General features: G+C 43.6%; 4 protein-coding genes across 5 annotated transcripts; 2 read left to right on the forward strand and 2 right to left on the reverse strand.

Annotated features, from left to right (window-relative positions):
- The first annotated feature begins 13,396 nt into the window (after positions 1–13,396).
- On the forward strand, positions 13,397–18,128 carry LOC129170983 (somatostatin receptor type 2-like). Its single transcript, XM_054759207.1, has 2 exons — positions 13,397–13,544; positions 16,041–18,128. Exon 2 carries the CDS (start codon positions 16,078–16,080, stop codon positions 17,191–17,193), a length of 1,116 nt encoding a protein of 371 aa, XP_054615182.1. The 5' UTR covers positions 13,397–13,544; positions 16,041–16,077; the 3' UTR covers positions 17,194–18,128.
- Positions 18,129–21,243: 3,115 nt separating this feature from the next.
- On the reverse strand, positions 21,244–49,577 carry LOC129170982 (ubiquitin carboxyl-terminal hydrolase 22). 2 transcript variants are annotated; one of them, XM_054759205.1, is made up of 14 exons: positions 49,119–49,577; positions 48,517–48,549; positions 33,405–33,537; positions 31,891–32,004; positions 31,075–31,176; positions 29,239–29,405; positions 27,398–27,557; positions 26,018–26,126; positions 24,903–25,061; positions 24,021–24,147; positions 23,559–23,650; positions 23,010–23,072; positions 22,780–22,929; positions 21,244–22,102 (listed from the first exon to the last, which is right to left on the reverse strand). In XM_054759205.1, exons 1-14 carry the CDS (start codon positions 49,236–49,238, stop codon positions 22,060–22,062), a joined length of 1,572 nt encoding a protein of 523 aa, XP_054615180.1. In that variant the 5' UTR covers positions 49,239–49,577; the 3' UTR covers positions 21,244–22,059. The 2 variants fall into 2 exon arrangements, with proteins under 2 accessions (XP_054615180.1, XP_054615181.1); XM_054759206.1 differs by lacking the exon at positions 48,517–48,549.
- Positions 49,578–55,411: 5,834 nt separating this feature from the next.
- med9 (mediator complex subunit 9) lies at positions 55,412–57,478 on the forward strand. Its single transcript, XM_054759527.1, has 2 exons — positions 55,412–55,541; positions 55,721–57,478. The coding sequence occupies exons 1-2, from the start codon at positions 55,459–55,461 to the stop codon at positions 55,938–55,940; spliced, it is 303 nt and encodes a 100-aa protein (XP_054615502.1). The 5' UTR covers positions 55,412–55,458; the 3' UTR covers positions 55,941–57,478.
- Positions 57,461–58,573, reverse strand: LOC129171141 (dexamethasone-induced Ras-related protein 1-like). The gene is made up of 2 exons (XM_054759526.1): positions 58,217–58,573; positions 57,461–58,157 (listed from the first exon to the last, which is right to left on the reverse strand). Exons 1-2 carry the CDS (start codon positions 58,485–58,487, stop codon positions 57,628–57,630), a joined length of 801 nt encoding a protein of 266 aa, XP_054615501.1. The 5' UTR covers positions 58,488–58,573; the 3' UTR covers positions 57,461–57,627.
- Between the last annotated feature and the right edge of the window lie 13,262 nt (positions 58,574–71,835).

A 71,835-nucleotide genomic window follows, 5' to 3' on the forward strand; every position in this document is an offset into this window, starting at 1 on the left:
GGTGGTGTGACAGTTCCTGCACAGAAATGCGTCACGCCAGCAGTCATTACTGCCGCTACTACATGACATTACGAATGCTACTACTCATGCAGAGGTGTTGGTTTTGCTTACATGCATTTGCAAATTCACAACGCAAAAATGACTCTCACAGCGAAGCAAGGATCAACAACAGCCTGCCAGCATATATGAGGGTGATCCGTTGCTTTAAAAGTACTAGACTGGACTTGACTGGGTTGCGCATACAGAAGATAAGCAGAAGCCAGTTTCATGCGCAGCCTCGTTCGTGCTCGGGTACACGCAGTACGTCTCTCCTGAGGGGCAGCTGGCCTGGCGAGGAGAGAGGGCGGTGAGAAGATTCTGCTACTCACCAACTGCTCTTATGTGCTCGTATGAAAGCCTCCAAGCCACTTCCATAATGCGCTGGAATATAGTTGGCTGGGGGCGTTGAAGAGGGGTTTTATGTTTTATTTTTTGCACAAGGTAAAAAAATTCAGACTGAAGCAGGATGAGGAATGCTATGGTGCATCCTGGTGGTTCAACTTCCATTCACTCGTGAAACAATGACTCGTGTCCTAACTTAACATGTAGTGGACCCCCAAGTGTACCTTTCAGAAGTCATCCCAGTGTCTGCTGCTGACAATCAAATTGTTCACATAAGAGCTGAAGATGACCAATGGGGGGGGAAATAAAGGTATTTTTTCATATATACACACACATGCATACATACATATTTTTTTGTTTGAAAACATACCAAAAATGCCTTTTTTGGTCTTTGATTCTGTCTTAAAGATGTTCCTTCATGAAAAAGGACTTGTCTTATATTCTTAGTTAGGGTCATTAAAGGCAGACTGGCACATGAGTCAAAGACTATCAAAAGGATCTTTTTTTGTCTTTTTTTTCCTTCTTGAAAAGAGGGGTTGTCTTATATTTTGGCTTGTGTTGCATTTGGGTCCAAATGGTATGGTCATCAATGGCAGAGCAGTAAAGAATGGACCAAATACATATACAGTACATACTGTATTTGCCATCTCATGTTTGGGTCATCGAAGGCGGACTGCCAGGTGGAAGAGGTGGAGTCACGCAAGTGAAACGTACTGTTGATGTGTCACAATGAATGTGATCGCTCATCCTGCGAACATGAATGAAAGCCAGCGCCTTGCATAATGGAAATAAACAACCAACACCAACGCTGCTGCTATTAATATTAAACAGGATGAACACAACTTGGGGGGGCTCGGTCTTTTTGCTGTCCATCTCTCAGAATTCCCATCTCTCCGCTTTCACTCCAAAAAACAGAACCTCTATCTGACCACTGACCCAAAACCAGAACACAAAGCCTTGTGATTGATTAGACTGCGCTGGTTTTATCTGGATGCACCTGTTAAGTTGGCGCAGTGCATTCAAGCATGAATGGGAGAAAGGGTTCATGAACCTGAAGCAGATATCTGAAAATATCAGGAAATTAGAGACTGATAAAGGCCTGTTTTTCCAGCCTTTCATTTTTACTCTTTGCTCAGTGAGGCAGTCAAAAATGAAAGAGGGAACCGTCACCTCAAGAACAAGTCTGCCGTTCACATGAGGTATGCACACACAAGTTCCATCCAAATGGTCCAGCGTGAAGCAAAGAGAATATTAATAGCTCCCTGGTCAGTCATACAAAATGAATAGAAGCGCAAAATGATTAAGAAGCACAAAAGAAAACTGCTTTTGCACAGGTGAAGGTATTATGCGTACATCTCAGAGTGCTGAGAAATACTTCCATGAGTAAACTTTAACCATGTAAACACCTCCACCGGTTGTCCCGATCTAATCTTCAGGATCGGCTGCCAATCCGCTGTATTTTGGAGATGGGATAATATCAGCTTCCGTGATCTGAAAGTCTCAACTGTGATGAAATCATTTTCTTCAACAGCAGCAGTCTGACTGGCGGTGGCGGACACACACCAAGGTTGGCTAAGACGGGACGTTCAAACGCCCTCTGAAAAAAAAAAAGGCTGTAAATCTGCAACTCGAGCCTCATCTCGTTACTTTTAACAGTCCATTTCAAGTGGAATATGTCGCACACGCTCACTCCAGCAGCTCCCCTGGCGTTAAAGCAAGTTCAGGTTCACACTCCAATGATAATGCTAAATGATAGAAACAGACCACATAGAACTTCAAATGTTTGAAATGACACTGTTAGTTCCAGATGTCCACCATCTCCTGGTGTGAAGTTTATTACATTTTGCAACAAAAAAACCTATACTGACAGTCCCATTTTGCCAATATCAGGCCGATCCCATCCCAAGCTCTCACCAGCCATCCTGGGAGCTGGCCTGTTCCTGGTCACGCGTGCTGCATCACCGTGCACACTCCTTGAAGAGCTGACATGTGCAGGCTGATGATGGTGGTGTGATGGAGCGCTGTGGCTGCATGACTCTTGACAGCCGCCATGATTAGCTGGCGTAGGTCACGGAACCCCACTGCCTGTGTCAGCTCTATTATATCTGCACTCCTCCGGCTAACTGCCGCTCACGCTTGTTAAAAGTACACAAACCCCGATGTGGAGTCGGTGCTACCTTCAAGCATCGCCATGGCAACGCTTTCAAACCTCTCTGCAGCAAAGATGGTTGCAGGTGGGAGGGTGGTGGCAGGACTGAAATGAGATCAGGACCGATTATTAATCCTTGTTCCGTTTACCATGGGAAATATTTGAGGCTGGTTTCAAGCAATCCTGGTAAGAGATTAACCTCAGCGGGGGGTCCAAGATAAAGTGACCCAATGCAAAGCGGGTCAACTCATAAGTGAATTTGTCAAAGACATCACACAGACCCCCAGATCCAGTAAAACTTGGGAGCCTTTACCATTTTTAAAACCACTCTTGTCATGTAGAGGATCTTTCTAGTGTCTTCACACTCTTTTTAGCCATGTTTGTGTCTTCAGAACGCACAGAAAAGACGACAAAGTGCGTTGTTGTCTCAATAGGATTGTGGATGATTGTGGCAAAATTCCACAAAAAACAAAAAAATTTAATGCAGTTTTTCTACAAAACAGCAAGCACTCCTGTCAAATAGAGGATCTTTGGCAACCATTATTGCAGTGGGACCTTAAAACCAGCAGAGTGGCAACTGTCGTATACTATTAGAGGATCTTTGCTAGCATTTTTACTGGGGGCTGTCACAAGATCTCACAAGATTAAAAAGTGACAAGATTTCTCATGTGCGCCAAGCCTGGGACGATCAATGCACTAATCACAATACATGGAAATCAACTGGATCATTTTGCACGACTCAATATATTGCCATGTGCATGTGTGTCCGTTTTCCTCGTCTCCTACCTCCAAACAGGAAGAGGATTCATTCTGTGCATTGCTTTCAGCAGCTTGGCACGTTTGTTCCATAGAACAACGGCATGAACGGAGTGAGGAGCCCTTTGTCAGTCAGTCTCTTTTCCTCAGTGGGCAGAGGCAGGTCTGCTAGCATACGCAGTGCAGTGTATGTGTGTTGTGACACTAATGATGGAAATTTTGGCTCAGCTCACTAAAAAGTCTCTTTAGGCTCCCAAGTGGCTCCTGACGTATTTTTGTTGTATTAAAAATGACCAAATGATGTGTATTGCGTAAAATGAATGACTACTGTAAAAAGTACATGATATCAAAGGTTCATTTAAAAACCTCAATGGGCAGCTACAAGAATATATTATATACAGTATTTATATTACATATAATATTTTTATATTATAAAATACAAAAACCAAGAAAGGGTCATCTCAATAGACTAATTAGGTCAAATCTCTCACCAATGAATCGGCTCTAAGAGCACCACAGTGTGTGTTTAACCCCGCCCCCGCTCAGCGTGGATCTTGACCAATTCATCCGCCATTAACAGAAAAACAAAAAAAAAAACCTCAGCACCTCCTGTCGTTCGCTTCGTTCGTTTGCGACCGACACATGACTACGTGACACCCCACATTTTTACAGTATTTCCTGAAGTTGGTCTCGGGCTGCAAGCAAGTTTTCTGGGTCGATGGACGGTTCTTTGTAGTCCCAGGTGAGGTTTACGTTAAATCAATGCACGCTGACGTGCATCAATAAATGATAATGAGCGGCGCACAATTCAGTTCTGCCTAATTTTCCCCGCCTCACCACATTTACAAACATCCCCTTCCGCAGTCGATTACTACTGCGAACGGGCCGCGTGTTAACGTGCTCCTGGTCTGTTAAACATTCAGCGTTGATGAAGAAACATCATCCACGGGCATCCGTGTTGGGAACAGGAATAAGAACCTTCATGCGCTCTAATATTTGTGTTCTTATGTCCTTACGCAGCCACCTGGGCCGCCTTTCCTCTCTCGTAACGCTTGCTGCTGGGAAACGCCCTGCACGCCTAGGTACTAGGTACTAGGTACTAGGTACTAGGCTCATTTCTTCTTCAAAATTGCACAAATGATTATTCTGCATGAAAGTAAGACGCCAACTTGTTCTTAAGCGCATCTCATCAAGATGTGAGGTACTTCAGATAACTGCTGTTTGATTGCTTAATGGTGCTGACGTGATACAATCTACCACGCTTTTCTAGTTTAGAATGCTGACCTTTCACCTCCGCAAAGAGGCGTTGTTAAACGGGGAGTCAATGGTGTGGAAACACATCAGTGGCGTACAGCTGCACACATGCAATATCATCGTCTACTCGGCAAAGCAGAGTGGTGACATTTGGGATCCAGTGAGCGGCTGTGGACACCATCCACACAGATCCGCGGGGTGTCCGTCGTCAGCGTGAGTCAATGCGGAGCTGCAGGCCCACCGACGGAGGGGAGAATGGAGACCCCCGGATAACAGCAGGCAATGTTTCATCAATGTTATTAAATTGGATTCTCACATAAGGCTTTAGATGTCTTTTCTTTTTTCTTTCCTCTCCCTGCCACCTGCTCCTGCGCTGAGAGGCTTTTAGAATAAGCGCCAAAGCTCGCCTTGTTGCTCATCAGCAGGCCTGCACAATGACAGTCACAGGCATCTTGGTGTCTCCATTCATACTATCCCATTTATTTTATTGTATACATTCTCAATTATGTCTTTATTCTAATGAGGAATGAAATGGGATATGATATATCATATTTATTCATGAAACACCAACAACACAGACATAAGTTTTAGTATCATTAGACAAATGGTAAAAAATACTTGTGGGCACGTCCCACCCATGCAAAAGACATTTTGCTTGATGTTTTCCAACCAATCTTCCTCAAATTTTACACACCCACACACACACACACACACACACACACACACACACACACACACACACTCGTGCTTGGTAGTCCCCTAAAAAGGGTGTACCAAATTTTGTAGTGCTCTGGCAAAACGCCCTAAAGTTACAGTGGGTGTTTTGTAGAGAGTGTGTGAGAAATTTCAAGTCTTGGGTTAACGAATGTGTCTTTGTACAATTATTCCATGTGTGTCTCCTACACAGCTGGTTACTTATGCCGTGCTAGGAATGGAATGTTTTCCCCACGCTGTTGTAGATGCACTATATGAAGATCCAGAAGAGGAAAATATTCCACGCCTCACAGCGGTTCCAGCTCGACTTCTGCCAAGGTGCACCAAGTGTGTATTCTTCTATTTTGCTACTTTACATTCACGCTATTCCTGGTCCTCCTTTAGCGACAATGATACTTGTAAGAAATGTTTATTTGCTGCCATGGAGGCGAGGATTAGCCATTTGACTTTAGCTGTGCTAGCTACATTACATGGATGTGCATTATCGGGCCAAAGTCATATCGTTTATATCGCAAAAAGAAAGCCGTGTTTGATGTTAGTGTGTTTATATTTGAATGTCAGCTTCTTCCATCACGTGCTGACTTCCTTGCTGGTGTTTCAGTTTCATTCCACTGACTCAAATGTCAAGCCTTCTTTTTCCAGCATCCAACACAGGACCGAAAAATGATTCAGTGCTTCTCCAAGAAATAGGCAGCCTTGGACGCAATTTCATTTTAGACACTTCAGACACCCTTGACCCACTTCACTTCCCCCTAGACTGGGCGACACCTTGACCCGTTGGTGAAAGGCTGCCCCCTCTTGGTGTGAAGACACATCAAGTGTACAATGATGAGCACGGTGGCTTTGACGTGGAAAGCATTGATGAGGCTTGTAATCTTCAGTAATAAGAACGTCACACACTGATTGGCAGGATGTAGTACCATCATCATCATCATCATCATCATCATGCAAGACTCGTGTCTCCAGATAAGAACGATTCAGTATTGGGAGGCAAATCAACATCTAGCCAACACAACACGGTCTCCTTGGAGCTTTAGTTTGCTTGCGCCGGCTTTATCACAGCAGCCAGACACACTTTATGTACACAACGTGTGAAGAGTACACACGCACACTTTGTGATGATCCAGGAGAGGCTGCAAAAGTTACCAAACTGCGGCTTGTTGTTTTCACACTGTTGCCACAGAAAGTGACTTTTTGTTGACTCCAATTTCTGCCGTTCCATTTGGGGTTGAATTCAATGCGAGCACCAAAGCCGACGCGGGAAGTGAGATAACGCTCTTCTGCAAACCCTCGCACGCAGGAATACCAAGAGGATGCTTTACAGCACTCACACGGACCCCTAGTGGGGCTGGCTCCACTTCCCTGGTCCACGGCCGAGGTGTGTGGTCATGAAAGCAACGCAGTGGATCACCTTGCACCACACGCGTCAACATAACCACTTGAAATAATCCAAAGTCAAAGCCCGTCGGTACCAATCGTGCACATGAACATACTGTACTGTAGATGTGTCATACGAGTCACGTGATGGCTCCGCCCACCAGTTATTCCTCACAGCTAGAAATTGAGAAAGACTCAAAATAGGCCACAAAGTCAAAGCCCACCGTGTGCTTGCTCATGCATGGCAAGGTGTGCACGCAATGTAGCATAGTCATAACCATGCAAGTCATCGCTCATCCCACCAGCTAACCATCATATCATCATCGTACGTCACCTTGGAGACAAAACATTCAACCAAGTGAAAGTCCACAGTATGTTTGCTCATACGCACAAACACACGTTGTTTTCTCCGCAGTATAAGCCACTTTGCCACTTGAGTTTGTGATGGAATCGCAAGGACATCTTGTATAGCACTGGCGGCCACGGGAGCTCTAGTCCCGGCTTCAAGGACGTCAGTGTCTACAAGTCCGAGCAGGACAAGTGTTTTTTGTTACGGAATACATCCCAATACGCTGTGCCTGTAAGTAATGTGCCATGATACTTGAAATGTGGTAGAGTTGTACCTCGCTAAATCACACTTCAAATATCCCTCCCTCACTATAGCGCAGTTTTTAAAAAATAATAAATGATGGCAGTTTCATAGACACTTTACTTAGCCCCAAGATAATTACTTTTTTAGTGGAATAGAATTAGTTCTATTAGTGAAAAATATAGAAATACAAGTTATACCGTATGCAGCGTTGTGGTCACTAGGTGTCAGTAACATTGCGGGACGTGACATCTCCTGCACGGAGACTGGCTGCTGAGCCAGAAGGGCCCAACCCAAATGCCACGGCTGAGATGATGCACCACGGCTGAGGTCGAAGGGGGGGGGGGTGTTATCCTCTCATTTAGTGTGGAAGTGGTAAGTTTTGGTTTCTTTGTCCTCCTTCCCTACTGCATTTCAAACACTAAGTTTAGAATAAGTACATTTGAGAGGCTAACACGTTAGTTTGCTAGTTTGCGATGCTAGTGGCGGCCATCTGTTTTGTCCCTGCAGAGATCTTGGAGCCTGCGCAATGTGATGTAAACAAAAGAATAGTGGTGTTATTTCACATCTACAGGGCTCTAATTACTCTAAAAGAGTTTTTACAGACCAGCGTTAGCTAGTTTTCCATACGTGACAGTTTCAACTGCTCACTTGCAGTCTTCAAAAAAAAGCTTGCCGTTTCTTCAAGACACATTTTTTGACTGATGAGACATACTCTGTAGCAACTTATAGCCCGGAAAATACAGTAATGAACGTGATCACTACCCCTGCCAGCCGCGCTAGATTCATTTCTCTACTGATTGCAAAACCGCCACGTGTTGCAGTATGCCTTGCACATTTTTGCAGCAGCTTCAGGCAACAAAATGTTTTTCTATTTAGGCCGACAAGATGAATAATAATCAGAGCCCAGCACCTAAAAAGGTTCCTCCCTAATTAGAAGGCAAATAAAAAGGCTGCTTCGTTCATTAGGAGCCACTCCAAAGTAATGAAGCTAAGGAGGTGTCAAGATGTCAGCTTCTTCTCACGACTCATACGCAACGCTGGAAGGGCAATTTAGGTTAAGGCGTGCTTTGTATTACAACTATTAGCCGTTTTTAACCTTACATGTTGGAGTAATTCAGCTGTTCTTGTGCGTATGGTTGAAATAACCCACGAAAGAAACGCCCTCGATCCATAACCTCACATCCACCTGACTAAATTAATGCCGCACCTCCATGAAATGTCTGGGAGTTTATTCCATGAGGTGACTAGTCGCCTCTTTCACACAGATCCCCAAAACAGCAACATCAGAGCCTTATTTCCTCTACACGCCTTTCCCTTCTACAGAACCCTGCCAAATGGGACACCAGATCAGTAGAAGCGTGAGGACGTAGAAATGGCAGGTCCTACAGGGGGCGGGGGCATGGCAGGTGTTAAAGGTTACGCCATTACAACATTTCAGCATTCCCCGCCTCCGATACCATCGCTGAAGGAGGAATATTGCTGGGACAATTCGATCCTTTTTTGGAATTTTGCCCATCATCCACAGTCCTTGTGTGAGACATGAACGCACGTCTCTTTTCTGTGCGTCCTAAAAGATCTAAAAACAGGTAAAAAGAGGCAGCTAAGAATGCCCGTAATGGGACACACCTATTCCACCTTCTGAAAAAGCGCCAACAAGGCTCCTTTCCCGTAATGTGGGCTGCATTAACCAAGCGACAGCGACATTGTTACACCCAAGAACTGGAACACCGGCTAGTGGCTTAGCTGGGCATATCGGAGCTGCCACCACTGCTGCTGCCGCGTTCCTTTCCATGTTGCTATGCGAGATCAGTGCCCCCAGGAAGGAAGTTCTGCTAATGCTTCAAATGAACAAATGACTGAGTATTCCAAGTTCTGATGAATGTACCCGTTACTACACGCTCACAGCAAGGATAGAAAACCACTAAACCTTGTCGGAGCTTTTAGGCAGTGTGGGAGTTCCTGATGACGGATACCATGATCCGTCTGGACAGATGTTTTTACCACAACACACAGAAGACTTACCTGGCATCTGTAAAGCTGCAGTGCTTTTCTTCTTTTAAATTTCAACACTGACTTGAAAAGGTACTAAAAAAACGGATGCCACAGAACAGCAACATTGTTAGAGTGGATTCATTCTATGCGGGTCTACACAATGTCGCACTTCGATGATCGCTCCCTCACAAGTGTTTTTTCAGAAATGAGTTCATGAATACATGACGGCTGCTTGGTGGTAGACTACGGTCTATTGTTAGTCAACACATACGGAAATACAAGTGCTATGTAGTTGTGTCCACTAGGCAGCAGTAATGACAAAACATTGAGCTATTAGCTTACATGACATTACCTGAAGACTGCATGAAGTCATGTCCCACATGATGGCGGCCGTCTCCAGTCCCTGCAGCGTAAGAGTTGCACAATGTGATGAAAGCAATGAATAATAGGCGTCCCGCTACCCTACGAAAAAATTACATTCAAAATATTAACATTTGCTCTTGCAGGCTGAAACACAGTAAAAAACTTATTTTCAATAAAAATTTCATTAAAAAAAAAAAAAAAAAAGTCCACCAGCCCCCCAGTATGCCTGGTACTCTAAATAAATAAATGCCTTGCCTACTCGATAAAAGATGTTTTTTTCCATACGTACCATTTAGTTGAACTGGTGTTTCAATGCACTTGCTTCAATGCGACGCCTTCACGATGGGAAGGTGTGGGGGGTTTAATGCCTTCTAAGGCAAAGTGGATTTGACAAAGACCTGACAGCTTCACAAAAGGCATCAACTCAGATGAGTTGGACTTAAACGGCTTCTTGTCACGAAAACTATTAAAAAAGGGGGGCAGGGGGCAACCCCATCTAGGATTTACACTGGAAGAGTTGAAAGTTCCCTGAAAGCAGCATCCAACATGCAACACTCAACTTACCTTTGGCGTTCCTGCAGTGACTTGATGGTGGAATCTTTGACATCCTCGTGGCAGCGCAGGTCCTCTGCTAGGAGCAAAGTTACAAAACATTTAACGATCACACTGGAGAATCTGTGGGGACGTCCTTAAAAATGCTATATTTCATAGGACATGGGGTGTATTTGCACTGGTGCACGTGTTTGTCAGGTGGTCTTGGATGGGATTCATATGGAGTGTTCAACCGCATCCACTCAAGACGGCTTTGAAGGTTAAGTCCAAGTTTAAGCCTTTCAAACTCTTGGATCGGTGCTTCAGGACAATATCAAATGTTTGTAGGATATGAATTCCCTTTCATATCGATCTGCAGATGACCTTTCATTCAAATGCTTTTTTTCTCCCACCTGGAATGACAGTACTACATGGCACGTTTGCATTGCCCCATTTTCAAAATGGATGCCTTGATTGTAAATATAAAAGCAAATCAAATATGGATCATTTAGATATAACAAAATTATGCTAAAAAAAAACAAACTTTGATTTTCCCAGATATGGAATGCATGTTGGATTTGCTGCATTCCTGCCATGGATGATGGCTGGGTGCTTCTAGTGACTGTTGGGGGGTGAAAAGGAACACAGCATCCCGCTGCACTCACTGTCACCAACTTTTCAGTAAGAAAAGCAGCTATTGGCTGTCCTAGAAGCCACTAGATGACGTCGTCGTCTAATTTGCATATAATGTAAAATGCTGTAGGGAGAAAGCCTAACCTTGTAGGAGAGATAGAAAAATGTGAGTACAGATGTCACCAGCTCTAACCACAAAACCGCCCAGTTGGCTGCACTACAGTGTGAGGCCTACTTGCCAAATACGACACTTGATTTTACTCCCTGGACTTTTTGATGAAAAGAAAACTTGACTGGAACCGACCAAAGTCATCATGGCAAACTTATCTACCGCTTGCAGTTCATGCAAGACGCGCTTTTATTGACAGCTCTTCCACGAAATAGGCAGCTCTCTTCTGGGGCCTATTGCACAAAAGTAGGATTAAGAAATCCAGGAGAAATGACTACATGAACTCAACCAACCCAAAGCAAGAGCGTCTTGGCTTAATTAGTTACACAAAGCCCAAGCCAGGATGAATAGACGCTGATTAATCAAGCCAGGTGAAACGATCGATCACAGAGTCACCCATTCACCATAGCAATGACAGCAGCATTCTTTAAACCGACGGAAGCGGAAATCCAGAGAGCCTTACTAGGAGGCAAAAAAGCAAATAAAAAGGAAAGGCAACACCACCACAGTCATAAAACAAAGAGAGAAAGCGTGGCAAAGTATTGCAGAGACGATCTACAATACTTTGTATGTAAGTACAAATACACACTCACTGCTTTGCTGAAATCATAATTACAATCCAAATAGTTAATTTTAGTTGCTTGTTTAACAAACCAAGGACACTGATATCCATGACATGCTTTATGTTTTATTAGCATAGCACCATTACTCGCTCGTAGCGTCAACAACGTGTAAACTTCCGGTTTCCCCTTGAGCGCTAAGGCCTCTGGGTAACGTAGTACACATTAACCAACACCATTAACGTCTCTGAAAACGTAGTCGCACTGTGATTATGAATTCGTTGAAATTGGCAGCAGATGTGAGTGAAATTGTGTAAATATAACTCCTTTATCTTGTACATGTGTTTTTGTATTCATATGGGATGTTTATTTTAGATACAGTTTTAGATTACATTAGATACAGATAAATGATCTAATGATTGCAACATCCCTTATGTTCAATGATAGAAATGAATGGTGGCAAATGTGTAAAGAATGATGAATGTGATAATAATATTATATAATAATAATTCTTGGTGTCCATTTATGGTGACTACTGATTGAGATAAGGATGAGAAGAAGTAGATCCTGGACCTCAGCCTGGTCTGGAGCAGACTAACTCCAAGAATAAATCTCCATGGTAACTTACGTGAGAACATATCCCACTTTCCACTGTCCCACTTTTGTGCAACCGGATCACGGATAAGTTGAGCCAGGATGACCAACATATCCCGGCCTAATCCCTTATCCCAGTTTTGTGAAATAGGCCCCTGCTCTCCCAGAAAGTTGTGTGCTGCAGTGAAATGTGTCCAAGCGGAAACGGTGGTTAGGCTGAACTAATATTCTGCACCACTGAGCAGCGTTTGTCAAAATTGTCCCCCAGCCGTGGGGGTGGCCACTGGGGCGGCTAGAGAGTGGCCAAGGTTGGCCACGGCCGCCACTGTTCAAGACATTCAAGTGTGACAACCAATGTTTCCCTCGTTCATATTTGTTGACATAAGCCACAATGATGAAGCTGAAGTAGACATATAAATAAGGGACCGCTCTTTGCACTGGTGGCGGCCCCCTGGTGGCTGAGAGCTGAATTGCCGCCTCAAATGTAGTGGTGATCGGCAAGGGTAAGTGAAATAGCGCCCCTAGTGGCAAGATGGGCAACTGCTGCCAAAAATCAAATGCTCTACTCTATGAAAGACTAACACAGTAAAATAGGATCACCTGTCATATAATATCATTGATTTGGAACTGAATTTACATTTCAACTGACAAAATTGCATTTCCATCAATCATTCGTGTTTAAAATTCCAACGATCAAATAAAACAACACATTATTACGTGAAACACAGATTTCATTTTCAGATCGTGTTAGCGGCATTGCTTCATGGTTTGATCAATGCCTCCTGTTAAGTCCACACGTTTGCCACCAAGGGCCGCACGCACAGCAAAATGAAGGCTGTGGAAGCCACTTGATCTGTTGTTTACTTGAATTACACGTGAAAACCAAATCAATGTAAGCCGAAATATGCTGCATCATTAAATAGAAGAAAACAAACAGCCTCCATCTCAGCTCTGTGTCGGAGATGACAAAGCATATGGTAGTTTAAGAAGTCCCAAACAAAAATGAAACGGTAAATCCCCTCATGCTGCCCCTACCGGCTTGAAATCGAATTACTGACTCGAAAGCACATGGTGCTTTGAATTGTTGCACTCAATAGCGCCCCTAGTGGCTGGCAGTTGAATTATGGTGAAACGATATATAATGGAAGGATGGAGACGCAATCCACTATTGTGTGTGTGGGGGGGGAGGGGGGGTGCGTGTCAATAAAGCTCTTCTGCTTCTGTACACAATCTCTCTCTCTCTCTCTCGCTCTCTCTCTCTCTCTCCCTCTCGTGCACGTCCTTAAAGGTTTGTGCACTTGTGAGCGCATTTGAAGACGCGTGCACGCCTTGGCAACATCTTTTATTCCAGTGCCGCACTCCACACAAATGAGCTCTCGGCAAAGATCCTGATTCACCCTGCATTTAAACTTGAGGACTACTTGAAGAATCCCAAAACCTAATTTTTGGTGTTTTCCAAAGTGCTGCTTGTGCATGCAGGTAAGACTTTTGGCATGTTTTTATTTGTCATCAGGGCATTTAAAGTAACCCTAACCCCGTTCTTTCAGCTATGTTATTATTCTATAACACCAAACAAAAGCACGGTATGATGACTTTCCATCGTTGGATGAGCAAACCAAAGCAGGGGTGTCAGACCGTGGGCCACGTCCCACTTAGGGTGACCCTCAGAGGGCCACTTGTACAATTCTATTTATTCATGACGTCACATTTCCAATCAATGGTTGAATTATTTTAAATTGGATTTGACAAACTTTTCTGTCAAAATTACAATCAAATACGTTCAGCAAGAAAATGAAATGTCTTTTTAATTCCATTTTTATATTTCTTAATGATTTTTTAACTTCATATAATAAATATATTTAAATAAATGAAATATATAACAATTATTTTTACAATATACTGTATTAGAAATAACACATCAAATAAAAAGCATATATCACTATTAAAGAAGTAAAAAGTAAATTAATCTGAATAACATGAAAATATGAAACAATAATATTACGTGTAATAAGTGTCTTTTTGACGTGCATTATTTCCAGGCTTTTGCGAGCCACATAAAAATGATACGGCGGGCCCCCCCCGGGCCGTGAGTTTGACACTTGTGTACTAAACCAATAGATGTTTCTCTGAATTCAAATATCCTGCACATTTGATGTATTATTATTTAGAAAAGATAACTATTTTTTAAATGATGTTTTTATGTAAAGCACATTTTTATGTGCAGTATTTCATCCTGAAAAGCAAAAACAAGAGTTAGACATCACAGCCGTGAGCATGATGGAAGATATGCAGACAAAAATGGAAGAAAAGTAAAGCTCTCATGAAAAATCAATAAAAATAAGCAATGTTCTGACTTTCTGGATGCTTGCCTTTTTGTATTTATTGAGTTTTATTATTTCTCTAATGCAGTGCTTCTCAAATAGCGGGGCGGGCCCCCGTGGGGAGCCACGGTGAACTGTTGGGGGGCGGGGGGGTGAGAGGCAGGGAGGACTTTGAGTATGAGTGCAGACCTGCCAACATGCGTGAATTTGTGGTACTCTGCATGCAATTTGACCTTTAAATACGCTCGTACGCTTCACTGCTCTCCATTTGGTTGCAGTTTCCAGTTCCGTCTGCAGGGTACAAATAAATAAACACATATTACACTTTCTCAATGGTCAAACCAATCGGGGGGAGCAAAAAGTCCTCCAGTGGGGGCATGACAGGAATGACCTGCAACCACTGCTAATGGTTGTGCTCCAATTAAAGCCACTCTTGCATTGACTGGCCTGTTATCATTAGAACATGCATGACGTGTGCACAAGTCGTGACTATGATGTGCTGCTCTTTCATGAAGAGGTCAGCTTGTGGTGCTGCTATGCAGGACAATGACAACCTTGTATGATAACCCCCCCCCCCACCCAAAAACAGTCGTAAAACCCGGCAATGTCTCTTCTGCACACAATCCAATTTACTCAGGCTAGGATTCATTTGCATCCATGCCCGCCCCTTCATAAATTCCCCCCCAAAATTGCGAAGAAGCTGTCAGTCAGAGGTGATCATTTAGCAGCGTGTGGAGGGCTCTTCCCCCCGGGGAGATATGGTCCGTGTAAGACTGTAACAAGTGATTTCCCTGGGCAGCAGCTCGCTGCCATAAATGAGCGCACTCGGTCTCTGTTTGGGAGAGCATCCTCGTCATGCTGGCTGTCAATCAAAGACGGAGGATTTACACCCAAAAATCTATGAAAATCCTCACAGGAACTTCCAGCCGCAAGCACGGCGTGCAGCAGATGCTGCTGTTTGGCTGACTCTTCAGTGCCGTGCTTTATATTTCATACAGAGCAGCGCTGCAGTTGTTGGGAAGTAGTTGATTGTGTGCATAATCCTGCCGAAATGTCTGCTTCATCCAGCAAGAAGTTATTTGGGCGGGGGGCTTGATGGCCGTGCTGTTGGTGGGGTCGTCCAAGCGCAATCACTCCGGCAGTTCAGATGAGTTTCAACGTCAGCATCATGGACTCCTGGATCTTCACGTCATCCCCTCTGAACACATTTATAACAACACACATGAGCATTTATGTCTTATTTTGTCTTATTATGTCTACTATCTTGGGTAATAGGAGTGTAAAGGAGACTATAGGGGTGTTATTTCATGTCTAGAGGGCTCTAATCATGTTAAAAAGTGTATTTAGAAGGTCTTAAACAGGTTTTCCATGTCTTATTTTCTCTTATGATGTCTAGTATATTGGGTAATAGAAGTGTAAAGGTGACTGTAGGGGTGTTATTTTGCGTGTAGAGGGCTCTAATCATGTTAAAAAGCATATTTAGAAGGTGGTAAACAGGTTGTCTATGCTGTAACTGTGAAAATATTCCATTTATAAATCAGCAATGCTACGTAGCATAAATTCACGTACGACGGCCGGGCGTGGAACCAATGAACGGAGCAGTTCCGATGAGCTTGAAGGTCCCTGCGTTGACTCGCTGCTGTTGTGTCCCCAGGCAGGATGTTACAATCTGCGTGAGAAAGATTGGCATCATGGACTCCTGGATCTTCCCGTCATCCCCTCTGAACATTTCGCACGGGCCCATGTACGACAGCTCGGTGTCGGTCAACGAGTCGGACCCGCAGAGGAACGACACGGACCGGAGCTTCAACAGAACCAACACGGTGGTCATCACCTGCACGTACTTCCTGGTGTGCGCCATGGGTCTGTGCGGTAACGCCCTGGTCATCTACGTCATCCTGCGCTACGCCAAGATGAAGACAGTCACCAACATCTACATCCTCAACCTGGCGGTGGCCGACGTGCTCTTCATGCTGGGCCTGCCCTTCATCGCCATCCAGTTGGCGCTGGTCCACTGGCCATTCGGTCCGGCGCTGTGCAGGGTGGTGATGACCGTGGACTCGCTCAACCAGTTCACCTCCATCTTCTGCCTGATGGTGATGAGCATTGACCGCTACCTGGCCGTGGTGCACCCCATCCGCTCCACCGAGTGGCGTAAGCCCCGCACGGCTAAGACCATCAACCTGGCGGTGTGGGGTGTGTCCCTGCTGGTCAACCTGCCCATCGTCATCTACAGCGGCGTCATCACCAAACACGACGGCTGCTTCTGCACCATCGTGTGGCCCGAGCCTCAGGAGGCCTACTACACGGCCTTCATGTTCTACACCTTCATCCTGGGCTTCTTCCTGCCCCTGCTGGTCATCTGCCTCTGCTACCTCCTCATCATCATCAAGGTCAAGTCGTCGGGGATCCGCGTCAGCTCCTCCTCCAAAAGGCGGCGCTCGGAGCGGAAGGTCACCCGCATGGTGTCCATCGTGGTGGCCGTGTTCGTCTTCTGCTGGCTGCCCTTCTATGTCTTCAACGTGACCTCGGTGACGGGCACCATCAGCACCACCCCCGTGCTGCGAAGCACCTTCGCCTTCGTGGTGGTCCTGGGCTACGCCAACAGCTGCGCCAACCCCGTCCTCTACGCCTTCCTGTCCGAGAACTTCAAGAAGAGCTTCCAGAACGTGCTGTGCCTCAAGAAGGTGGGCGGCTTGGACAAGGCCGAGCGCAGCGACAGCCGGCAGGACAAGTCTCGTGTGATGGCCGACCCCACGGAAACGCAAAGTACTCTCCTGAACGGGGACCTGCAGACCAGCATCTGACGCAACCAGGGGGACACGGCCCGCCCCTCTTTCTGTCTGAAAGGCTCCAGCCTCCTCTTGAACGGACTTTCCCTCGTGTCGCTGCACCAGGAGCGCCCTCGGGTACGACTGCACGGGAGGACGGAGGATCAAACCGGCAACCTTCTGGGCGCTGCCACCCGAGCTGTGCCGCCCCCACTGAACAACGACCCTTCTCCGTTGTTGCTGTGTGTTAGCGTCTTCCCGAGGTACTAAACGAAGAACTGAAACACACCACAAATACTTTGTTTCTCGATGCCACGCATATATTTGCTGTATAAATAAAATGCGGACTGTTTGTTTCCATAGTAACGTAGAGTGTCAACACCATTTACAAACTCTATTGCAAAGTTCAGCCTCTTTTTTGGACAGTATATTTTGGTTGCAGAAATAAAGACTCATTGAGACGTCTGCGTTCTCATGAATTTCAGTCGTATTGATTCTGTTGTGCATTGTGACATAACAGGGCAGCACTGTGGCGCCCGTACCCACAGAACATGAAATCATCTCACTTTCACCCATTTTACGTTCTTATTCCTACGTTCCATCTGCAAAAAGAAGCTGGATTTCATGCAAAAAAAAGGAAAAAAAAGAAACATGTAAAAAAATGTGGCATGAATGATTGAAATATTAGAATTGAATTTTTTTTAATTATTAAAAAGAATCATTTATGTGTAAATGTTAATTTAATGTAAATGTTAGCAGGTTTTCTCATGTAAAAAATGAGGGAGGCATGACTTACTGAAGTGTTACAATGGAATAAAGAAATATGAAAAATAACATGTAAATGTAAAAAAAAAAAAATCAGTAAAGTGTACAGTAATCCTTTGCCACTTTGCACATGGAATTTCACAACTTTGCTTTTTTTTCAAAAACATTTAATAAATCATTACTGCTTTGTGGTTGGATATGGCCCATTATTAGTCCAAAACATGCATATACTTTACAGTACTTTTTTAATAATATATGCATTTTTTAAAAATTATTATTTGTATTTATTATTGTTTCAAATAATACATTTATAATTTATTTACAATTATTAATTTTAAAAATGTATTTTCTAAATATTTTCAGAATTCATTTAAATGTAAAAAATATATTTTCATAGTAACAATTATTTTAAAAAATGTAATTCAATTATTGATTTCATTTTTAAAGAAACTGTACCGAAATGGTTCATTATCAAGCATAAAAATGGCTAAATGAGGTACAAACCAATATAAGGCATCCAGAGATGTTGTGATATGTAGTATTCTATACTGGTCACCAGGTGTCAGTAATGGTACATTGATGAGACAGCAACCACTGCAGGAAGCACTGTGCACAACAGGAAGTAGAAAAATAAGTGTGATTCTATATTATGTCTTACAGTATTTATGTTTTAGTGACTATAGGGGTGTTATTTCATGTCTAGAGGGCTCTAATAATGTTAAAAATCATATTCTATGCTCTATTGTGTTTTCAACATTTACTGCAAGTATGTTGCCTGTGCTGTCAAACAGACCGCAGTGTAAACATCGTGCTTCATTGGGGCTGCTAGACGCTGAAGCAAAGCACTGCTGTGAATATGAAGAGAACGACACAGTCCATTGAATAATGCATGTTCTAATGAGTCGCCTTGTATCGCGAAGATGAAATAATGAAATATGCCTACATGAATTCAATGTGTAAAAAAACAACATAAAAGTCAATGAAGATGATTTGAGGTGCTGTTGAAAGAAATGCCGCATTTCATGTGTTCTGTCTTCAGCTGCGTGACAAACATGACACTGAGAAGGGCTACAAGATGACTTCAGGACTTTTTCCAAAACAGTATGCACCAAAAACAACCTATTTTATCTTCTCCATTTTCCCCCACGTATATTAGCACGTGTGTGAATGTATAAACCAGAGCAATTCTTTGCAGAAAGGCGTTTTATGAAAGCATTGTGTCGGCCCTCCGTGGCACGACTTTTGACACCCCTGGTGGAAATGAATGTAAACTCACCTCATAGTTTACTCTGGCGCCAAGAGTTCCCATGCCGCTGCTATTTGTTTATGATGTTCCCTCGCTCTATCGTGATTCACCCTTCGTGGAGTCGCTGTTCCAAGGAATTTTATAGTGCTTTTGTTTTTTTTTAATTACAGCCTATGAACACTGGTACTGGCCAGCCTGGCCTTTTAAGAATTGCATTGTGGGAAGTTGAGTGTCTTTCTTCCATCCATTGTTTTCTGCGTCCCGATTGGCTGTAGATCATTGTCAATCGGCCTCCGTAGTTGTCTGCAGCAATGTTTTAACAAGGATACTAAAATGCTACAGTACAGGGCACCTTCTGAAGGGCATAGCCAAAGGAGCGAAATACATGAGTGACTTCATTTCTTGTGTCCGACCTGTAAGTTGATCATGAAAATTCAAACGAAAGTTTGAACTTTGAGTGTTTAAACACGAGAGAAATGTGAGAAAATGTTAATGCCTGTCTGAGAAAAGTGTATAAAGTGTATGGTGGGGGCTTTTACAGCCTTAAAACATATAGAATCATTGGAAACAAAGCTGGTTACGTGGATTTCACTTATTGCAGGCTATTTTGGGAACTTATCCCCTGTGATAAAGGAGGGAACACTGTATCTTCTTTAGAAATGTCCACCAGGGCCGGAAAGGGCAAGTATTAGTTTGGAGGACCGGCCGTGTCACCTCTTGTGTGGGGCGCCCCGTCGTCACAAATCCCAATTCAAGCGTGCGTCTCGACTTGAGCGTGCGCTGCATTGCTCACCGCTAGACCTGCGAGTCTGCACCATTTAAAAGGGGACAGACTCAACACGTAGTGCTTGACACGTGGAAATGTTGCCTGACACACCCACGCACGCACGCACCATATGCTAGCATACCAGGCATCTTAAGATAGTAAGAATGCAGTGTTGCCATAGCAACAGGGAGCGCTGAATAATTCATGAGCGTGGTCATACGAGACATGACCAAACGTGGCATTTCCACAAGGCAACAGAAAGTGCTCTCCATGGACATGCAGTACTTTTGGATGTTACCTGCTTTGTACCATATTTCCTAATAGCAGGCGTTTATTAGGGGTAAGGCCTTCATTACTGTCAAATAATCAAAATGATATATGCAGCGTGATTTTCACAACATATTATCAAAATTAGTTAAAGATTTATTGAAAATGGCCGAACAAATAAATGTGGACATTTTGCAGAGTCGGTGTTGAGTGCATTTCCTACATGACATTATGTTTATTATACTAAAAATAGAATATATGCTGGTCTGTTTTATTGTTCTTACACTTGTCCAAGAAGGGTAGAGTTTCATCACTTCAGCTTTACAGATGCCACGCCCGCAGGAGGAAATAACGCTATAGACTGTACTGCTTCCCAGAACTGGCTTAAATCAACAGCATTTGAGTATTTTGAGTAGGGAATACTTTATTTACTCATTCATTTTTACTGAATTGAACTGTTCAATGCAGCATGTTGTTCTGTGTTGGGACAAGGCGGTTTCATTTCAAATATTTTTTTTAAAAGTTTTGAAAAATGAATTAGTAGTGAATTTTAAATCTTGAAGTGATTTAAATTCAGAGTATACGATATATACTCACACACACGAGTTGTCTTACTATTGCTAAACCATGAAATACTAATACAGCTAATATAATTTTAAAAATATTTTAAAATGTTTTGAAAAACTTATTTGAGTAGGAAATGTAAAAAAATAATCATTTTTAGTGATTTAAAGCCGGAGTGGCGCATGTGTTTGATTTTATTTTGCACTTCCTAATTTGGCCACTTGACTTCCTGGACACTCAGGCGGCGCACCGCGCGTTTATTGCACTGCACTGCGACAGCACCTCGTGCTCCGTGCCACACGGTTGCCATGGAGACATGATCACCAAGCTGGGTCTAGCACGTGCAACATAACCGGGCAACATCAGCCCCCGTAGGCCTGGTGGGCCCCACTTCCTCCAATGAAGGCAGACGGCGGTCTGCGGGCATGGCGATGGGCAGCACAGGTAGCGGCCACGAACCCTCACGCGCCTCTCACGGTCCACTGACAGCATCCTTTTTAATCAGCACCATCATTATATACCAACAATTCCACAAGAATGAAAGTATAATACGTCCAAAGAACTATTTCCAGTAACAGGACAGTGAGAGACATGACTGCACTGAAAATTCAAACAAAAAAAGAACTAAAAAGTAGTAAACAAAACATCAAATAAAAATAATAATTAAAAAAAAGTCCATGAGTGCTAAAAAGGTAGATAATCCCTGCCCTCAACATGAAAACAATCAGACAGTAAATGATGGGTTTGGTTTCCATGGTAACGCATCCTTAGCAACAGGCCCAGGCAGCGTCAATCCATCCACGTGATTCTCCATACTTCTCAATACACTGATTTCATTCTTTAATGCATAATGACCCCCTTCCTTCAAAGCTAAATGCTTGCTCAGCTGACACGAGAGCACCGTGGAGGCTGGGGGTGGGGGGTGTCAGAATACTGTACTTCTTGAGAACCCAGATGTGCCCGTAGACTCCGCCCCCTGCAGCTGAGAGCAGCGGAAAAGGAGGCGGGGCCTCTTCTGTCCTCTTCATTGAATTTAGTCGAGTAGAAGCCGACAAGGAGCTCAGTGCTTTTTTTTCCTTCTTGTTGTTGCTGAAAAGCTTGCATGGCGTCACACCGTCTCTTTACTTCTCATTGTTATGACCCTGTGCCCCCCCCCCCGACCCAAAAGCAGCAGGAGGAGCAGCCTGTCTGAGTCAGTCACGTAGTTCAGGTAGGTTTGTGTGTGTGTGTCCCCCCCCCTTCCCTCCCTCAGTGGTTCTTCATGGTCAGTGGTCACCAAGGTGGGGGGGTGGAGCTACTCGTACTCCAGGAACTGTTTATGGTAGAATAAGAGATACCTGCAGTTGGGGGCGGAAACAGCGGATTGACATTGATGAGTCCATGTCAAGGTCACCCCCCCCCCCCCCATTTCATATGTTCACACAAAAGCATCAAATAATGACAACCATGAATAGAAATGATGAAAAAGGACATGAAATATATGCATTGGCCATTAAAACATGTACGGAAATAAAGTGAATGAATAAAGAGATTGAATATGATTTGAGATCATATTTCAACATTCATTGGCAACTCAATCAATGTTCATATTTACATTTCATTCTTTCATATTTAAACTAATTAGCTTTCATCTGTAGCATCATGACAACAAATAATTAAATGACAAAGTCCTCATGAAATAAATGTTGATCGTGACAATTCATTGACTACATTTGTTGAAATCATGGAAAAGTTCATATTTGAATGAACTATTTCATTGACTTTCTATCTACTTCACACAAAAAATATTACAATTTCCCATTTTTGGGATACTAAAGGCAGGAAACATGCTAAATCCAGTGTTAGGATTTCTCTTATTTTCTTTGTGCACATTTCCTCCGTATTTTAATGGTTTTTTTTAGCAATGTGGTATAATTCAGCATAGTTTTGTTTTTTGCGTTCCTCTTGGCTTTTGATATGAGGAATGCCAGGCCCAGGAAGACTCCCAGTCCGGCACACCTTTCATAAAACTCACCCTTCACTATCAAGCACGTCTTTGATGCTGGCCTTGGTGATAATGGCGTCGTCACATTTGAACCACTGGTCCTTGTGCTGGCGGATGAAGCTGGTGTAGTGGCCGCTCTCTAGCGTGCCCTGGTGGTTGACCACCGCAAACAAGGAATACCTGAAACCGGGACGACAAATGACACCTCTTTCTCTCCTGCGTACGTATAAAAGCCCCCCCCCCAGCGGGCTCCTACTCACTTATTGTCGTTGTTTAACACGTCCACCGTCTGCTGATACTGGCCGTTCATTCTGCTCTCTTTGCTGGGAGGAGACAAGCAGACAAGACAAGGAGACAAGGAGAGGGTTGTTTGCTTTGCTTGAGGCGGCACGTGCCGCAGTGCTGCGAGGCGGCCACTAGATGTCAGGATGGCGCAACGTGAGAGACCACGTGGCGCACGCGCCTCTTCTCGCGTGTCCTCCCAAACGGATGAATGAACGCCCCGTACACGGGTGGGGCTGCGCTGGTGCACGCGCCGCTGACACCGTGCACGCGTCACAACATTAGACACGTGAAAATAACGCTAATGTTGTATTCATTTTACAATATTCAATTATTACAAGACTTTATTTTAAAAAATGACATTTTAATAATAATATTTAAATGAATATTTAAGTATGTCATTATTTAAAAAAAAACATATATACTGTATATTTGTCATTTTTGTGGTATGCGATGTGCAGATTTAGTGTGAATGTACAGCGCTGATTATTTAGTGAGCGGGGGTGGGGGTGTGACGAGGGTCCCACCTGGATGCCATGAAGGGCGTCATGTCCAATTCTAGAGGAAAGGAAACGTACGTAGTGATCTTCCGCCGCAGTTTGGCAGAGTGCTCGAACCGCTGTAGATGGTCGGAGGAAAATGGAGGATGGGGTGGGGGGTGGGGCAAGGGATGGAAAAATAAGGAAAGGGGCGTAGTGGGGGAGGGGGGATACAAAAAAAAACTGGTTACAACATAGGAAACACAGCCCAGCATGTTTTTAAATCTGTGTTTTGCCACCTTTTTCATAACAAGATCATAGGAACACACCCGGCTTTATTGAAAGAGCATCTTTTGGACTGTCTGCTCCTCTGAATAGCATAAATATATCATGAGCGTCCGATAATGCGTGCTAAATAAAACATGGTGGTGCTCTGCCAGTGGTTGGCAAACAAACAGACTTGAAAAGACGCCCAATCGGGGTCGGGAATGACGTTGATGCCCGACTTACTTTGAGATGGAAACACGCTACAATTGGCAGCTTCTTCATCGTCAGCTGTTTGGTGGACTCCTGGTAACTATGGCAACCGCCACACTTGATCTTGGCACTGCTTCCGAGGTGCTCGGGCCGCGTAAACCTGCAGAAAAGTTAAAAAAAAAAAAAAGGGGGCTAAGACATGGGTTCCGCTCGCATTCAATTCTCCCCTTGCACGAGATTTTGGTGCATCCCTTAAGCCACGGCCTCACCAGCATTGCCAACGCCTCTATCACCATAGCAACAGCACTGTCGGCCATGTAGCTTTAATAGACTTTGCTGCAGCGACGAAAGGGTGTGTGTGTGTGTGTGTGTGTGTGTGTGTGTGTGTGTGTGTGGAGCTGCAACAACAGGGGAGGGGAAAAAGTCGAGAGCAAAAGGACGGCGAAGGAGAGGATGATGGCGTGAGTGGGAGGCGCAGAGGGCACGAGTGATAGGAATTAGGTAGACGAGGGAGGCAAGCAAAACAGATGAGATAGTACAGGGTCATCCAGAAGTATTGGACTGGAGAAGACTGACGTTGTGCGATGGTTCCGATGCATTTTCCATCCTCTCTCAGATTCAGAATTGCTTGTTTTTCCACCCATAGACACCTCGCTGGTTTTCATGGTGTTTTCACCTCTAAATGTAGTCCACACAAGCAAAACCTATCCTACTCCATCTGGATATTCATTCAGTGCCATTTATTCATCGAATAAGCAACGCTATACGACACACCTGTCTGTCACATGTTCAAATGGGCGGGGTGCCCTCACAAGAGGAAGAATGTCATAGAAATGTTTTTTTTTTTTTGTTTCGTTTACTAACAAAACTACCAACAAATCCTGTTACATTTGGCAGCTTGGTATGAAAGTGTACCTGCGCAGGCAGTCTGTGAGCGTCGTGGACCCCGACTGGTGACTCTCCCCATTCACCGTGCCGCCATCCCCTCCGGGGCTGAGGGGCCAGAAGGGCGTGGATGAGCCGGGCAGGTCCAAACTTATGTCCCAGAAGGGGTCTATCGTTGTGGAAACCCCACTGGAGATGAGAGAGCGAGACAGAGAGGGCCACATGAGTTATATGGTTGACATTACGAGCGGAGGAGGAGCGTGCCGTTATGGGTGTGCCGGGCTACGTGGTGCATTACGAGGCCTGTTGAGAGGATGATGACATGAGCAGTAATGGCTTGAATGCCAACGCGGCCCAGTGTTTTTGTTTGAGCAGGCTGGGTGCTTCATGCATACCTGCTTGATATTATGCCACTAGATTTGCAATATAATAGCATTGTAAAAGCCAAAGACCGTGACAGACTACAGCTGGTGTCCGGCATAAACAGCATGCAGCATAAACTGACATATTTGGACAAAGCAACTCACTTTTTTTTATAATAATAATAAAAAAAGATATAAAAATATCAAATATTCTGGCAAAATGTGTTATGGTGACAGGCCTATGGACTGCCATGTTGCAGTACTGCGCATCATGGCTGTGGGATGACTAGATGAGTCATGGCGCTGTAATACCAAGAGTAACCAGCAGGTGGCCACTGAGGTAAACAAGGAATAGCAACGCTCATGCGCAAAAACATCCAAAGGCACCTTTTTCCAACTCTAGAAGTCACATGACCCACTCTACTATGACCCAAGTATGTCTGATGGGATTTTCTAATGATAATTGGAATAACAAAAAAGTGTCTGCCCCCACTAGATCCACATCAGCAGCTGAAAGGGACATGGGTGCGGCTGAGGTGCTTTAGCAGTTCAGTGCAGCGTGCTGGTGTTAATGTGACAGAGTGGCTCTGGGGGAGGCAACCAACGCTTGAGACGTAGAGCTGCTGTCTAGACAACCCCCCACCACCACCACAACAGAGCCAAGTCTTTAGGGACCAGGCCTCCACGTATAAAGGGAAGGACGCGGGGCAGCAGGTGACGGGAATCAATAAATGTTTGCTGTGATGGAGTGTGTATCATCTCTCCTTGCTGTGTCACACTTACTGGCAAACCTGACAGGTAACGTCCGACTGGAGCCCCCCGGTGAAGATTTGGTCAATGATGCAGTTACAGTGGTTTGGATTAGTGGCCTTCTTGCCGTTGTCATTGTCTCCTGCAGAGCACAGCCAACACACCAGGCATACAGTAATGCACACGCTCACACACAGATAACACAACAGCCTCTTTAGCGCCGCTTTCTCGTTGTCCTGATAGCCTGCAGGAACCCGTGCCCTCACATTGGTGCCTTTCAGCGTTTCTTTGACACATTCATTCAGGGGTGTCCAAGCGTTGATATTTTGTAAAGCAGTGGTTCTCAACTGGTTTGGCTGCAGGACCCACCATCACCCCCCGATTAAAAAGAGCTGACCAAAACTGCAGACGTTTTCAACTCAAACTTCTCAAACATGTTATACTGAAAGGGACAGTTTGCAACGCAACATGACGCTGCTTTTCTCTTTATGGTGCACTCTTCTCCTGCAGACATCGGCAGCTGTGTGTCGCACAGACGGCACATTAAGTCCCCACTCAATGTCCTTCCTTCCCCTCATGCTTAAACAAAGTCTCCCCAAAACACAGCACGCACCTCGTGGCGGTGGAGCAAGCAAATGGCGCAGATGAGAAGGCACGGTGCATTCACGGACTTTATCTTTTTTTCTCAACATAAAAAATTACTTTTGAAAAAATATGCTACTAAAATGTATTATCTTTCCTCATGATATTACCAGTTTATTCTCGGAAAATTGCAACTTTTTTTTAAACATCTTCTGCAATTTTTAAAAAATGTTTCCAAGTATTTCAACTTTCTTTATTATTTTCTGTCGATAATTATGGCTTTATTCTCATAATATTTCAACATTATTCTCATAACGTTTTGTACTCGTTGTTTTGTGTGTTTCTCCTAGTATTACAACTTTCAGAAAAGAACGCCTTTTTTCATTATTTCAACTTTGTTCTACTAAAATGGGGTTTATTTTTTTTTAAATGTTAGTACAGTTTTCTTGTAAAACTATGACACTTTCTCGTTAGAGTACAAATGTTTTCTCTTAATATTTTGGCTTTATTCCTGTAAAACTGCTGCTGATTTTTTTCCATTTTTGCTTTTTTTTTTGTTAAATTGTATTTTTAGAATGTGCCACAGGTCAATAAACAAACCACAAATGGCCACAAATGGCCCCCGGGCCACACTATATATTAATTGACTACGGTATATTGCCAATATCATCCATGTATGTTAATTTTTGGGCAACATTTAAATGTATTTTGACGAAGCACACACATGCTCTTTGGTGTGTGTTCAAATTCGTCCGATCAGCCTATGCGTCCAAGTTACGGTAAACCCATCCATAGTTAGCACGATGCTATCAGTGCGGAAATCGCGCTTACTCATGGCGTCCCCTTTGCAGTGCCTGTGGAGGACGTCCAGCGCCGCGATGAGGAACTCGTGGGCGTCCTGCTGCTCGTAGCCTGCCAGGTGGCGTGCGTGAGTCCACACCAAGTGCAGCAGTCGGAAGGGAATGTGAGGCGATCGGTGGCCCGAGTAGAACTGAGGGAGGAAGAAGATGAAGAGGTGGAGGAGAACGAGGGTATCTTGTCATGTGGCTGCTTTCCATGCTGTTTTCACCTCTAAACTAAGGTGGAAAGTCAACATGGCACACGAATGTTGCTTTTAAACAATTCCGACTTTATTCCCATAATACTTTGACTTTATTCTCGGAACTTTTTCCACAACCAAATTTTCCAAAAGTTACAGCTTAATTGTCAACTTGATGACTTTAAAAAACATATTTTTGCTTTAATATTTCAACTTTATACTGCTAAAAGGATGTTACTTTTCTTTATATTACGTTATCCTCATTAAATTAAAACTTTTTTTTCTTAATAGTTTGACATTATTCTTTCAAAATCACTGCTGATTTCCCATTTCCCCAATTCTAAATTATAAATTGCAATTATGACTTTATTCTAGGAATGCTCCAGTAGATTGGCCGATTTCTGTAAAAAATGGTGTGATCGGCATATGCTGATAAAAGCCCATCACTTAGCTAGCTTGCACTACTGCAGCAATCTTTTCGTGCAGTGCGGTGTCTTGCTCTGACTAACATTTTGGGCAGTGTCGTCCTCCCACTTTCTCTCAAAACAAAAGCAATCATGTCTTCCTAACTGCTAACACATGACACCAAAACTATCTTGTGGGTGTAAAAAACGTTCCTACGGCATTTAAAGAACAAGACTTGACGACGCATGGTGAGTTCTGGAGGCTCACGGCAGCTCATGGCAAACGACAGCTAACGCAGCCACCCACCCGTGTGTGTGTGTGTGTGTGTGTGACGGTCAGGCGGCTAAGCTAATAACACGAAAAATAATTGTATTCATCGGGCGAGAGCAGCCTTTCTCAGCGATGGAAGTTCGCCAACGTCTCATCCTCTGGAAGTTTCAGGAGTTGTTTAGTAAGTCAAATGTTTTTGTCTACATGAAGGTGATTTTATGCTTGTCACCCCCCCATTAATGAATTACTCATTTTATTAGCAATTACCTTTTTTTGGCAGTCAAGGGACCTTGGAATTGTCCTGACGTTTCCCCTTTATACAGCACCCCTGGCCAATGCCACTCATCATAAATGCATTTAAAAATGTATCATTAATCCATTTGATCGGTATCGGACGATTTCAGTCTTGGATGATCGGTATCAAAATTGACAGCATAAAACCCTGATGGGAGCATCCTAATTTATTCTCATAATATTCTGACTTTATTCTCCGAACTTTTTCAGCAACCAAAAAGGGTTTTTTGGTGGGGGGTTGTTCTTAAAGGTGTGTTTTGTGTCACGGGCGCAGTTCAATACTCGATCAAGAGCTCTGCCTCCCTTGGCGATGATGGACGTGAGCGATTAAGGCTCAGCCAAGTGAGACAAGGCAGGGATGCACGCGTGCATGCGTGTGTGTGTGTGTGTGTGTGTGTGTGTGTGTGTGTGTGTGTGTGGGGCGATGACTCAAATCATTCTGGCGGCACTTGCCATCTGCGAGCCCATATATGCTGGAAAGTGAGAGGGAAAAAATAAAAAGAGGCAGTGTGGGAGCGGAACAAGTGGCGATTACATAACCTGCAGAGTCAATGACTTGTGGCAAAAAAAAAAAAAAAAGCTCATCTTTGGGATGCACATGCTGCATAATTAGTCAGTATGAAGAGTCAATGAGTGCACGTTTGTTAAGCTTCGTTTGCCGTACCTCCTGAAAGAGCTGAGACATCTCGCACACCAGACAGGAGTTGGATTGCATCTCGCACTTGTGTCTGTCGGAGAGGAAGAAGTCTCGCAGCAGCGGCGTGTGCGTGAGGGCCTGGACGATGCAGTTCATGAAACACGTGTTGCCCAGATTTATTAACCCTCGTAAACCTGCACAAGAGGAGAGCAGACGAGGATGTGAGGACAAAGGTGAAAACAACACAGCCTATGTACATTACCTCCAAGGATGTTGCTTCATCCTTTCCAACAAGTTGCTTTACTACACACACAGCTTTAGAGCCCACTAGACATGAAATAACACCCCTATAGTCACCTTTACACTCCTATTACCTAATATAGTCGACATAAGACAACACAAGACATAAATAAGACTTGTGCTCATGTAAATGTGCTCTGGTGCTATCGGAGCTCAGCGGTGGGGCGGACAGGAAGTGACGTCAGGGGTTCAGAGTTGAGTTTTGTCACAACAGTAGCACTGTTGTGAGATCGTTCAACCCTGCAATAAAAGCCTGTCTGGTGCTTGTGTGTCTCACCCAACATTACATGAAGCTCACTGACACCAAGCAACCAGTGCACAATACTACATATCACAAAATCTTTCAATGCCTCTTCTTATATTTCTATTTGATGTCATTTAGCCATTTTACACTTGGAAATGCTCCATTTAGGCAAAAAAGTAACATTTGCTTAAATATGCATATTTTTGCCTAATAATAAGCTGTATTCAACAATGAAACTGCATGATTTATTAATTAATATATTTAAGAAAACCTGTGATAAAGTGAAGCTGCAATTACGGTAATGTGTTTTTAAATGAGTCAGCCTTTTAAAACTACTTGACCCTGAAATATACACATTAGATACAAATTATATTTTGGGAATTTCAAACCATAAAGCGTGTTTCTATTTAAAAAAAAAAAAAAAAAAAAGGAAAAAAAAGAATGCGTCTTCTGAATGCCTTACATTTGTATTTGACCTCATTTAACCGTTTTTATACTTAAAAATACATAAAACTCACTTAAATATGCACATTTTTAGACATTTTTTTTTTAAACAGCAACAAACAAAAGCTGCAAAATTGAAAACACGAAGTGGTGAGAGATTACTGTACATGTTTTTCTTGTCACATTTTTGTTTCATTTTATTTCTAGAGAGTGCAGCAGGCCAGGAAAAAAAAAAAGCCATGGCCCACAAATAGCCCCAGGCCGCACTTTGGACACCCCTGCTTTTATAGCAACAGAGCTTTTGGGGTTGTGTCATAAGAAATGTGCGACATTATCTCATGTATTTAATAACAGGACGTGAAGTGTGAAGCAGGACGTTCGCCCATGTTGTAATTTATCTGGGAACAAAACCCATATGGAGATGGACAGGTAAGTGTAGCCTTTAGGTAGCATGGACATGGTTTGTGTAGAAGTGAGGGAAGGTTGCGGTGCTAGTAATATGAGAGAGTGGTGTTTTTGTGCAATGGGAATGTAAGAAACTCTAGTAGAGTTGCAGCAAGTCTCAGCCAGCTGAACTGTGGGAATACTGGAGGAGAAGCCAAAGCTGTGAATGGATTCATTTAGCGAGCTGCAGTCTTCCCGTCATGGCCAACAGAGCAGGTGAGACACAGCAAGGTTTTGGGGCCAATCCAACTGAGCGAGGTTTTTTTTTTTTTTTTTTTGGTGTGCGGGGGGATGGTGCTCAGCAAGGCACTAAGTTGTTTAGACTGTTCTTGTTGTGCACGCACACGTTAACACCATGGCCCCAAAGGCTGGAATGACGCAAGAATGGCGAGGAGCATCATTTAGGGAGATTCAAAGCCAAAGTGGCCCACCTATGGTACAGTTTGTAGTGATTTTCCTCCGCTTTGGATTGTGTCGTAATAATTCTAGCTCGCGCTTGGTGGGCTCCCACGTCGTGTATTTCTCACCGGTGCCTGAAGACACACAAGCAGAGAGCAAAGAATGAGATGCTGTCAAAATGGGCCACATTGTAATGACCAGAAAATAGAATACAAAATATGTTTTTACAAGAATATTGCTCAAATATAATGAGAAGAAATTTGTCCATCCATCCATCCATCCATTTTCTATACCGCTTCACCCTCATTAGGGTCACGGGGGCATGCTGGAGCCTATCCCAGCTGACTTCGGGCGACAGGCGGGGTACCTGGACTGGTCGCCAGCCAATCGCAGGGCACATATAGACAAACAACCATTCACACTCACATTCATACCTATGGACAATTTAGAGTCGCCAATTAACCTCACCTGCATGTTTTTGGGAATGTGGGAGGAAGCCGGAGTACATGCAAACTCCACACAGAAATGCCCAGGGGAGAATCGAACCCAGGTCTTCCCGATCTCCAGGCTGTTCCTGTATTGGCCAACGTGCTAACCACTAGACCACCGTGCGGCCCAGAAGAAATTTGTATTCTTACAAAATTACAAAAAAAAACCCCCTAAAAATAGTAGGAGAATAATTTGGAAATGAGAATGTAAAGTCAAAATGAGCAGAATAACTACTACGAGGAAAAGTCATGCTACAATGACATCTTGAAAAAACAACAACTTTATTCTCATAATATTTATTCTCATAATCTCATAATTAATTGAGCCTTCTGTGAGAGAAAATACCAGATAATCTTTACCTTGCAATTTCCAAGCTTTCCTCTGTTCCTCTTTGGCAATCTGCTCCATATCTTTGTCGTATATGTAGTCTTGACACACAAAACAATATATTCCGCCGTATAATAAGTCTATAGCTGGAAGCAGGAAGGAGGGAGAGAGAGAGAGAGAGAGAGAGAGAGAGAGATTGCGGCATAATTAGAGCACAGTAACACACAAAAGGCTTTAGGGTTTGCTCAGAGCCCTATGATGTCCGCGTTGACGGAATGGAGGAATTGGACAATAAAAACAGAATTTAGTGTTAAACGTAGAATTTCATGGAAATTGACATAATGCGAAGAAGAAGGAACATTCATGTGGGGAGGTATTTCCCCGGTTGCTGCCACTAACCCGCCCCCTCCCAAAGTAATAAACATTTCGAAATAGCGACCTGAAACATCAGCCAAAGTGGAAGGAAAGTCCTCTCACGGAGCGTAGATGGAAGACAGAGGGGTTCGCATGATAGTGTGTGTGTGTGTGCGCCACTCAGGCCAGATGAGTAGATTTACACCATCTTATGTTTTGTACCGCTTTCATCTGTGTGAGCCATTTATGATGCCCGCTGACGGTCTGCAAATTCTGCGTGAAAAAAATGATTTGTTCAGCTCGTCTTAACCATAAACAGACATTCTGCACACACACAACACACTTCCGGCCTTCAAAATACGGCGGATTTTGTGAGTGCAGAGGCTTACGTCTCATTAGAAAAGTTAGCCAAGCTACATCCAATTCTGAAATGCTGGGCAAAATTGGCCAATGATCTATTACATCAATAAATGTAAGCATTTTTGCATTTTATTAGCGGACATGTTATTTCACAGAAGTAGTACACACTCTATGCTGGTAAAATTTGTGCACAAATGTAAAAAAGGGAATTCTAAAAAATTAAGAGGGGAAAAAAAAAAAGAAATTTGGAAAAAATAAAAGGGATTTCCTTGGGCCCTGCAATCTGCCGTTGTTCCCTGAATGTCCCACTCAGCGGGTGGCTGAATAGAAAAGGTGTTTCCTGTCGTCACCTGGCTTTCCAGCTCTAACGAGCCAGCCTGCTCCACGCTCAAACTCTGCAGCAGGAATACTCACGGCCATGTTGCCGTGACAACCTATTTTTAGTCTTCTCAGACACATTCACGTTTTTGGCGCTAGCTGCACTGGGGATGGAGGGGGAACACGAAGCTGCTAAGGTCTCAAGATATGCACCGGCTCGTGCATCTAATTGCAGTTTTGAGTCTTTCATGCTCCCGTTCGTCAAAAGGAAATTTGGATTGGGAATGTAAAGTGACAGGAGTGCTGCTGGCTGAGGAGCTCCAATCTGAAAGGGAAATGTGCTGAGGTCGGGGAGCGGCTGGGCTTCCTGTCTACTCAGGAGAAATGACAGAGAAAAAGGCCGCAATCCATCAGCCACAATAGCTGCAGCATGTCATGGCCGCCGCCGCCGCCGCCGCCGCCACCACGCGTGACTGTTTGATTGGCGGGAATGTCGGGATGGAGCGTGGCTTACCTAGATTGTGTCTCTTGTTTTTGGCGTGCTCGTGGATGTGTTTCTTGGTAAAACAGCCGAAAAAGACGCAGTAGAGACAAGAGTGGAGTCTGTTCAGATGGGCACCACACATGTGACAGATACAGGACTTGGCCTGGGAAAAGGAAACACACAAGGGGGGGAAGAGAAGGTTTGGGTTAGGGACATGGGGGTGGGGGGTCAGGATAGGAGAGGGCAGCACAATTTGGCGAGTGAAGACATGAGCCATAATGTAAGCGAGCAATCGCCTGCCATGTGAATTGGACTTGTATTCTTCAGCATGACGCTTGGCTGCGCCTGATGTCAAGACAGACTGAAGATTACTCGAGCTGACTGCAAAACCCCGATGCGGCTGAGACGCAACATATTTCCGCTCTCTGCTCTCAACTCGCGGGCACAAGCGAGGCATGATGGGAATTTAATGGTCTGCCATCACTAGATGAGTGGTTCTGGAGGACCAAGTTTCAAAGATGAGCTCTGGTCTACGGAATACAATGTTTCCAGTTTTGGAAGCCTTCAGTCAAAGACTATTACCACAACAACAAATGCATGGTCCATGAAGACCACAATTAGGCGTGTCACGATAACAAATTTTGCTGGTCAATAACTGTGCTACAAATTATCACCGATAGTCGATATTGGCAACATTTTTTGAGACTTTTTTTTCATTATTGTCATGAGAGGTGTAATTCACATTTGAACAACTAGACGGTACTCAAGTATTGTGTATCTGTGTGAGTCGCATTAGCTTGACACAGAGAGCCGGTTCTTTTGTCTCAGCTCACTAAAAAGAGCCAGCTCTTTTGGCTCCTGAGTGGTTCCTTTTTGTGTTTTTTTTGATGTCTTAAATTAATTTATTACCAAATTATATGTATTGTGTAAAATGAATCAGTCATGTAAAAATTACACGATATCAAAGATTAATGATTTAAATGTATTTATTGAGCAGCTACAAAAATATATTATAATGTTAGAATTAAAAAACAAAAACAAAGAGCCATCTCAACAGACAAATTTAGGTAAATGAAAAAATAAAAAATAGGTCAAATCTCTCTGTGCAAATTTGTCATGAACGAATCAAATCGCCTCTAAGAGCACCACAGCATGTGTTTAACCCCCCCGCCCCTGCGCAGACTATGTTTCTCTCTTTAGAAGGCACAGAGAAGGCTAAGACGTGTGCTCATGTTTCACATAAGGATTGCGGATGATGGGCAAAATAATAATAAAAAAAAAAGTGTCAGTTTACCTTTACAGGTGCAGATTAATCAGTTTTAGCAAGTATAAATTAAAAAAACAGCCATTCTGGATGTCCTGATGCCATCTTCAGGAAGGGGATAGGCTGCCGATCAGCTGTAGCTTGAAGATCAGATAATATTGGCTTCCTCCACAAGATTCAAGATTCAAGATTCAAGAGATTCAAGATTCAAGAGAGTTTTATTGTCATGTGCACGGTAAAACAGCAGTTATACTATGCAATGAAAATCTTATTCTGTTCATTCTCCCAAGAAAAGATAGAAAACACAAGAATAAGAAGATAAGAAACATAAACATATATACCAATAAATTGAGCAACAACAACAGAAGAGACATTTATACAAATAAATATACAAATAAATAAATAAATAAAGTGCTATGAGTGTGTGTTGCGTGTGGCGTGTGAGTGCTTCGTTGAGAAGCCTGATGGCCTGTGGGTAAAAGCTGTTTGCCAGCCTTGTGGTCCTGGACTTCAAACTCCTGTAGCGTCTGCCTGACGGTAGGAGTGTGAATAATGAGTGTTGTGGATGTGTGCTGTCCTTGATGAGGTTGTGTGTTCTTCGTAGGACTCTAGTTTTATAAATGTCTTGCAGTGAGGGGAGGGCTGCCCCAACAATGTTCTGTGAGGTCTTGATCACCCGCTGGAGTGCCTTCCTATCACGTGTTGTACAGTTACCGTACCAAACAGTGATGGAGGCGGTAAGGACACTTTCCATAGTGCATCTGTAGAAGCAACTCAGGATTGTGGTGGACATGCCAAATTTCCTCAGTCTTCTCAGGAAGTACAGTCTCCTTTGGGACTTCTTCAGAATTTGTTGGGTGTTGTGAGACCAGGTGAGGTCCTCGCTGATGTGTGTGCCAAGGAACTTGAAGGTTTTCACCCTCTCCACCTCAGTCTCATCAATAAACAGGGGTCTATGCGGCTCCTTTTCCCTTGTTCTTGGGTCGATGATCATCTCTTTAGTCTTATCTGTATTGAGAAGGAGATTGTTATCACGACACCAAGCTATGAGGTCCGCCACCTCTCTTCTGTATGATGTTTCAACACCACCAGTGATCAGTCCGATGACTGTAGTGTCAAATTTAATGATGCTGGTGTTGTTCTGGGAGGCCACGCAATCGTAGGTGAAGAGCGTGTAGAGGAGCGGACTCAGCACACACCCCTGTGGGGTCCCAGTGCTCACAATTCTTGAGCTGGATGTGCGATTGTGGACTCTGACTGACTGGGGCCTGCCTGTTAGAAAGTTAAACACCCAGTTACAGAGGGAGGGTGACAGGCCAAGTGTGAGGAGCTTATCTGTGAGTTTGTGGGGGCTGACTGTATTAAAAGCAGAGCTATAGTCTCTATAAATAGCATTCTGACGTATGTGTCTGACATATGTGTCCTGGCCCTGTAGGTGAGAAAGGGCTGTGTGGATGGCAGTGTTGACTGCATCATCCGTGGACCGGTTCTGGCGATATGCAAACTGTAGAGGGTCCACAGTTGCCGCCGGGACGCTCTTTTTGATGTGGGTCATGACTATTCTTTCAAAGCACTTCATTACAATAGGAGTGAGTGCTATTGGGCGATAGTCATTCAAGCAGGTCACGTTGCTCTTCTTAAAGCAGTTCGGTACAGAGGCTTGTGCAAGCGACAGGTTAAATATGTCAGCAAGCACATCAGCTAGCTCTGATGAGCAAACCCGAAGTGCACGTCCTGAGATGTTGTCTGGGCCTGCTGCTTTTCGTGGGTTTGTTTTGTTCAGAACCCTGCGCACATCACCTGATGTCACCATGAGAGGTGAGTCCTGTGCGCTCCCCAAGTCCAGCCACCCTCTCTGCTCATCAGGAGTTTGGGTTGCCGTCTAACGTTGGTAATTCTGGGCCACGCTCTAACACGGTAGGTGCGGTAATGCGCCTCAGAGCTGGTTGCCACTCAACTCTCGCCACCCGCAAGAAGAAGAAAAGGCAACACCACCATGCAGACATGTCCCCGGTGTACCGTGGAGAAGTTGGCTTCACGTTGGACGTGGGATATTCGGCCCCATAGGGACTGCGGTAGTTCCCCCTCACTGTGCCCGGACTGCTGTGTCATGGTGCGGGGAGCTTGCACGAGAAGAGCTGCTCTAACGGCTGCTTTTTTATACTAGGGACTGCCAATAAATTACTATTGTGTTGAAGAAAGTTTAGTCATATAATCGAAAGCACACCACAAGTTGATCTATAACCATGGCAAATGATTAGTCCTACCCTAAAAGTATTTTGCACGCTGTTTTTTTTTCTAATTTTATCTTTTATTGGATCAGGGAGCTGACTCACAGAGGTTTGTTACAAAATTAGACACCCACATTATTTTTAATGCTATTTTCATAACCATATGCAATCCACAAATTTGTGTTTGTAACAAAAGATTGTTATTAAAAAAAAAAAGGGCTCGGTACTGCAAGACTAAATAAAATCTGATCGGATCCGAAGCCAAAAGACGTCCCTGCTTTACAGCCGTGTGCATTGCTGCTTTGAGGAAGAACAGCTTGAATAATAAGAGAAGCCAAGGAAGAAGAAGAAGTAGAAGAAGAAGAAAAAGTGATCTTAGTGTGGCAGCAGTTTTACAAGGTTTCACTTTTGTGGTGGAGTGTGTGAAGAAACTAGATCATAACAGACGCACACGTCTACGCAGCGCGGCATAAGCTAATGGACACCAACTCCAAAACCTCCCACTGTATTTTTGCTATCGTTTGACAGGAGAGACGATACGGTGCAGGCTGACACCGTCCCAACAATAACCCTTGTTGTCATCGGAAAATGCGAGTCGGTTTCACTTCCTTCACCCTGGAGGACACGTGCACGCACTCCTCACACTGCAGAAGAAGTATGAGGAATGGGAAGACAAAAACGCAACACTGAAGGTGAAAAGAGGAAGCTGGAGGTTTGTCAGTCATATACCGTAGATCCCTGCACTTTCGCAATGCAGTGTTCAACACCCCACAAGTCATGTTTTTTTGGTCAAAGAAGTATTATTATTTTCTCTGAAAATAGGCACATTTTCTGCAGATGACATATCATTCACCATAATGGGTAATAATTGATAAATACGTGATAATACAAGTACTGCATATATGCACCACTGCTGAAAAAAAACCCCACAATGTCTTTATGCTTCCCTGCCAATGTTTGTTCATAGAGTGTTTACTTCGGATGTCACCTGAACAGAAGTAAATAAGTACATTCATTCTTCATACAATGTTTTCATTTTTATTTTATGTACATGTTTTTCTCCACTTCTATGCCAAAAACAAAGCTAAAGTCCACGAAAACACACATTTCCTTTCCTTTAAATATACGTTGCAAAGCAATATTGCAGAAAACTGTCAAAAGTGAGGAATGTCACTAGGAAATGGTAGCACCATCTGGTGGAAAAATATGAAAATGAAAAACTGAAGTCCAATGGTCCAGATTGAAACCTTAACTCATTCAATGCCAAGACGTATTTAGACGTTTTAATAAACCCAAACACGTACTTATACGTCTTCTATGGGTTTTTTGCACAAGAGGCAAAAAGGGGGGACGAAGCAATTGCACAGTAAAAGATGTCACTTTTAGAGCAGCTCTAAGCCATAAAAACAGCCACAAAGTGGCAGAAGTGCATTTGGCATGGATCTTCTGCATGTAAAAACACACTCGACAGCAGGGAGGAAGTGGAAGCACGTGGGAGTGTAGCATGCAGAAGGTTACGCGTTGTAGGGAAATTTTAACGCATACGTGCACACACACGCACACAGTTTAGTTAATAATGTGAAATATTAAATAGATGATGGTGTTATATTTGGAAATCAATTGTTATTTTGATGTAAAACAAGCCTTTTTTGTCTTGTTTATGTTGGTATATTTGTTTAGATATTTGAGCTGCCACAAAAACAAAAAATATTTGCGTCAAAGTCAAAGTTATGCTTGAAATGTATCTTTTCACAAAAAGCTGGTTTTCCTCCCTTTTCTAGTCGGGAACTGATATTTTCCTGAAACGTACCTACAGTATGTTCTACTGCTGATTACTAAAGAACGCAAAAAGGTAGAAACAAACGCTTTTATTCTGATCAAAGACGAGAGGCTAATCGTTTTTTTGTTAGCTTCCATCTTCATATAGCCATGGAACACAATACTCCGTGTGCCTTGAAAGATCTGTCCAAATGGTCTAAAATGGCTTTTGAGGAATAGTTGTGACTGAATGAGTTCAAAGGATCATAAGATAAATGTGCATTTTAAGAGACATTTTCTGTGTGTGTGGGTTTTTGTGTAGCCTTGAATGGTATAAACAATGCATAAAGACACAGAGGACAACACAAATAGCAATGGTAGAGCGGTGTGCTGGAATGGCTCATCTGTGCAAGTGGGCGGATTGGAAATTGTAAATTGTGCGCAAGTGGGTGGGTGTTTAAAAAAGAACAGTCCCGTGCATATCTATAACACCAGTGGGTAGCGTATAGTTAAGACGCATCCTTTGCTTCCTCTTTGGCTTGCATCAGGGTATTTAGCGCATGAAGTCAGCTACGCAATTTCCATAACGCGCCGTCCGTCACAACAGGCACGGCAAACTCACACACCAGTTGGTGTGTTGACTGAGCCTTGGTGGGGTGTGGGCTAAATAGTGATGACAGTGCGCTACAGAGGATACGACGCTAAGCTCACTTTTGATTGATATTGAACGGTCCCAGCCGGCTGGGACTGGTTTGGGAAGATGGGGGAACAGCACTGAAGCACGGTGGTGGAAGGATAATGCGGCGAATATCTAGCAAGCTACAGACTTCCATGATTACCAATGCTTTTCACACCAAGTACCACGTTAACCAAAGCATGCTGCTGCGTCCTGGTGGGATCATTCCTCCACGTAACCAGTAAGGATGTCACGAGACGAGAGGATACACGAGATTGGCTCTACAAGGAAGAGAAATGAGAAGTAATGGGCCCCTCGCCCAACGTCATCTGGGATAGTCTCCAGCATACCACCTGCCACCATAGTGAGGACAAGTGGCACAGAAAATGCATGAATGAACGACTGAATTTTAAGAAAAGTACAATGAAAAAATATCTGGCAATCTACTAATTTAACATCTACTACGTTACACTCTTCTGCACTCTGTGTGTATGCTAGCAGCCCCGCCTGCACCCATCCAGACAAAGTGACTGTATGACTGACAAATGGACAAATGGGTTCATGCTGTTGTTCTATGGAACAAACGCACCAAGGTGTTTAGAGCAATGCACAGAGTGAACTCTCTTCCTGCCTCTTTGGAGGTGAGCGACAAGGAAAACAGAAGCGCATGCACATGGCAATGTGCTGAGGCCGGCAACATTATCGAGTTTATTTTCATTTATTGTGCGATTAATAGAGGTGTCACAAGATCTCGCGAGATTCAAATGTGACAAAATTTCTTGTTGCAAAAAAGTGTTAAAAAGTCTTGCGATAATAAATAAATGTATTAACCGCACTATAAATGAAAACGAACTGGATCATTTTGCTGGCCTCCATATATAGCCATGTGCATGCGTGTCTGTTTCCCTCGTCTCTTGCCTCCAAACAGGCAGGAAGAGAGTTCACTCTGTGCATTGGTTCAGCACCTAGATGCACAAAAGCCTTTGATTGAACAAAGGAGTGAGACCTCTTGTCACTTATACAGCAGCTTTGTCTCTGTGGGGGGAGGTGGGGTAGCTAGCGCGCACGCACGCATGCACACACGCACACACAGTGCAGCAAGGGGGCAATGCAAGGTAATGTACTAAATATCAGGAGGAAAAAAAATGCCAAAGCAATTTCAAATCTCATCACATCTTGTCCTCGTGGACCCAATCACGTGCATCGTCTCGTCTTGTGACAACCGTAACTGTCATGTAGTTTGGACATTTTTTCATTGTACTTAAAAGCAATGTTCAAATCTTGTCTGCATGGTCTTGTGACACCCCTAGTGATTCATTCATTCATTCATTATCATCCCTGGCCTACTGCCCATGAGACATTATTTTCCTGAATGAGAAACGTTTTAATCTCGCGAGATCTTGTGACACCCCTAAAAGTGAGTCATCTCTTGTGCCTATTTTATTTCATCGTGTGGTTTACAAACTGCCTATTTCTCTGGGTCTTTCTTGAGAGCAGCTACTGATCAGCCAGTGGCTCAAGTAACAGGAACAACCGTCAGACAGGTAGTTCAGGCTCATGTTTGCAACGAGCCAGACTGCATCTTCCATCTGCAACACGCTCTTTGAGGCATTCTTTTGGACGATGTCCAGTGGAATAATCCGCTCTAAGAAAAAGCTGCTGCTGATGGAAGCGCACGTCTATCCCGGGAACTACCTGGGTGAAAAGACATCCAAGCAATTGTATTCAAATAAATCAAAATCCTACACTAAATCACATTGTTTGCATCACTATTTTGGTCACCTGCAGTCCGTCACGCCACTGATACGATCATCTACAGGCTTTAGGAGGAGGAGGACAACAACTATAATGATGTGGACAAAGGTCTACTAGCTCAACACTTCTTCTGCCGCAAAGAACAGACTGGGGAGGGGAGGATAAAGTCAATACAGCGCCGGCCACAGATATATGAGAGCAGTGACTCACACCGCATGAGTTGGCACATCATTCTCTGCATACATGCGCATACCCAAATGAACAACGACGCAACACATGTGCATAAAAACTCAGTATTAGCAGCCAGAGATACTGTATGAGGGCTTGACTTGAACAGCCTATGCACACAGACAGCCAGGAAAGATCATTTGTTGAAGAAAACAAGTATTTTGCCATAATTGTACCAATCTAGAAGTCTTAGTGTGTGCTTATTCCTCCTAGAAACACAAACAAAGCGGTCAGACTAGCCAGAGCGACTATGCAAGAGCAGCGGCCTGTTCATGCAATTCAGGTTAACTAATGCGGCAGAAAAACACCAACAAAAAACATTCCCAAGCAGGTAAGAGAAGAAAGGCAGGCAGGGGGGCTTACATGTCAGCACAGATGGGTTAAGCGATAGGTTGCCATTAAGATGTTCATGCTCATAGAGCCGTCCTTTCCTGATGTATGCAAGTCCAACTCCAAGTGGAGGACTCCAAGGCTCTCCCATGTCACTTGGGTTTTTTGGCATACCTAGGGATGGGTACCCATTCATTCATTTATTTTATATGCCGCTTGTCCTCACTAGGGTCACGGGGGTATGCTGGAGTCTATGCCAGCTGACTTTGGGGGTGAGGCGGGGTACACCCTGGTCGCCAGCCAATGGCAGCGCACATGTAGACAAACAACCATGCGCTCACACACATTCATACCTGGGAGGAAACCGGAGAACATGCAAACTCCACCACTGGAACTCAGAACATCCAGATCTGCTGACCGTGTGGCCAACATGCTAACCACTAGGCCACTAGCATTCACGTCAAATCAAACGGTAACTAAACGCATCCTTGTGACTGTGAGGGAGTGGGAGAGTAGGTGATAGCCAGCTTGGCTTACAATAGGCACACGCTTAAGAAGCACTTGAAAGACAAACTGAGACGTCAGGTGAAGTCAGGGGAAAAAACACATCTCACATGTGGAAATGGTTCATTTCAGAAAAAGTTCTAACTAAGATAAACAGCTTTTCCATGTTCTATCTACAAAAGTATTCTATTTATTAACATTGAATCCTGCTGTGATATTCACTTATCACGCTCGGGTCTGGATCCAATGAACCGAGATACAAGCGAGATGACTGTAGTTGCAAATGGTGATTAATCATGATTAATTCATTTGAAAAGTGTAATGCTTCCGATAAAAAATGTTCATATTTATTTTATACGTGCAAATCCAGATCATTCATGATCTGCCAATCCAGTCTTCCATCCAGCTCTCCATTTTCCACTGCTTCACTCTCACTTTTTGTCTTTCGACAAGGACAAAGACCCATTTCCAGACCAAAGATGACATCTGGGGTCCTGTGTTTTAACAAAAGAGAATAATATGAGTGTCCACGCAAGAGGAGATTGATCGCCTCTTGGGTTTGGTCCTGGCCGGACCCTGGAGAGTGATTGACAGCTCATTAGCCAGATGGTAATACAAAAGGGATCGCTGGCTGACTGTGGCCACCACCAAACAGCATGCTAGCTGGGGAGTGTTGCCTCCCTGGCGTCTCCTGGCCAGTCAGATGAGAGGTGCCAGCTGGACGAGAGGCTAGGAGGAGATGTGACCCAATGGGAGGGAGGAGGAATCAATCAAAAGAGAACTTGTCCGCAGATGGGAAGCTGACAGCAGATCAAGGCACACATCCCACAGTGATGAACTTCAACTACAACTTCTTCATCTACAACAACAGTGTTTGCATTTTTCATGAGGTTCCTCTCCCGCAAAGGCAGCAATGTTTAAAGGAAAAGTGCATATATTTGTTTACAATTTTGCCCATCACCCACAATCCTTATGAGACATGAACACGTCTTTGTTTTCCTGTGTGTTCTAAAGATATAAAAACAGCTACAAAGAGACAGTTAAGAACGCAAGTAATGGGACGCACCGCTTCCGCATGTAAGCCTTCTGAAAAAACCTCCAGCAACGCTCCATTTCCATCATGTGACCTGCATGTTAACCAACTGCAGCGACATTGTTATTATTATTGTTAACATTGTCATGCCCAAGAACTACACTACCAGTCAAAGTGCTTTCTCCAGTACAGTGCTGTTCAACTGATGTTCATGAGGGTATAGTACCACAGTGTGGTCCCAACACTGTTTTTATGCAGACAGAGGAGGTAGCAAGTACACTCCAGAACCTGGAAAACCTGTAGGAAGGAGTTGCACCTACTGCCAAGGCTTGATCAACCTGATCTTGTGGTCCCTGAAACAGTATCATTCTGAAATACACACTTTTTCACTTTTTGGTAACCTTACCTTTTTTTTAACCTCTGGCACTTCACCACTTACCTTTGTACCATTTCAAGCTATTTCTTGGACTTGAACCACTAGAATTTCAATAAATAACTGGAAAAGTTGGGCTGTTGTAAACCTTTTAAGCGGCAGTGTACGTTACTGGTGTAGTGACACCTCGGCACATCACACTGGCTAGCAACTAGCCAGCTAGCGACTAGCTTCACCACACACTTGCTCACAATGCCTCAGGCCACTAGCCAAAGGTAATGCTACATATTGGATGCCACTACTGCTGCTGTGTTTTTGTAACGTTCCTTTCTATGTTGTAAGTGAAATCAATGCACCGAGGAAGGAAGTTCTGTAAATACTGCAAGGACGTATGACATGCTATCATGAACGTAGCCGTTACTACACGCTCACAGCACGAATTGAAAACCACTAAACCTTGTTGGAGTTTTTTGGAGGTGTTTTAATAGCGAGCTTTGTAGGTGTATTAGGTGTGTCCCATTACATGCATTGATTAGCTGCCTCTTTTTATCTGTGTTTTTTATCTGTAGAACACAGACGTGTGTGTTCATGTCTCACATGAGGACTGTGGACAAAATTCCCAAAAAAGTGCAGTTTTCTTTTAACAGTGGCCAGTTAGGACCATGCTCAAAACACATTCCTTTCATAAGTTTAGATAACAAAGCATGGACAGTATTGCAATAAATGTCCTTCTATCCACAACAGAAAGAATGTGATCGTATGCAAAATGCGGAAAAAAAACACACATTGCAGAGACATGCAAAAAATAGGCTTGAATGACACGACCAAACCAGGTACGTGTGATCTATGAGGGGATCGGATGAGGGAAAAACCGAAGAACATGAAGCTTATCTTATCGGCATGGCACCAAATTGGAAAAAGATGGGCTCTGCCATGGAGGGAGGAGCGGCTTCTTAGACTGGCTAATCTTGCAAAAAAGAAGAGAAGAAACATGGGAGAGGAACGATCAATGCTACGAGGGAACTACAAGACATGCTGATGATGAGCGGAAGAAGCGACTGACTTGTGTGGCAAAGCAGTCAGGCTGTGCTGACACGTGAGGGAAGGGAGTGTCGCCAGGAAGTGTCACGGTTCAAAATGGATCAATTCCTGGCAACATCAAGAAAATTATTTCATTATTTCTTTCTCATCAGAAGCAGGGGCTGGGGGGAGGCTCCTCTGATCATCAATTTATCAAAAAACGCAAAGGAAAAAATGGAGCAGCATCAAGTGTCTCCCCTCACTCCCTCCCTCCCTCCCTTTCAAGGAAGCGACAGTTTATTGTTCTAGAAGTGGTGCCTGTAGAACGCTTCAACGCACACGGAGGAGCTCTGCATGACAGATGCCGTCCTGGTGGAGTCGTTCCAGCCGCATCCTTCTTCACTTCTCTACATGCAGGGGCACACGCACAATAAATAACCACGACCTTGTGAATATTCATGCGAGCCCTCCACTGCTATTCCCATTCACAATAAATATCAATTATTAATACCAGCGGGGTTGTAGAGCACGGCTTCACCCGTTCAAAAAAACAAGGGCATATTTACAACCAGGAGCTGCGGCGCTACAGCGGCGCTTTGCAGATTTGTGGAGCATACATCGTGACCACGACATAAGCTCTCCTCGGTAGGGAAGGCGCCGTTAAAATAGGGACGCACCGAGTCACGTTCTTTTCACATACGATACTGATAGCGCAGCTCCGCTTGATTTCATACGCAACCACGCCAAATGCATACGTGCATGGCTCAGATCAAGGGTACCCAAGTGTTACAATTTGGGTAAAATTTCAAACTGGTGGATAGACCTTGGTAATGTTATCAGCACAAACTTCAAACATTGTAAAACACACACCCAACATACCAGAGCTCGAGACATCTTCCATTTCCCATAGCAACCCTCCGAAGTTCACTCTTTCTTAAATGTAAAGTACATAACTCAGTGGCTTTTTCGCTGCTTCGTGCACGTACATAACTAGGACACGAACGGCGACCTACAAGAGGTCAAAACAACGGCTGTCAAAAGGAGTTCCACTGCTCGATAAACACAAAATTTGTAACTCATCAGACGAAAAAAATCATTTCAAAGTGCATAAAGATCTTCTCAAATTTATATAAAAATGAAAAAATCTTTGCAGAGTTGCAGAGTTGAGTAATTATTCCATGAATATATACCATTGTAATCATCATGGGGTTTGTTTTTCCATGGAATTATGTTCTTCAAAATTTTCATCGGCAGGCGGACACGAAGGTTATGTACGTTTCACTAATGATTACACGACAGCTTTTTTTTTTTTTTTACACTGAGAATATTTGAATAAAACACATTAGAAAGCAATTTCAGACATCATTCTTTAATTCTAAGTAGAAATCATGACACAATTATCAGAGAAAATATTGTTAATTTCACAACAAAAGTAGACATGCTTTACATGTAACATTTCAATGTCCAAATATAGACACTTTTTTACAACATAGCCGTGCTAGCGCAAAATAAAAACATGAAAAGGCTTAATTTATGGTTTGGTAAGCTTCCTCACTCTATAAACGTCAGAGTGATAGGGATAGTACACATTGTTAGAACAACAACTTCAAATACTACTCAAGTGAAGTTGAAGACAGCAAAGGGTACCCTTGATCTGAGCCGTGCATATACGTGTTCCCTCATTTAACGCGGGGGTTAGCTTCTAAATATAACCCACAATAGGCAAAATCCGTGAAGTAGCTTGATTTTTTACAATGATTCTACCTGTATATATTTTAAAGCTGTAAAAGCCTCCACCATACACTTTATACACTTTTCTCACACAGGCTTTAACATTTTCTCACATTTCACTCTTGAGAAAGAGAAAAATGTTCAAATTCCGTTTGAATTTGAATGATCAACCTACGAGGTAGGACACATCAGAAATGATTAATAGCGACTCGCACGTGTTTCATAGTTCCTCTGAGCGTGCCCCTTCGTCCTGGTAGCGTTTTTGCGTCCTTGTTAAAACGTATTGCTGCTGTTGTCCTTATGCTATTTTCCTCCTCTAAGTAACCAACCCAAGATTGATTTATTCTGTAACTTCTACCTTCCTTCAGCAGGTCTACAAGTCCAACTTTTTTTGCGATGGTTAGCATCCTCCTCTGCCTTGGGTTGCAGAACGTTTCCGTCTTTTTTTTATGACAAAGATGAGGAAAAGAAGTGAGCGTGTGATTAAATAGAACTAAAAATGTGCATAAAAACAAGGAGATCACACCATCATGTGCAACTGCTAACCGTAGCTGCTAGCTAACACAAGACCATTTTCCATCTGTGATCCACTTTAGTTCAGCCTTCCACAATAAAGCAAAGAGCTCTTAAGCCGTGTTTGATGGCTTTCACCCATTTAACAATGCAGCGGTTAACTTCTTTTTCCACTTGTATGAGTTCATGTTACAAAGTGCTACTAAGTTGAAACGGGGGCCGCAGAGTTAGTGAAGATTTTATGATGACAACAGTTTGACTGTGGTACGGATGAACCCCGTTTTTGTTACTTCCTTTGTTTGGAAATCCAAACAAATCAGACCGCGGCCGGGGTTACCCCTACAATGATAATATAATATTAAAACCCACCAAGCGTCCCTTTAATTTAGTAACCTTTGAGGTCCCGAGAGGACAAAAGAGCCCTCTACCACAAATTGCTACAAAAACTATCTTTTTTCTTTTTCAACTTCAGTCCTAATTAAAAATACCAAATATGTATTTTTTTGAACCCTTTAAATGTGTATTTCAATCAATAATGTTACTGTTTTTATTCCGAAAAACACACAATGAGTGATTATCCATATAATAAATGATAGCAGCAGCCTCTGGGGATTTTTTTTTTTTTTTAAAAGATCCAGCATAAATATAACGTTCATAAAATTAGTAATACCATGGATTTTGATGCTTTGTGGTTTTGTTTTTTTTTGCAGTGTCAGATTCTTAATTTACTACCCCCTGAGGTCCCAAGAGGACAAAAAAGTTAAATTGACTTCCATCACAGCCACTATTTGTCAACGCTTTACACAGTCATGCATTTTCTAATTTCAAGGTTTCATTTTTTTGGAAAAAATGTGTCCAATTTGTCATATTTATGTTTAAAATCTGGCCCCAGTGTTGGGTTGACTTGTGAACAAATTTGAATTTTATAATTTTTCATGAAAATTCATTCCATATGGAGTAACACAACCAAAATGATCAGCAAGAAATGTTCATATATCTCACAATGTCAATCAAATATGAGGTTTATAATGTTGGTAGCATACGCAGCTCTCCCAATGTGCCCGAAAAAGATGCATATGATGCAAAGGGATTAGGGAAGGGATTGTACTGCATCTGCCCCTCCCCAAAAAAATCTTTAATAATCTCTTAAAATTTGCCCCTGATGTCGGGTTGGCCTATGAACAAATTTGAATTTTAGGATTTTTTATGAGAAACCATTTCATTTGCACACACAACCAAATTCTGAGCACAAATGTACCTGAAAGGGCAAAAAAAGTCTCCAGAGACTTCATAAATCTCACAATGTCAATAAAAAATGAGGTTTCTAATGTTTGTAGCATACACAGCTCTTGTATTGGAGGTGTTCCCCATGTTGCATTAAAAAGATGCATATGATGCCATATGCAGTGCATCTGCACACCCCCGCAGCAGTATTCCATGTGTCACATCATCCACATAAAAGGTTAGCCAGCGCTGCAACCATTACATGAAATGACCCTGAGGTACACAGGTAGGTGTGAGAGAGAGAGAGAGAGAGAGAGAGAGAGAGAGAGAGAGAGAGAGAGAGAGAGAGAGAGAGAGAGAGAGAGAGAGAGAGAGAGAGAGAGAGAGAGAGAGAGAGAGAGAGAGAGAGCAAGCCAACTCCTGCATCATTTCAGTACAACTACCAATGCAAGAGGAAGGAGAGGAGGAGAGGAGGAGGAGGGGAGGATAAGCATCAACTTACCAGCTCTGTCCATCCTGCATCACTCTGAAGAACCTATTTTGTCACAACAAAATACAAATGCAGGATACTTAAAACATGACAGCAACTTAGCTGAACAGAAAAAAAAGAAACCGAGCGAACTAATAAGCAAGTGGTGGCATCGCATGTTGTTAAGGAAAGCTGCAAGACACATGGACACATGGACGTTTTGGCCAAGAAAGCCAAAGCATGCATGCTGTAAAGACACAATGGGTTCATGTGATGTGATCATGTTAGCCCACAAGCACCAACTCTTCTATATTTGTGGAGTTTTAGCCTTCTGGGCTAACAGGAGCTGTGTAACTGACGGGCTTGGGGGGGAGGCCTTGATGATGATAATGACGCGCTGTTTGAACGCTCAAAGCAAAATGCAGCCGGTGATCACACATCACCCAGGTTGGGTCCTTTCAAGCTAACTGACCGGCGAGCACCGTCGGCGGGCTAACTTGACTCGGTAGCGACGTTTGTTTGTGGAGCACGGTGCGGGGATTGCGCTTCAATGTAGGGCATCATTTGCACTCCCCGCGCCCTCACAAGCACGCCAACACTTTGCATCGTGAACAGTTGCTGTGTGATTTTGTTACCTTGCGTCTCCTGGTCTCAGCAGTACCACTCCAAACAAAGCATTGGTATATGACGCGGAGGTTTTGTTTCCAATTATCCACCTTATAACCGTTCACATGGGAGCACCCGGCCGGACTCATGACAGACAAAACATTCGGGTTGTTTGGGTTTTTTTTGCAGGTGACAACGTAAAAGTCTCCTGATTGATGGGGTTGACTTAAGACGCTAGCTAGCTAGCTCCAACTACTCTGTCCAGAAATGGTTTCCGTTTGGGATGTAGTATCCAAAAAAAATGCTCCTCGGGCATCTGACAAGCCACCGTCTCTTCATTAACACCCTGCAAACATGTTCATGGAGTCATGGAGAGGGTTTAATGTCTGTTCCCGCTGCTGTGTTGACAGTTGCTTTTGATCCATGAGCCTTTAGCCAACACTTCCACTCTCACCATTAGTTAGCTTTCTTTCTCCACTTAGCTTGCTAACGCTTCAACTATTGCTTCACAATGCCCGTCCAGCGTGCGCCCTGATTGGTGGATACGGGCCGTGGCGTCACTACGCACGTTTGAGGAGGCTTGTTTTGTAGTACGAGGCGTACCGTACGAGTGTCGTTTGAACGCCAGCCACGGTTTTTTGAGCACGAAAAAAAGCCCCACCTCCCACTCAGGGTATTCTGGAATATAACGTTTAACCAACCCCAACATTCCTAAAACATAATGCAAAAACACATCTCGTTCAAAAGCACGTGTGTTATTAAGTGTTACTTATCAGTTTCATGCTATCGTTGCAAATGAAGTCAGTGACAGCCAAACTACTGTACCTGTAGGTATTAAGAAACGTCATCCTTGCTTTGACTCACTCAAATTGCAAAATAAACAATTGAGGCATGCCATCTAGTGGCCACATAGGATATCAGCGTGCAAATCAGTCGTCTACTGAGACCTGGAAAATTAAAGTTGAAAAAATTCTAAACAATAATACATAATTGTCTAAATAAATTGCCTAAATGTATGTATTTTTTATGCAATGTTATTTGTAGTGGACAGCGGTATGAAGTGTCAACTGAGTAATTACTTCATCTACTGTTTTTTTTTTTTTTTACAACTGTTTACAACAATCAGGCTCTACAACACCTACATCACTTGAACCATGTTGTAGTCACTATGTATTCTTTACTTGCGTATCTTGCTTGCTGCTGTAACAAATGAATTTCCCCGCTGTGGGATAAATAAAGTACAAATACAATACAATACAATACAATAAACATGTCACGCTTCGCAGGACAGGAGCGTGTACTTCCTGTCCTGTGCCATTATTCTGACAAGCGGTGCTTCCGGTGTGGCGGAAGGAACTGCTGCTCCACGTCTGGTGGCCGCACAGCTGCGGTCAATATTAATCAGTGACAGTTAAAAGACCAGCGCCGTCGTATGCGCGGCGCTGGTTCATTGTGGTTGTCACTGTCATTGAACCTCGTTGACTTTCCAGTGCTGTCACCTACCTGTTTATATTTTGTATTATTTTTCCCACAGAGCTTTTCCTCTGTCACTTTTAGTTTTTTCTTGTCTTGTGGAATAAAATTACTTTTATTTTTGCACTTCGCCGCCTTCTCTCTGCACCCTGGGGGTCAACCTTCCGACAGCTCCAACGAACCTTGACAAAACATTTACGATGTAAAGCAGGTATTGCGGTACATGTAGCAATAACGGGTGTTTGTCTTGTTTGCTGCCGCTTGGAGGCAGCACACTTCCAGGTATTAACACTTCAATACGCCACTGAGCTTTCCTGGGAGTCTACGAATCAAAATATGGAGCATTCATGTGTCATCCTGATAGAAATAGACAATAAAGCCAAATGAAGCGGTCGTCTTTGTCCAAACTTGCTTTTTAGTGAAATGCCCATGCACTCAGATGGTGTCTTCATACAATCTATTTGCTCGGGGCTGAAGTGAGCATAAAAAGACGCTCTTTGTGTCGAAAAGTGAAAGAGGTTTTAATGAAAAAACCTCAGCATTTCACAAAAAAAACATCCTTTCACAAAGGAGCAACATGTTCCCTTTGGTGTACGTGATAGATAGATGGATGGATGGATCAAATGTGTAGCACTATGACACATAGTCCAGGTCCCAGACCACATGTTGGTGTTTTAGGTAGCCTACTGTAGACCATAGGTGTCCAAACTTTTTCCACCAAGGGCCACGTGAAAAATGAAAGGATGCCAGGGCCACTTCAATATTTTGTAAAGATATAAGAGGTATGAAGTCCAGTCTTTGCTGTTTTTGTCCCCCATTTGTGCTATTTTTCATTTTTCTAATATTTCAACTTTCCTCTTCAGTAATCTTCGTAAATGTTCTTCACAGTATTATGACTTTTTACCCAACCCAATTTTCCAAAAATGACAACCTCTGGTTTTGTTTTCATAATATTACGACTTTAAATTGTTTTTTTTCCTTTAATATTTCAACTCTACGCTACTAAAATGACATTTTTGTTAGGATGGGCCGTAGGCCGTAGCCGTGGATCCCAAAATGCAGAGACAAGAGTTCCGTGTAACAAAAGTTTATTGCAAAAAAAGGGTCCACGGTGTGGCAAAAATAGAAAAATGACTAAACAAAAAAGAAAGCACAGCTAAAATACACCCGGACCTAGTCTCGGAAAAGACAAACAGGAACAGAAAACGCTGCAAGGCACGCTGCAATATCCATCCATGCGCTTTCTATGCCACTTCTCCTGTTTCGGGTAACAAAGCAGGAAAACACACACAAAGTATAAACCAAAAGATCTGCTAACAAAAACTAGCAGAAAGCACCAAAAACACAGGATGACCGCTGCTGGAGACAGCCAAGCAGGGAACGAGGTACTTCCAAGGAATTAGACAAAAACATGACCAGAAAGCCGAACACACTGAGATTACGCAAGTGCTGGGAGGAGCAGGTCTCTGTGGATCGTCAGGTAACATTCTGGCACTGGAATGTAGTCTGCACTCAGTTTAAGGAGCCACTCTATTGAGGCACTGGTGGAACCTATTTGCTCCTCTTGACGGCTCAGAGGTGCGCTTCAACAAATGTCAGCTAGAGGGCAGCAAAGCAGCACACAGATCATGACAATTTGTCCTTTATTATTATTCATTAGTTTCAGAATATTATAGTTTATTCTCATAAAATTGAGGCTTTTTTCTCGTGAGAATAAACCTTTTTTCTCTTCATATTTTCACTTTATTTTCATCAAATTTCAATTTGTTTTTTTTTTCCATGTCTGCTGTTTTTTAAAATGTATTATCCAATTTTTTCATCTTTCTTCTTGTACATTTTCTTCTCGTAATTCTGACTTTATTCCTTTCATTTATTTCTTACTTCATTTTCCAACAAATATAACTTTATTTGTCATTTTGTTTGTTTTTCCTAACATTATGACTTTTTAAAAAGTCTTTTCTCTTTAATATTTCAACTTTATGCTACTAAAAGGATGTTATTTTTCCCCATAATGTTATAACGTTATTGTGACTTTTTCTTGTTAGATTACAACTTTTTCCTCTAAATATTTTCACTTTATTCTTGAAAAATTACTACTGATTTTTCCTCTTTTTTTCTTGTTTTTAGAATGTGAATGTAAAGAAAAAACAACCACAGGCCACCCTTTGGACACCCCTGTTGTAGGTCATCTTATGTTGGCTATACTGGATGCATTGTACATGCACGCATGCATTGTATGCATGTACAAATGAATAATATCCAGCAACATGATATGCACTTGCATGATCAAATATTTTGCCTATTAATGTGACATGACTGACACCTAGTGACCAGGTAGGATACTACACATCATGGCAACATCTTTCAATGCGTCTTCGGAATGCTTCATATTTGCATTTGACTTCTTTTAGCAATTTTTATGCTTAATTTAGGCCAAAAATACCAGGCATGCAGCATTTTTGCATTACAATGACAATTACAGCATGATTTCTTCTTTCCACCTTTCTCACAAATCGTTGCAAAGGTCACATGTCGATTTGCACTCATCACAGTGTCACCCGCCCCCCGTGGCCGTCATGACACTAATGAATGCAAGGCGGCCGAACCGGATATTCTGCAGCCTTTACTGGCGACACGTGTCAATTTCCTCCCTAACTGGAGGTGCGGGGTTCCACGGTGGAATAACGTTTCCACGAGCGTGTGGGAAGTTGGTCGTGACCCACTTTTGGCCAACCCATTAATGGCAGGTGCAAGAGCCAAACGCTACGAAGACACCCAGCGACAACCATGGCCTACAAACTCAAATGTGGGTCATACCGAGCAACATGTCATTTTCTTTCGTATGTGGTTTGCTCCGATTAGCCGAGCCGTTACGTTACGTGTTTCACTGCTCCGGGGCTCGTGTGGAGGTGACGGGTGTGGATGGTGTGAATGCTGCAAGCAGGCAGGGATCAACGCAATCTATTCTTTCTGGCAAAATATAGGTCGACATGCTTTTGAAGGTCAAGTCATCAAGACCTGGATTGAACAATCTGCATTATTACGTGTAATCCAGTGATGAGTTGCGTGCTATGCTATACAGCATATATTATAGTCACAGTGTCCATGCTCCAACCATGAGAGCAGATATTAATTAAGAGGAATATGGGTCAATAAAGGGGAGGGGGACAAAAGAATAAAGAAAAAAAGATTGAAGAAGAGAAAAATAGAGGTCAGAAGCGGCTACAATAACCTGAACAAGCTGACAAGTGTGAAGCTAATCGTAATCCGCTAAAAGAAGCCTCAAGGTTAAATTTAGCCACAACTATGAAGGGAACTCGACCATCCATTCACACGTCAGCCTTCTTCTTGGCAAAGAAGCAATTTGGCGGATTTGTCCCAAAAATGGGATGCAACGGTGGGGGGTAGAAAAGAAAAAAAAGCAGGTCAACATTACTTTATCGACCCGTTAAGTAAGCGCGGGGGAATATCTACAGCAGTCATTCTCAAAAGGCGGGTCGGGAACCAAAGGTGGGCTGCCATGGATCCATTCTGGGTGGGCTGCAGACAGCTAGCAAAAAAAATGAAATAAGAACATATTGTATTTATAGCGGTTAATTGGTTCCAGACCTGACCACAATAAATGAATTATAGGATTCAATGTAAATGTTAATGGAACATTTTGGTAGTTAGCCCTGCTGGAAAAACCAGCATAGACCAGCTGCCAGGACGGCCGGCACGGCCGGCAGGGCCAGCACGACCAGCATATGTTGTGTTTTCGTGCTGGTATGCTGGTGCTGGTGACCAGCATAATTTTCATGCTGTTTTTTTCAGCAGGGACGGCATAGAAAACCTGTTTAGGACTTCCTAAATACGGTTTTTAACATTATTAGAGCCCCATAGACATGAAATAACACCCCCATAGTCACCTTCACACTCCTATTCTTCATTGTTTACACCACATTGCAAATCTTATGCTGCAGGGACTCGAGACGGCCACTAGCTAGCAAGCTAGTGAGCTAACCAGTTAGCCTCGAATTTATTTCTTCTAAACTTAAGAAGGCAAAAACTTACCACTTCCACACAGAATGGGAGGAGAATCTTTTTTTCACTCTATGATGTTGGACATGCCGTGGCTGACTTCATGACTCCATGCAGTGTTAAGGTAATGTCATGTAAGCTAATGTCTCAATGTTTTGTGTCAATACTGCCGCCTAGCGACCACAATACTGTATATCACTTGTATTTCCATATGTTTGGTTAATCATAGACCACAGTCTACCACAAAACAGCTATCATTTATTCATTCATTTCTGAAAAAACGCAATAAAGGGATGGAGCAATAATTGAACTATACAACCAATGTTTGATTTAAAAAAATATATTTTTTTTTATAAAATCAAGCAATATTTTTGTTATTGTCCTTATTGGTATATACTCAAAGCACAGTTGTGGTCGTATTTAATGCAATTTTTATATTTAATTTTAATTTATGCATAATTTAAATGAATGCTCTTAAATTGTTGTTCCTCATTTCCTTAATAAAACACATAAATAAATCACTCTTTTTCAAACAACCTGATCCACAGTATTCTATTGTTCACAAAGTTTCATTTTAAATCAAAAATAATGAGAAAGAGAGAATTGTTTAGTTAAATAAGTCAAATGCTTTATTACTTCTACTATTAAATTATTATCTATGTTACGTCGTACATGTCATTATTGCTCATGTACAGTAGCTTGTTATTTAACGACCCTGCGCGAAAGTGACGTTTAAAGAAAATACCCAACAAAACATGAGGTGAAATTAAAAACAAGTGTTTAGTTGTAGTTGGGGGGGGGGGGGGGGTTCTTTGTTGACAAAGTTCGTCGTGTAGTTCCTGTGACGTCATAAATCTACGACGGGAATACGGAAGCATGATGGCGGTGGCTCACCCGAAGCAGGAGAAAGAGGGCGAAGATTGCTCTCTTCTGCCTTTGGTTCACGATATTATAAAATGGTAAGGTTGTGAAATGTGTAGTCATGTATATTGCTGCATTGTAACACGTATTTTTACACGTCCAAAACCATTGGAATGCTGTAATTGTTGACGTTTTAGCTATAGCTTTCGTTAGCTAGCAGGGAAGCAAACTAGAAGATGTACGAAGTGTGGATTATGATCTGCTCTTGCCTTTCAAGCATGGATAAGGAGAGCCAGGATGTGCACCAGGAGTTGAACAAGCTGAAGGCAAAGATCCAAGAGGCCCGGGAGCAGATCTCTGCCATGCCCGGCATCGAGAGCAGTCCCGGGGAGCAGCAGCAGCAGCTGGCAACGCTGAGGGAGCAGGTCCGCACCAAGAATCAGCTGCTGCAGAAATATAAGAGCCTCTGTATGTTTGACGTACCCAAAGCATCTTGAAGACTGCTTTTACTGGACGAAACGCAAACATACACGACTCTGCACGGTTCGTCTTCTCAGGTGGAGCACAAGAAGGACGTCTATTCGGAACTGACAGCGGATGGAAGTCCATTGTTTTCAAGGCGATTGTATTCTTGTGACTGACTACATTTCTACTTCCATTCACTTTGATTTTTCACATACATTTTCTATTAAAGCTGGATATAGCTTACATTTATCCAGTGTTTCTTTAGATTTTCATCTGGAATTGTCTTCAGTTTGAATGCAAGGTAAATTAGGGAAGTGCATTGTTGGGACTTTTCTATACATCGGCAGCTAATTCTGTCTTTGCAACGATAGTCATGCTTAGCTTTGCCAAGACGCTGTCAAAGAGGTATTCATTTCATACAGTTTGATGCAGGGGGTTTTCAAACTACAACCAGGCTCGTGCACATAGAGTAGTTTCATGCAGGAGTGTCCGCACATCCTCTTTTTCCAGCGAGGACCTCGTAGTGACAAATGACTTACCGTACGTACGGAACACAGTATTTCATCTCAGCTTCATATAGCAGAGAAAGCATATTGCTTTAAACTTTGCTCTTTGCTTTTTTCCCCAATATTTCAACTTTCTTCTTAAATAATCTTCATAAATGTTCTTGACTTTTCTCCGAGCAAATTTTTCAAAAATCCCAACTTGATTTTGTTTTCTCATATTATGACTTTAAAAAATGTTTTTAAACAACATTTAGACTGCAATTTTTAATTTTAAAAATATTACGAGTTTATTCTTGTACAATTGTGACGTTTCTCATTAGAATATGACTTTTTTTCCTCTTAATATTTTGACTTTGTTGTAGGAAAATGACAGCTTCCCCCCCCCCCATTTCTTTTTTTTTAAATTTCTATTCTATAATTTCTATTCAGCTATTTCAACTTTCGTCTTGTAAATTCTCTTCTCGTACTTTATTCGTCGTTTTATTTCTCATGTTATGACTTCAAAAACATCTCTTTTTTTCTGAAATATGTCAATGTTATGCTACCAAGATGTTACTTTTCTTTATATGATGTTCTCATAAAATTCCCATAATATTTTTCCTTTTTTGCTGTTTTTTGAGCTTTCTTGTTCAATTCGAATTGTAATACTGACTTTATTTCTATAACGTTTTGTCTTTATTGTCATAACCTTTTCTGCAACCACATTTCCCAAACATGGACATTTTATTTGTTGTGTTGTTTGTTTCTCACAACATTACAACTTTTTAAAAATAAGTGGTTGTGTTTGGAATGATCTTTTCTCATAGTATGACATTATTGTCAACACGTTTTTCTTGTGAGATTACAACTTTTTAGTCTAATCATTTTGACTTTATTCTTGTAAAATGTCTGCAGATTGTTTCCATGTTTGCTGCTGTTTTATAATGGACGGTAGTTTTCCAGTTAGATGATGTTTGGACCCCCCTGCTTCAGTGAATGCCTATCAACATTAAGAATAAGAAATAAGAGGGAGGCAAAGACTATGAAAGTAAAAGTTTTTAATTGATACAAAAAGTCGAGAGGCATAATAAATACGCACTGAAGTTTGTTCCGAAACGTTCATGTCTGTGTTGGCAAATGTAAACAAAGTCAGTCGAGGCAGATTTGACGGCACGTCATCCCGGTGCCATGTTAGTTCACTTTGGTCCCTGCGGGCTTTGTCGCGTTTTCAGGGTCAGCATATGACGCAGCCTTTCTCTTTGGCCTGGCCCCCTCCCACCGCTTTCTCCTTGATGTACATCAAGTCACTGTGGACGCTCGGCCGGCGCGCAAACGGCGCCACGATGCCGTACGCGTCCTTGCACTTCTTCGCCCGGAACGACTTCCGGTGCAGGAGCTCGCACGACTGCAGCGACACCCTGCAGTGCCGGTTGGGGCTCATCTCGTCGGGCAGCTTGGCCATGGCGAAGAGCGTCTGGAACATCTGGTCCACGTTGGTGTTCTTCTTGGCCGAGATCTCCACGTAGGCGCAGCGGCAGCCGTGCTCATCGCAGCCCCGCACGAGCTGCTCGATCTCCTCCTCCCTCACCTCCCGCTGGAAGTCGCGGTCGCACTTGTTGCCGCAGATGACCAGCGGCACGTCGGCGCTCTCCTTGGTCTTGTTCCTCAAGCACGACTTGGTCTCGTAGATTTGCCGTTTGAGGCGCTGCACCTCCTGGAAGGAGTCTCTGCTGTCCAGGCTGAACACCAGAATGAACACGTCTCCTGCAAACAACGCACCATCAGCACCAGAATGGAGCCGTGGTAAAATAAGTTCAACGCACCTGTGAGGATGGAGAGCCTCCTCATGGCGGGGAAGGGGTGGTTTCCTGACGTGTCCAAAATGTCCAGCTGGTAAACGTTGCCCCTGATGCTGTAGAACTTCCTGTGGAAGTCCTCGATGGTGGGCGTGTACTGCTCCTCCACGCGCTCGTTCAGAAACCGCGAAATGATGGCGGTCTTGCCAACTTTGGTGGAGCCGAGAATCACCATCCTGTAACAGTTCTTGGCCGGGATGTTCAGCTCGTTCTTGAAGGGAGTCATCTTCTTGATCATGGTGCGTGCACCTCCCCAAATGTTTCTTGTTTTATTTAATCCCCTCTGTGCTGCGCGTGGCGCACGTGAGATGTACACCCGGTGGGTCTTACTGCCGCTACAAGTGGTCCGCGGTGGGGATTTATGGGAGAGGATGGCCACGCCCCCCATATGCGTCACACGTCACGCTTCCCTGACCCCCTCCCCCCTCCCCCGGCAGCTGGAACAGACCCGACCGATGTTGTCACTGTGCCTGTTTGTGTGTCCGCCAAAAGACAACAATCTGGAATGATGCAAGTCAAGCCACGTTAGTGCCTCAAGATGCCCCTTTTTCATCATTCATCATACCCTGAAACGTTGTCCCACCCAGAAAGGATGCAACAAGCAACATGACAACTTCTATAAACTGCATGCCAACTTTGTCACACAGCTGAAAAAACTATTTTATCTACTTCACTCTCTTCTTTTTTCACTTTTTTAAAAACGTTCCAAATATTTCTACTTTTTTCTTCAAATAATCTTTGTACATTTTCTTCTCTCAATATTATATATACTTTATTCCCATAATATGATGACTTTATTCCCATAATGTTTTAACTTGTTTTGTTTGTTTCTCATAATATTACGACTTTTTTAAAAATTAAAAAGTATTTCTGTAATATTTCAAGTTTATGATACTAAAATCACATGATTTTTCCTTATGATACACCCCTGATCAAAATGTTAAGACCAATTGAAATATTGCATTTTGCACTGTTGGATTTTAAGGAGCCAGTCCAGGGTGCACCCCGCCCCTCCCTCAAAGTCAGCTGGCACCCTAGTGAGGATAAGCAGCATAGAGGGTGGATGGATGGATCTTAAGGAGATCTAAGTAGAGCTTCAAAATGCAAAAACACGGAATGGGAGTCAGTAAACATTTTTGATAGGGATGTAATATCGGCCCGATATTGGCATAAAAATGTAATATCGGTAGATATCAGCATCTGGGTAATTTCCTGATAATGAAAATGGATTAAAAAAAAATACTGAAAAAAAAGGTTAAAGTAGATGTACCTTTTAAGAGTCACGTGGCCAGGATGACACCACCATTTGTAAGCCCGCCTCCTTGGCGCTTTCCACAAGCTCCTGTGTTCCTGTCCGCAAGGAATGGTAGCTGTGCCATTCTTGTTAATGAGCTGAAAAATGGGTCTGGGCATGCTTGATGTTGCTCCATGTGGTGAAGATGGCTTTGCAGAGGGCATCCACGGTCTGGAACTCACGTCCATGTTTGTAAATCCATCCCCAAATGTTTTCCATTGGATTTAGATGAGAGGAACACGCAGGATGCTCCAAAAGCGTGACCTCATTCCTCTTTGTGAAGTGCAGTGTTGTCATCACCACACAGACGAGGGCCTTCAGCCATGAGGGATTCCCCCTGCGACATCTCCACATAGCCAGCTGCCGTTCGACGCCCCTGCGCAACCTGAAGCTCCATTGTTCCATTGAAGGATCATGATGGTAGAAAACATCTCAGGTGGGATCTCCTTGTCATGCCAGTAACGTTGGAAGCCATCAGGCCCGTCAAGGGAGAATAAAACTTTCCTCCACCTTTCAATGTCTCATGTTTGGTGCCACACCTTGAAGGAGACGTGGCCTTTGAAGATGTTTCTTCTCTGGCAGATGGCGTCTGATGGTTGTTGCACTGCACTACGCACCAGCAACAACCTTCAGCACAAGGGGCTACCATAAAACTAACTGTACAAAAATAAAGCATTTCAATGACGATTTACTGTAGGTAAGATACGAATAGTGACGTAAGTCTCTGTGACGTTCAAAAGAAACAACATGCATTTGAACAAATGCTAGCTCTATGCTAACTTACATGGGAAGTCCCATATAAGTGTTCGTGATTAGCGGCAAGCCACCGAAAGCAAAACACTCCGTTCATCCTTTCGTGATGTCTCACATCAACTGAAAAAAGTATGCTAACCAGGGCGTACGCTAACCGAGGTTGCACTGTATGTTCTTCTTGTTGATGCTCGTGCTTCATCTGGAATGCACCAGAACAGCCACAAAAAAAGCAAAATCTGTTGAAGTCTATTTCGATATGAAGGATATGTTTGTTTTTCATATCGTGCTTAAAAGAAATATGCCTGTATCGCCCAGCCCTGGATGATATTGAATGTCCTTGGAGTCCAGGGTGTTTCCATATGAAGGCACAGCGGGTCTTGTTGGACGACCGCCAGCAGATGGTAAAGCAAGCTTCCCTTTGTGCCAAATATGCAATTAAAGCTCGCCAAACGTCACCAAGCAGGAAGGTTTGTGCGCGTGCGCGTGGAGCCATCCGGTCCCATCGGTATCGACGCTTTCCTGGTGCTTGTGACTCCAATGCCGCTCATCCACCCTAGCGCCTTTGCCACTTATCACCTTTAAGTTGTCATCCCTGCCGTGAGTCGGCACCCCACAAAGGAAGATCCACGTGTGACATGTGCTGCAGGTGTGCAACAATAAACAGCCTTTCAACCCCCCCAGGTCTTTCTGCACTTTGGAACAAAATGAACAGCGTATTTCACTGCAATGGCAAACTCTGCATAAACAGTCATAGTAGGTTTCCAAATGGTATGGCACCATCTATTGTTGCTTAACAAGTCATGTGACTTGCATTTGCACAATTCAACATGTCTGAAAAGGAAGAAGCAGAGCTTATTTATAACGTGATGGATCAACTTTGCTTAAACATGTTATATATTCTTTGTAATTCTGTTCTACATTGTTCCATTTTTGAAAGCCAACGGTAAATTAGCAAAAATGATAAATGTATAGTTGCTGGCGCCAGCCATGACGAGCTAGCTCTCGCTGTTCAGCCTCCTTTCTGGAAGTGACGCCATCCGAGTGCTATCACTCAGGTGAACAAACATGGCGGTGTGCGAGAAAGAGGATGTTTACAGTCATTGTAGCCAAGATCTGAGCCACGTGTCAATAGCTTTTGGAGGAGAAAAGAAGGGAGGAACATTTGGAGATGAAATAGAAAACTTCTAGAACATAGACTTGAGCCTTAAGACATGGACGTGAAGACTGGTCACCTTCACAACACAGTATGGTTAGTGTACATTACCCTGAAGTTGCTTAATCCTTCATTTATTGTTTTAAATCTGCTTCTTTATGAGTGTTTATAGCCTATTTGATTGTATATATGGCCGCTGCCCCCCGCCCCCACAGTAGGCATACACATGATGTGTATGATGTTTATATATAAAAGATGTTTATATAACACGCAGAATGCTTTGTAGCCTTGTCGCTGTCATGGAACAGTGTTTAGAATACAATATGTAAACAAAACACGACTTACTCTGTTCTGTGGCAACTTCGACGTAGTGGTTGTTCTCGTGATGGTTTTTATCCCTGTGTACCGGCCGGTACTGTTCTGCCTTCGGAATAGCATTCTTCTTTGAAATGCATTTATAGCGTACTTTCAAGCCAAAAGCTTCTTGTAAAGGTGTTCCTTCCTAGCAGTCATCAGTGAAATGCTCACCGCAAAGAACAGAACTTGAGAGGGCGTCCATCTGTCTCTCATTCTCTGCACTTGCTTCATCCATTGTTGTCTTAAAGCTTCCTTGTTTGGAAAAGAAAAGAAACTTACAATATCACTGGGATACTGTAAACATCCAGCAGCAACACAACATTTTGGCACGACTGCTATTTGGATGAAAAATATAGCGAACCAAGTCCACCACCTACCCGGAGAAGCGTCTGCTTTAGCTGAGAGGTGTCACCCCGGTGACGTCACTCCCGGAAATGAGGCTGAGCTGCGGGAGCTACTGTATATTTTTAGACACCCCTGCCCTAAACACTCATTCGTTGTAGTTGGTGGTTGTTAGCAAGCGGGTGTGTTTTGGCAGCGGTCAAACACAATGGCTGAGAGTGAATAGAACATCAGGGGTGCGTAGCCTTCACGCGCTGATGAACGACGTGTCAGAGTTGCGGTGTTTGGCACGTGGCGTGCGACAGATGCTAATGGACGGGTCTTTCCCTGCACGCGCTTGTCCAGGTAGGACTTTGGTGATTTACTCCCAAGGCAACACTGATCTCTCTTTCCTTCAACTGGTTTTCCTGCTGTCAATGAGGAGAAAGTCACATTTTCATGGGAACAACATCGTAATGTTATCATTTTAGTAGCATCAGTAGTTGAAATATTAACCAGAGAACACTTTTTTAAAAAGTCATCATTTTATGAAAAACAAACAAAATAACAAATAAAGAAAATTGGCTCATAATGTTACGAGAATAAGCCAAAATATTTTGGGAATAAAGTCATACTTACGAGAAGAAAATGTATGAGAAGAAAACTTAAACAGTTGGATAAAAAAAAAAACAGCAGAAATTTGATGATAATGAAGTCAGAATATAAGAGAAAAAAGCTGTCATTTTCTGAGACTAACCTAATTTTATGAATAAATATATCATTTTGGAGCATAAAGTTGAACTATTCAAGAAAAAAGATGTTTTGTCATAATATTCGGAGAAACTGTCGCCTGTTCATTCTTGTGTACGTGATGAAGGCGCCGGCATCTTCTTCCGCGACGGAGCGCTGCGGCCATCTTGTTTACGTGTGTGTTCCACTGCGGAAGAAGATGCAAGCGTTTTCATCACATACGCAAGAATGGAGAGGCGACTGTGCGGGGACACGGCGGGAGACAAACAACACTGAGCCATTTGCGGGGTCTGATTTCTTGGAGGAGGCATTTAGATGATGCTAATTTGTTACTCTGTTGAACGCGTGTTGTTTTGAGAAGCCAAACTCCTTACTTGTGTAACCAAAGCGACTACCTGGAAGTACGTTCCTCATCACCAAAATCCGACCAAGTGGGGTATGACACTGTTGGTGTACTACACTGGCCATGGGGACGTCACACAGCTTCACGTCGAAACATCCCAGCTATCCCTTTAAGGGGCAGCAAATGAAGGTCATGCTGGGGTTCCATCTGTTGCTTGGATACTGACACGGCTTCCATCGGGGAGCTGGGGGTGTTTATGGGGATGATGACCACTGTTTTGGGCTGGATTAATGAAGGTGAGAGCGATGAGGACATTCTGAAAAGTGGATGAAGAGCAAGAAGGGCTTGCATGCTGCTGTTGGTGTCGTGTGCAGTGTGATCAAGTATTTCCTCAGTGTTCTTTCTCTCTGTTGGGCACGTGCACGTGCCATTTAAATGACATGCATATGTATTAACACCTTCCTGGCACGTGCACGCCCGATGATTGCTTATGCACCTCCAGTCCTACTTTGCAGTCATTTAGGTGAAAAGTGTGTCTTTTTCTGTCTGCTAATTTAAATGCACTTTCCATTTTAAGCAATAATGTTCATTGGGGACGAGGCTTGCGTTGAAGGTCTCTGCCATTGATCACGTGCACGTGTCCTAGCTTATTCCTCATGTGACACAGCTGTACCTGTTGTTTAGTGACACGGCCCACCCGAACCCACCTCCTTGCGCACACACAATAATGCGTACATCATCGACCACCGTCCAGACGTTCACGTGCTCGTGTGTTCCGTGCGCCGAACGCGCCCTTGTTTTTAATTGAGGGCGATTTATGAGTTCAGTAGTATTAGTATGTCAGTGAGATGAGCCGTCTCACGTGTCCGGGATGAAGAGGGCGGTGCAGCGTACGCCTCGGCGCCTCAACACCGCTCACTTTTACTGACTTGACCGCCACTTGTGGATCACGTGAGCATTTGGTTGTTGTTGTTGGCCTCCTCCTCGGAAGATAGTCATTTCATTGACGATGCTGGCAAACTGTTCAAGGCTGCTCCTTCATGACAGGAGATGATGCTGTGTTTGCGCCGTCCGTTCAGTAAAGTGCAAACGTTATCAAAGGAAAGGACAAAACAACACAAACTGGTAAGCTGAACAGAGGAAGACTCGTGCCACCTGCACAGACCGTGAAACCAATGACTTACAGGAGGTGAAGCCACAGTACCTTCATGACATGAGAAGCACCCATTAACGTCTCGCTGAAAGTCCGTGTGGCCTCCGGCTGGTCAGATGCTGCACATCCGCAATCGCCTCAAACTCCTGGGAAATTTCATTCACCCCACAAACCTTTTCTGGTCAGAATATGATGGGATTATTATTAGGAGTAGAAGGCTGAGAGGGCACCTGGTCTCTAGAACTGATCTGTCCAGATCTTATTGAGGTCCCAGGGCATGTGAGGAAGTGTACCAGGAGGCAAGGGGGTGCCAATTGTTGCATAAAAGCAGCATTTTAAAATGCGTGTAAACACCATAATAACAATTAGGAGGCATCCTTCCGTCTTGAGAACAATGCTAGACAATTACTCGAAGTGCCAGGGGCCCTTGGAACGGCGCCCCCGACCAATACCACTTATCATAAATACGTTGAAAAATGTACAGTTAATCCACACGATCGGTATCGGCAGCATAAAACCCTGATCAGAGCCTCTCTAGTGTGCGTAGTTGCAATCTGCTGGCTTCCTCTTTGTTTGGAATCTCTCTTAACTTGCAGGAAGACAGACTAGCTTACATCCTAACCATCCCTCATCCCGCGTCCACAAAAAGCAAACGAGCGTGTGGAACATGATTGCCACCCTTGGTGTCACTGTGACCCCATTAGGCAGGACCGGCCAACATCCTGGACGCCTCAGAGAGAATCATCACCACACAAAATGCTCATCATGCACCTGCGGCAAGTCCACCTTTCAGGTTTTGGTTTTGTTCTCCGAGTGCTACTTCACTTGGGAGCGGGGGTGTGCTAAGCTTCGTGAAAAGATGATTGGTCGACAGCAGTATCATCACATTGGCTTTTTGTGATAAAACAAAAGTCACATGAGACATTTTTCATGTAGCATCATCACAGCTCGTCATGTGATCAGTGCGCTCCTTTCTGACCACACGTCAGGTGACTCGATGTGGACTACCTATTTATGGCTTCATGACCATGAAGCAGACATGCCAGCCATGCGTTTGTGCGTGTGCACAGGAGCCGTGCGGCAGAAAGCGTGAGTCAGTGGCTCCATGCGAGCGTCTCTCTACCTGAGCGCACATCCCAGCATGCGGCGAGCACGTGTTCTCGTGTGTGAGTCGGACAACGGGATGGACGTCAGCGGCTGGTTACAAAGTGGCTTTCATCCGGCTTCATGCTCTTCCTCCTCGCCACCATTCTCCAAATGGCGGCTTTTGTCAAATGATGTGTTATTAACTCATTCAATCCCAGCCATTTTTCAAAAGACAAGTAGCGGTCGCTGATCGCACACAATCCTGAGTTCTAAACATGGACGCCACCAAAAGAAAGATTAGACTTAGACTTCAAACTCTCTACAGCCACATGCATTCATGGGGAGATGCGTCATCACCCCTTTTAGCCTCTCGCACAATAAAAAGTGAAATTTGTATAAATATGTCGTCTGGGTTCATTCGTGCAAAGATTGGACTTCCCTGTCTCGAATTTTGAAACCATGAAAGTTAACACAGGGTGACCATATTTGACACCAAAAACCAGGACGCTCGGCCCAGCAATAAGACACTCAAATGATACTTGACGTTTACTCAAAGATGCCTCATCATTTCGATACTGTCGTCCCTCGTGGTTAATCGGTTCCAGGCCCGACCGCCATAACTGAATTTCAGCGATATCGGAGTCAACGTTAATAAATACAATGTTAGAGCATAGAAAATCTGTTTATGACTTTCCTACATACGCTTTAACATCATTAGAGCCCCGTAGACATGAAATAACACCCCTACAGTCACCTTTACACTCCCAGTATTCACTCTTTACAACACATCGTGCAACTCTTATGCAGCAGGGACTCGAGATGGCCAGCTAACAAGCTAGCAAGCTTGTGAAGCAGAAGCTAACTGTCATGAGGGCGCCATTAACCATTTTAACAAGGATACAAAAATGCCACAGCTGAACGGCGCCAGGACATAAAGGCACGGTCACAGGAATGAAAAACGCACAAGTCACTTCATTTCTTGAGTCCAACTTAGTAGGTTGATCATTCAAATTCAAAGGAAATGTGAACTTTGAGAGTGTTTAAAATGTCCATGCCTGCCTGAGAAGAATGTCTGAAGTATACGGTGAGGGATTTCACAGCCTTAAAGCATATTTAATAAAGTCGTGGATTTCACTTATTGCGGGTTATTTTGGGAACCTATCCCCCGCGATAAACGAGGGAACACTGTATTATGACTTTAGAAAATAACATCTTAACAAAAATGAGTCCAAAGACAGAACGACACAGGAATGCAACGTTTGTTAAGTTAAGTTTGTTAAAGGTAAACAATATTTTCGGGGGGAAATGTGCCCTATAAAGTTGCAAGAAATTGTGAATCTGAAGCCTGACAGCCCTGATTTTATGAGACTTCATTTCGGCAAGCGTCAGAGCATGAACGCTGTGCATATGTTGAGCTTTTTCTTTGTTTTCCACAAACAGGTGGTAGCCTCTCAGGGACTACATGGCATGCAGCGCGATGCCCGGGCATTTTCATCACTTTCACCAAAAAGCCCAGCGTAGGGGGTGAAAACAGGCCACGTCCTGGGACAACAGGAGGTGAACAAGAGTACGTATCTACACAACCGACCTTTCAAAGTCTGTTCTGGCACTGAGGACTAAACACCAACGTTTAAAATAGTCTTGGATGAGCAAAAACGTCTGTACGGAACATCAAAATAAATAAAAAGCCGCCATATCCCGGCATGTTCTTAGCTCCCGAAGCTAAGCAGTTTGCTCCGGTAAACAGACGTGCTTCTGTACCGCGTGTGACCGGTCGCCCAGTCCACTGACCTTCCTGGGAACACCAGTACAAGATGTTCTGATGGCGATGCCGGAAGACTGAAGGTCATAATAATGCTGGGCATCCTTTCAGTTGTCATGTCTCAATGCGGTTCCAATTGATAGTTGCGCCGCTTATGTATAATCAAGTATGGCATGTGACGAACGGATGGGCGCAAACTGATAATGCCGCTCGTATTACTCACGTGTGCGGCCATCTTTGGAAGTGAGTGTGTTTGTAGGAAAGCTGTGTGCCCGAGACTCATGCTTGGCATTCATTTGCTGGAGAATGACCAAGGCGTATGCACAGTACATCGGGGGTGCGCTTATAGGGCATGATCGCCATGTGTTTACAGACTACATGCGTGTCTCTGGATGGTTACATTCCCTGTCCCTTACTTGGCCCTTTTTCTCTGCCTTTCAAGCTTCTCGTCCAGGTTTTTGTCCTTGAAAACAGAACTTCCAGCCAAATTCCAGCCAAAGTGAACAGTTTGAAAAACTGCGTGTGCGTGTGCGTGTGCGTGTGCGTGTGCGTGTGGGTAAAACTGAGCTTTTTGGAGCTGTGAATATTCTCATTCATCATCCATGTATGGCAAGTGGACTGTTCAGGTTGTCTGAGAAGACATTTCACATCTCATGCGAGCAGGCTTCATCAGTTCATGCTCAAAGACTAGGGGGGACAAACACCAGTCAGACTAGATAGGACAGCTCTAGTCTGAGAACTTGGAGCAAGATCCCATGTATTTATCCTCTCAAGGCTCTTTTGTGGTGTCATTTGGGGGTTTGTTAGCATCCCATTCAGATGTAAAGATGGTCATGGACCCACCTGAAAGCAAGGTGGCTGTGCCTTGTTTATTTGTTACAGGCTAAATGATTGAATCTTTTAGGAGGAATGAAAGGACAGCATCATTTGTGGTGCTGCAGACCTCCCCCTCTGTTCAGAGATGGCTGAGCTTTTTGGTTTGTGTCAGAAGAAACGTGGGACATTATCTCATGTCAGAACATGAAGTTTTTGACTTTCATGTCGTGCAGCAGGTGCTTGCGCTGGATAACACGCAAGCGCGATTAAAAACCCCCATTCATGTTGTTTCCTGGTTTTCATGTTGTTTACCCCTCTAAATGCAGTCTACACAGACAAATCTGGTCCTACCCGGTCTACAACCGGGCGTGCATGTTCTAGTGATATTGACTGATTGACTATGCACTGCAATAGGACACACCCGGGCACAAAACACACAACTCTTAGTCGCTCACGCTGCACGCCACTTCCTATTCCAAGCCACCTCGTCGACACTTGAGTGGTCTCAGACATTTATGGAGGAAGATCATCTTCTTCTACTGCCTTCATCACCCCCTCTTCCTCCAACACATAGGAAGGACAGCTAGAGGATTGTTCAGCGTGTCACTGTGCATCGTTGCATATTGGCGATGCTTGTCATTCGCAGCGGGCACCCGAAGGGATCACTCGCTCCTTTGCTTTTCACTGTTTGGACTTTTTGTGCAAATCACGAAGCAGGCGGTGAACCTGAGGTAAATACAAACGAACAAGAACAGTGCGTAGACGTTGTAAGCATCTGATGGCCAATAGTGGGAGGGAGGGGGAGGGCGGGCGGCAGCACACGGGTGAAAAAAAGAAACCAGAGTGCAGCAAGGTGTAAAGACACACACGCTCACAGGTCAGGCTGTGTTTTGCTGCTAAGTAAGGAGTGAGAACAGCTTGTCCAGCGTGTGTGTGTGGGGGTGTGTGTGCATGTGTGCGTGTGTGTGTGTGTTAGCCAGATCGAGTCGTCCTCTCCGCCTTAACCTTTTCCATTGCAAGCTCCACAAATGAGTCCAAGCTGTACTACGTACGGAGGAAAGCGTTCTTCTAATGAAGCTTTGATTCAAATGTGGAAAACTTCCTGTTCTGCCTTTTCATTTCACTTCCAGCACCACGGGCGACCGCATGCATGCTCGTTCTCGCCGTGATACCAGTACAGTCATCCCTCGCCACATCGCGCTTCACTTTCATTACGCGTCTTCAAAAATATATGAACACATGATTGCTGTTTCATGGGTGGAAACGGCCAACACAGTCATACCTTGTTCACTGGGTCATTGGTTCCACACTCGGCCGTGATACGTGAATTTCCACAAAGGGGGACTCCTGCCTCACTGCGCCCAAGCTCAGCCTTGCTTGTGCAGCTCAACAAAGACAAAAAGCTTTTTTGCCTTTGCCGTCAAGAGATGATGACAGTGTGAATACATGACACTAAATCACATTCAAATGAAGATTATAAGTGCGAAGGCGCACTTATATGGTTTCATAAACCCCAATGCCCAATCCCAACAGATTATTTATGTCTTCTATGGGTTTTTGTGCGAGACACAAACACAGGTGATGACTCTCCACTAATGGATTTCACTTCAAAACAAGTTTAAGCCATAAAAACAGCCACAAGGTGGCAGAAGTGCATTTGAAAAGAGCTCGGCGGAGACCATGTGAACGGAGAAATCACACATGCCAGGAAGGAGGAAGTGAGAGAGCAAGGAGGAGTGTAGCATGCAGAAGGTTACGCATTGTAGGGAAACTTGAACACACACACACAGTTTAGTTGCAAATGTGAAAATAGTAAATAATTGTATGTAGGCTATATTTGGAAATCCATTGTTATTTTGATGTAAAACTAGCCTTCTTTGTGTTGTTTATGTCGGTGTAGTTGTTTAGATATTTGAGCTGAAACAAAAGCAATACATTAGTGTCGAAGTGAAAGTTATGCTTGAAATGTATCTTTTCACAAAAGGCTGCTTTTCTCCCTGTTTTAGTTGGGAACTGATATTTCCCTGAAACGTACCTACAGAATGTTCTATTGCTGGTTACTAAAGAACAGAAAAATGTCGAAACAAACGTTTTTATTGTGATGAAAGACGGGAGTGTGATGTTTCTTTTGGGAGGTTCCATGTTTCTGTAAGCATACAACACAATACTCCGCGTGCCTGGAAAGAGCAGACCAAATGCTCTAAAATGGCCGCTACTGAAGGGGTTGTCTTTTTGAGGAATGGTGGGCATCGAATGAGTTAAAGGCTGCGCTCCTACACTTGTTGACCTGCTGAGGAACAGCCTATTTCACGTTAATGCTTCTTTGCAATAAATAGCTTTTTTGTCTCACTCCCATTTCTTGTTTTTGCATTTAAGGCTCTACTTAGAACCTCCTTAAGATCCAACAAGGCACAATGTACATTCTTGACATCTTTCAAGTGGACGTTACACTTTGATCAGGAGTGTATTTGCAGTAGTAAACCATCCCACAGCCTCGCAACTTCCCCACGGGATACGTGCATTACAGCGACATAGCTCACCGTCCACATACGTGCATGAATACGTAGTGGTTATGGGTCAGTGGGTCCATCAACAACAAATACACCGGCGGTGGGCAGGTGTATCGTGGACCACCTGCTGCTGTTGCTGCTGTAACGTCTCTTCTTACGTATACGTCCCCGCTCACGTCCACTTGTTGATATTCATCAAGAATGCTTCTGAAAATACGCTGGAATATTCAAATGCGAGCCAGTAATCGTGCAAAGCAGCGTGAAGGCCACGTCTGCGCTCTCGTTTGGATTGAAATCTTGCACAGGATGTAAAACGGGCAAACAGAGGTTCAACCTGAACGACTCCAAATGATTCATTAAACGCATAACAGTCATTTGTTACCTGCATTATTGCAGTGGAACTGAGCACTGCCGTCGACGTGTTAAGGTGGGAATAAAGTTGAAAGTGCGTGCCGGGACGTTACAATAAGAACGTGTCTGTAGTTTTAACGGGTTTGCAGTGTTTGAAATAGTCATCAACGGTACACGTACGTGTATCCGACGGTTCGGGGCGCGATATGAATCGAACGATACCGTATTGTATTGTATTGTATTGTATTGTATGTACTTTATTGATCCCACAGCGGGGAAATTTACTTGTTACAGCAGCAAGCAAGCAAGACAAGTAAAGAGAACAGTAAAGTAAAGCACTACAACATGGTTCAGGTGGTGCAGGTGTTGTAGAGCCTGATAGCGGTCGGTATGAAGGACCTGCGGAACCTCTCCTTCTTACACCGTGGGTGTAACAGTCTGCTGCTGAAGGAGCTGCTAAGGGAACCCACAGTGTCATGTAGGGGGTGAGAGGTGTTGTTCATGATGGATGTCAGCTTAGCCAACATCCTTCTCTCCCCCACTTCCTCCACGGAGTCCAGAGGACCGTCCAGGACAGAGCTCGCTCTCCTGATCAGCCTATTGATCCTGCTCCTGTCCCTGTCCGTGCTGCCCCCTCTCCAGCAGCCCACAGCATAGAAGATGGCTGAGGCCACCACAGAGTCATAAAAGGTCCGTAAAAGAGTCCTGCACACACCAAAGGACCTCAGTCTCCTCAGCAGGTAGCCCAAGTCGCAAGTGTCACCCTGTAGATGTCACATGACATCGGTCAGCTGACATCAAAGTCCACTCCTGATTGGCTGCTGCTCCTCCGCGGCAAAGATAAAAAGCCCGCAGGCGAAAGCAGTCAGCACCGTGCAAAACTCTGTCATCCAAATCCTGGATCAAATAAGTCAGAGGTAAGACGCACATAAAAGGA

Source organism: Dunckerocampus dactyliophorus, chromosome 18 (assembly GCF_027744805.1).
Source record: "Dunckerocampus dactyliophorus isolate RoL2022-P2 chromosome 18, RoL_Ddac_1.1, whole genome shotgun sequence".
Lineage (NCBI taxonomy): Eukaryota > Metazoa > Chordata > Actinopteri > Syngnathiformes > Syngnathidae > Dunckerocampus > Dunckerocampus dactyliophorus.

Coding starts and splice junctions, on each gene's coding strand:
- LOC129170983 (XM_054759207.1), top strand. CDS start 16,078: ATGGACTCCTGGATCTTCCCGTCATCCCCTCTGAACATTTCGCACGGG.
- LOC129170982 (XM_054759205.1), bottom strand. CDS start 49,238: ATGAGTCCGGCCGGGTGCTCCCATGTGAACGGTTATAAGGTGGATAAT. Junction 23,651..24,020: donor TAGCGTGTTTCCATCTCAAA/GTAAGTCGGGCA, acceptor GACCATCTACAG/CGGTTCGAGCACTCTGCCAA. Junction 22,930..23,009: donor GTGTTAAACAACGACAATAA/GTGAGTAGGAGC, acceptor TCCCGGTTTCAG/GTATTCCTTGTTTGCGGTGG.
- med9 (XM_054759527.1), top strand. CDS start 55,459: ATGATGGCGGTGGCTCACCCGAAGCAGGAGAAAGAGGGCGAAGATTGC. Junction 55,542..55,720: donor GTTCACGATATTATAAAATG/GTAAGGTTGTGA, acceptor TTGCCTTTCAAG/CATGGATAAGGAGAGCCAGG.
- LOC129171141 (XM_054759526.1), bottom strand. CDS start 58,487: ATGATCAAGAAGATGACTCCCTTCAAGAACGAGCTGAACATCCCGGCC. Junction 58,158..58,216: donor GAGGCTCTCCATCCTCACAG/GTGCGTTGAACT, acceptor CGTTGTTTGCAG/GAGACGTGTTCATTCTGGTG.